At 39.1% G+C, this 72,089-nt stretch overlaps 3 protein-coding genes across 3 annotated transcripts in view; 1 reads left to right on the plus strand and 2 right to left on the minus strand.

Moving 5' to 3' along the window:
- Window positions 1–19,388: 19,388 nt before the first annotated feature.
- On the minus strand, window positions 19,389–32,606 carry LOC139718145 (NEDD4 family-interacting protein 1-like). The gene is made up of 8 exons (XM_071629629.1): window positions 32,440–32,606; window positions 28,464–28,566; window positions 27,664–27,782; window positions 24,925–24,988; window positions 23,971–24,095; window positions 23,176–23,242; window positions 22,229–22,386; window positions 19,389–20,448 (listed from the first exon to the last, which is right to left on the minus strand). The coding sequence occupies exons 1-7, from the start codon at window positions 32,464–32,466 to the stop codon at window positions 22,277–22,279; spliced, it is 615 nt and encodes a 204-aa protein (XP_071485730.1). The 5' UTR covers window positions 32,467–32,606; the 3' UTR covers window positions 19,389–20,448; window positions 22,229–22,276.
- A 398-nt stretch (window positions 32,607–33,004) lies between these two features.
- On the plus strand, window positions 33,005–39,622 carry LOC139718160 (nucleoside diphosphate-linked moiety X motif 6-like). The gene is made up of 5 exons (XM_071629645.1): window positions 33,005–33,206; window positions 35,839–36,042; window positions 36,608–36,663; window positions 37,744–37,843; window positions 39,297–39,622. The coding sequence occupies exons 1-5, from the start codon at window positions 33,005–33,007 to the stop codon at window positions 39,620–39,622; spliced, it is 888 nt and encodes a 295-aa protein (XP_071485746.1).
- A 14,114-nt stretch (window positions 39,623–53,736) lies between these two features.
- The window catches only part of LOC139718155 (uncharacterized), a 627,192-nt gene continuing 608,839 nt past the window's right edge, over window positions 53,737–72,089 (minus strand). The window contains exons 14-19 of the mRNA XM_071629640.1: window positions 60,167–60,230; window positions 59,564–59,703; window positions 58,819–58,893; window positions 58,207–58,365; window positions 56,610–56,914; window positions 53,737–55,861 (exon numbers count right to left, since the gene is read on the minus strand). Coding sequence (XP_071485741.1) covers window positions 55,752–55,861; window positions 56,610–56,914; window positions 58,207–58,365; window positions 58,819–58,893; window positions 59,564–59,703; window positions 60,167–60,230 — 853 coding nt within the window. The 3' untranslated portion in view covers window positions 53,737–55,751. The remainder of the gene's footprint in view (window positions 55,862–56,609; window positions 56,915–58,206; window positions 58,366–58,818; window positions 58,894–59,563; window positions 59,704–60,166; window positions 60,231–72,089) is intronic.

Consider the following 72,089-nt stretch of genomic DNA (forward strand, 5'->3'; position numbering starts at 1 on the left):
TTGATGGAAGCTATTTACCTATTTTGGTAATGCATTTATGGTGATAGAGTTGAGGAGGATTGAAGTTTAACCAGGGAGATGTGTAGCGTAGGCACATTATAGGCACGATGTTGCAACGTTTGTAATGCATTTAAGGTGAAAGAGATGATAAGAATCAAAGTTGATCAAAAGAGATGTGCAGTGTAGTAAAGGCACAATGTTGTTCAATAAGGGTTGCACAGTAATTCAGCCGAGGTTTTAATTAATAGAGGGAACCTTTGTATTGCATTCCTTAATGATTTGTGATGGTTGTGTAGGTTGCAGTTATAGTGCTACAGCATAACTTTTGTAGTAGGAGGGTCTCGGTGTAAGAAGTGATGTGAGTTAATTATTTTGTTTAATTATAGGCTACAATGAGTGGGTTAGAGGTGTGTGTACTTAGTGTCGATGGTAACATTTGAGTTATGTAGAGGCTATGGTAAAGGAGGAGTTTGATAGAGGTGTCCCAGATGAGACATTCTTTCTTTTAAGGATTCCAATTGTTTTAGATGTGCATAAATATAATAATTATTGGATTAAGCCAGGGTACATTTGGATATAGTACCATAATTATATATCTGACGTATCATATCATATACTTCTTATGTCATGTGATAATTCTCACAATACATTGCATGCAGTTCGATCCTTAACGTGGGAGGTTATGAAAGACGAGAAGACTCGGTAGTAATGTTGGGACGTATTTTAATACTGTGCCTCGTTTATGGTACTGTATGCATATGTTTTTAAACAGTTGTGTCTAGTGAAATAACACAATGAGTTTCTAGGTCACACTCAGCTGTTGATGGCAGATGCTTTCATTAGATATAAGATTATTATTGATACCCCATTGTGGATTTATATAGCTTTAGAGACAATAACTCACTTGGTATTTGTGTGTTATTATGAATGAGTTGTTTTGGTGTTAAACATGTGCGGATTTGATGATGTGCACATAGTGTTTCAAGGGTTCTCCTAAAGTGCATTTTAGGAGCTGTAATTGTGTTATGACTATATTATAAGTCAATAAAAGAGACCTCTCTGCTTGCTGTTCACAGGACTCCTGTCGAGTGCTTGTCTTTATTGACTGCACGACCTCCCACCCGAACCCACGTGCCGTATAACCATGTCTCCTTCATAGACACACATACCCACACACACCGTCTTCACATCAATCCTGCCTTCTCCATCTCTCTCTCATCCGCCCCACTTTCGGCCCACCCCCTACAACTGGCGACGAGGATGGGATGGGAGGATACAGCATAGTCAGATGTCACTAGTGAGAGGACTTGGGCTGAGTTAATGCGGCCTGGATGCTCCGAGACGGCTTGGTGAAAGATGCAGTGGGAAGTATAGGACATAAAGAGGGAGTTCCAGTGGGATCCTTTCTGAAGATTGGGTGGTGATGTGCTCCAGGGCGTCTAGGACGTATAGACAGGAAGAACTGGTGGTGAAGGGGATCTAGAGACGGACAGAAGATGGTTCCAGGTAGCTGCAGGACTGCTTGCGGATGACGAGGTGGTGATGTAGAGGACTCGAAGTTCAGCTGCAGTGGATGAAGTAGCGGCAGACAGGCGATTTCGAGTAGACTGATGTGAACTTGAACTGGTGCAGCCTGACATTATTAGATACTAGAAGGGATGATGTAATAGATATTATCCCTGTTTGAACTGGTAGATAGCCTGTTTAGGTAGTTTTCACCACCTTTCATGGAGAAAGGACATGATGCGATTTGAGGTTGATGTAACCTGCTGAGGTAGTAGACGTTTTTGTGTGATTTACATACAGTTTTGTCCTATCATGTGTGGATAGAGTTATTACCGGATTTAAGGGCAAGGGTAAATAGGTAATTGGTTGAAGGACTCAGTTTTGAAGTGTCAGTCCTGAGATTTAAACTATTTGGGACGGTATTGATACGGAGTATACAGAGTTTTGCAGACACTGCAAGTATACACAGGGGATTTTTTATGAATGTGGGACTGACTGTAGTGATTATACTGTGAAGGGCTATTGAAGTTAGGCCTGTCATGTTTTGGGCAGGTTTGCTATTTTTTGATACATTGTGTATTACTGCAGTAGGTCATGAGGTAGTGTTGTACTGCTTTGATGTGGGTATTTGTGTCTGTATTTAAATGCAATCAGCGATACAAGTGTATTGGAACAGCTTTTTCAAGGTGTATTATTAGTGTCCTTTCCATTCAGTGGAGTGTTAATGTTAGACACCACTCATTAGGATTTGGTTATAGAGCTGGTTTCCCTTATTACTGATCCTTCTCAGAAAGGACTGTATAATCTTTTGGGAACTTTAATTGTATTTCAGAGATATTTGGCATTTACTTGTATATGCTGACTTCAATAGTGTTTTTGAGGTGTGTTCCTACATACACACTGATGCCTTAGTAGTTTTTTCCCTGCAATGTGAGTGGATATTGAGACATTGCTTGCATTGTTTTAGCTTGTGAGCACATGGTTTAAGCGAAAGCTGTCTGGCTTGGGATATTTGTGATACATTGATATATATTCAGGATATGGCAAAGATGTTATTTTTGCAGATTGAAGACAGCCCAGGGGATGTCACAGAATATCCTTTGGAGAAGGAAGGTCATCTCTTGCTGGAAGTGTTACAAGCGGTACATCCTCGTGCAAATGGCCTGGTCTACATGGCAGAGGATGGAAGGAAGAGAAGGACAGTTGCCATACAGGGACATATCCGGCCGCCACCTGATGGCTGGGACGACAGTGTGGTGTACTCGCCCTCCACTCCAGCGGCAGATCAAAATGGCGTAGACCAGGAGCTGTCGGACCTGAAGACGCAGATCAGGGAACTGACGATGAGGCCCCCCAAACTGGTGATGGCGCCCGAGAAGAAAATGCCAGTGTTCGACGGGAAGGCAGGAGATGCAGAGGAGTTTATTTCTGGCATGAAGTCAGCCTTCACCCGCTATGGGGTACCGGAAGAGGAAAGGGCTTCTTACTTGCTAGACTACATTCGAGGAGTGCCAAAGATGGAGGTGAGAGCCCTGATCAAAGAGGGAAAGCAAGCGGAGGAAATATTGCAATTTCTGAGAGATTCGTACGCTGGTGTGCAAAATCTTGGTGAGCTGCAGCGGCTTTTCCTGGAGCGAAAGCAGAGGAGAGGGGAACCACTTCGTGATTTTGCGGTAGATCTAGAACGAAGGTTCAACAATCTGAGCGGTCGTGAGGCCAAACTATATGCTGACCCCAACGGGATTTTAGTTGAACAGTTCATCGAAGGACTAGAGGACCCTGTCCTGCGAAGTGCTTGCAGGGATCGGTATGAGCGGGATGGTAACACAAACTTCAGGGTCTTACGTGAGTTTGCCATCCGTAGGTCAGGGCAAGAGGAGTGTCGCACGCAAGGCCATGAGGGTGCACGTCAGGCTGCTGTGCGGGCTCGACAGGGGGAACACCCAGTTCAACCATCAGACGTCCTCTTGACAATTCAGGAGATGGGTGACAAGATAGTACAAACCGTCCGAGATGCGATGCCTACTGCCCCCTCTGCACCACCGGCTGCGCGAACATGGAACCCTCAGGTCAGACAGCAGAGAGGTGCCTGCTTTTCATGTGGGAATTTAGGACACTTTGCCAGAGACTGTCCCACTAGAGACTATGGTAGAACACAGTTTTGGCCTGCTGATCAGAGTTGGCAGCATGGATTTCCACAGCCTGGTGCGTCTCATTTCAACGAGTTGTACAGGAACAGGAATTACTCTCCCAAACCACATTGGACCAATGCCAGAGATAGTAGAGGCCAGGATTTTCCCCCGAGAGCAGGAATGACCTACCTCCAGGGAGGACCAGATGGGTATCGGGGTCATCCTGATTTTGCAGAGCAGAGGGGAAGTTCACAAAGGCAAGACATGCCTGGACATCATCCCGATTCCAGTAGACAGGAAGTCCCCCAGGCATCCCATACCCCAAATACCCAGAAGAGGGAGAGTCTGCCAGATCATGCAGGTGGTGGAACCACCAGGCAAGGGAGTCCCTCCGCAGGACCACATGGATCAGGTGCCCCAGTTGGACGTATGTCAGAGGTGGAGGTGGTCCCCAGCGGTACTAGAGGGGATGACGGGTTCGTGTCCAGGGCCATTGGAGAGTGTTATTCTGTTGACGTTGAGTTTGGGGGTATCACCGCGCCCTGTCTCCTGGATCCCGGCTCCCAAGTAACTACCATAGGAGAGACGTACTTTAGAGAAAAGTTAGAACCGGCGGGTATCCAGATGAAGGACGTTCCAGTGTCCTTCTCCTTGGTCTCCGCAAGTGGGGATGATATCCCATATGTGGGGTGTTTTGAGGTCGATGTTAGTGTCTTGGGACATCTGATCGCAGCCAGGATTGTCTTGGTCTTGAAAGACGACATGGCCATGAGGCGTGGTCAGAGTTCCGTGCAAGGGATACTAGGAATGAATGTACTGCAGGAGGTTTGGAGTCAGATAGTAGGTGTCGGGCAGGAACACATGAACAAGATACTCTGGCCCACCCCAGAGCCAGTATGGCAAGAGGCACTACAAGCTATTCATACCCGGCAGAGGGAGGAGCAGTGTGGCAAGCTACAAGGCCTTCTTGAAAAGCATCATGATGCCTTTTCTCATGGTGACATGGACTTTGGTTACACTGACCGTATCACTCATCGCATAATAACTGGTGGTGCACCACTGATCAGGCAGAGACACAGGCCCGGTAAGCAGAACCAAGCCCCCGATGCCCTATCCCATCTGGATCCTCCTGAGGGAAAAGGACAGATGATTGTGAGTAGTGACACAATCCGTGCCCAGTTTGACTTAGTTTCTCAAGGAACAGATATACCAGTTGTTTTGAGTACCTGCATTGAGGAGAGACGTCTAGGTGGAGAAGCGTGCATGCCTGGGTTCTCAGCTGAGTATCTGCAGGAGGCTCAAGAGAGGGATGAACTTGTCAATCAAGTGCGTTCCTTTGTGTCAAGGGGTACACCACCCTCGCGTGAGGAGAAGGGCAGTTGTTTACCAGGAAGTCTGGCTCTCCTGCGAGACTGGAAGAGGCTCGTCATCCGAGATGGTGTTCTTTTGCGGAGAAGGCGCCGCCCGAACGATGGTACAGAGCACCTGCAGGTCATTGCCCCGCAGAGCATTCAAGAGGAGGCTATCACCCGGTTTCATGACGAGGCAGGGCATTTCGGGTTCAGACGTACCTACCGGCTGGTAGGAAACAGGTTCTTCTGGCATGGGATGGAGAAGTCAGTGAAACAATGGTGCGCCAAGTGTAAGCGCTGTACTGTTAGCAAACCTCCTGTTCGGAAGGAATGGACGCTTCCCACGTGATCTGAGCTTAAGCGGGGAAGTGAAGCAGGGAGCTCACCGTGGTGCGCAGTCGTATATTTGACAGCATCAGTCCCGGATGCGAACAGCTTCAAGGGTCGCTCAAAGATGGCAGACTTTGGGGAGGAGTTGATCTCCCTAAGAAGTTTTATTCGTTTTTGAAGTTTATCCAGTTTGGATAACAGTTAACGTGTAGTTATTGCATTTGTTATGAATTTTGTTGTGGCTGCTGAAGTCCAGAGTGTGGTTAGGACTTATGAATGCAAATTTGTGTGCATTCAAATGACAGGATCACAGTGGTATATTATATAAAGTGGGACTCCATGAAACTAGATGGATGTAATTATTGTGAAAGCTCAAGGTTAAAGCATTTAGCTTATATTCAGTTGGTTTAACAATGTTCCTTTATTGTAGGATCGAACCAGCATTGTTTTCTTGAAGTGTTGAATATATGAGCTACTTACAAGTGGAGTAACTTTGCGTCCATAGTTATCCCATAAAGTACATGTATGTGTACGTACATATATACTTACATAATATGGTCATCAGGGACGATGACCTTTAAGCGGGGAAGAGTTGTGGGGATATGCTAATTATGCAGAGATATCAGCAACGGAGGGGCGCCCCCATGTGGCAGGCACCTCTCTGCTTGCTGTTCACAGGTGAGTTGATGGAAATGAGAACGTCACAAATTACACAAGAATTTCAGTGTTTAGATGTTATGGTGCTGTATTATCAGTATTGGTAATTGTTATGGAGAGTTTCAGGGGCCAAATAGGCATATTATGTGGAGTGAGAGTGTTTGTCATAATTTACATGAAGCCATTCTATTTGTCTCTGGTTGATGGTGGTTTTGTTCAGTGGCACTGAATGCACGGTAACCTATGTATGTACGTACCTGTGTTAAGTCGGTCTACGGACGTGTGTTGTATGTAGTTAATTGCGGCTGCCGTAGTCTTGTACGCACAATGTATTCGTAGTGCAGTAGTACAATGAAAGGGCTGCAGGCCTGCGTAGGTTTGTGTACGTGACCAATTACGGTATCGAACAGTGTATTATGTAGCGCTGTGTAACAGTATAGGGCGTTTAGCGTGATCTGTGTACTCTCGTATTACATGGTGCTGTGTAGTACGGGGCGCCTATAATAGTGTGAGAAGATACCTAGTTGATGGTTTTTGATGGAAGCTATTTACCTATTTTGGTAATGCATTTATGGTGATAGAGTTGAGGAGGATTGAAGTTTAACCAGGGAGATGTGTAGCGTAGGCACATTATAGGCACGATGTTGCAACGTTTGTAATGCATTTAAGGTGAAAGAGATGATAAGAATCAAAGTTGATCAAAAGAGATGTGCAGTGTAGTAAAGGCACAATGTTGTTCAATAAGGGTTGCACAGTAATTCAGCCGAGGTTTTAATTAATAGAGGGAACCTTTGTATTGCATTCCTTAATGATTTGTGATGGTTGTGTAGGTTGCAGTTATAGTGCTACAGCATAACTTTTGTAGTAGGAGGGTCTCGGTGTAAGAAGTGATGTGAGTTAATTATTTTGTTTAATTATAGGCTACAATGAGTGGGTTAGAGGTGTGTGTACTTAGTGTCGATGGTAACATTTGAGTTATGTAGAGGCTATGGTAAAGGAGGAGTTTGATAGAGGTGTCCCAGATGAGACATTCTTTCTTTTAAGGATTCCAATTGTTTTAGATGTGCATAAATATAATAATTATTGGATTAAGCCAGGGTACATTTGGATATAGTACCATAATTATATATCTGACGTATCATATCATATACTTCTTATGTCATGTGATAATTCTCACAATACATTGCATGCAGTTCGATCCTTAACGTGGGAGGTTATGAAAGACGAGAAGACTCGGTAGTAATGTTGGGACGTATTTTAATACTGTGCCTCGTTTATGGTACTGTATGCATATGTTTTTAAACAGTTGTGTCTAGTGAAATAACACAATGAGTTTCTAGGTCACACTCAGCTGTTGATGGCAGATGCTTTCATTAGATATAAGATTATTATTGATACCCCATTGTGGATTTATATAGCTTTAGAGACAATAACTCACTTGGTATTTGTGTGTTATTATGAATGAGTTGTTTTGGTGTTAAACATGTGCGGATTTGATGATGTGCACATAGTGTTTCAAGGGTTCTCCTAAAGTGCATTTTAGGAGCTGTAATTGTGTTATGACTATATTATAAGTCAATAAAAGAGACCTCTCTGCTTGCTGTTCACAGGACTCCTGTCGAGTGCTTGTCTTTATTGACTGCACGACCTCCCACCCGAACCCACGTGCCGTATAACCATGTCTCCTTCATAGACACACATACCCACACACACCGTCTTCACATCAATCCTGCCATCTCTTTCTCTCATCCCCCACATTTCGGCCCACCCCCCTACATTATTAATCTTCGCAAGATTCTCAATGCCTTAAGACATATTTCAAAAGTGCGATCTGTGAAAGATTTAGAAAGACTATCGAAAACTAATGGCCGAGGAGCTGGTGCTTGTCGCTGATTGGCTCCACGAGTTTAAGAGCTAGAACAGTACCTTGCCTGCCCAGCTCATAAGTCTGGATGAGAAAGTCAGATTTTGCTCTTAACCATGTTTTACCGTCCACCCGATGTGTTTTGATGCTTTTGCCTTATTTCGAATGTGATGAATTTGGATGATGCAACTCTTACATCCTGGAGGGTTTTGAGATACTCAAGATATTCAATATGGCTGCCAAAATCTGAAACTCCTGTAATGTTTCCCTAAAAATGGTAAAAATTGAAAACAAACAAGCACGCAAACAAACAAACGTGGTTTTAATCTATTTCGGGAATGCTGCCAAATCCAAATCTGAATTATGATACTCTAACACCCGTAAAGATTTTGAGATTCAAATTGCCGCCAAAGCAATGAAATTCCCATATATTTCCTTATAAATGGTGAAAACTGAAAATGAATTGATGGGTTTACCCTATTTCGAGGGTGCTGAATCCGAATGTGGTTGAGGCATGCAACCATAATTTGCATCCTTGAGGGGTTTGAGATATTCAAAATAGTTATTGGCCATTTTGGCGGTGACCTTGAATAATCTCAAAACCCTCAATGATGCTAGAGTTGCAACATCCAAATTTTAATTCAGCATCCTCAAATTAGGGTAAAACCATCAAAAAACTTTGAGCGGACGGTAAAACAAGGTTCAGCCTCTGGCACCCACAAAATGCGGTGGCTCTCTTGAGAGCCCACCTTTGCGGTCGAACAAAATAGCGCCCTCAAAGTTTCTGTTGTCAAGGCCGTCGCGGGAGTATTCAACACCATGCTCGAGTTGACCTTGATGGAAAGAGTGTAAAAGCACGTGATCTTAAGTAATGGTAGAAAGTTCATATAAATCGGACCAAAATTAAAAAGTTATGGTATAAGTTTTAAAGTTATACATGTATTCACAGACTATGAAATTAGGAGCAATCGCGAAACTTGGAGTCGATGGTGTCATCTCACAAATCTTCCGTTGAGTTATTGTACATAGGGCCTACAATCTTCACTGAATTACCCCTTTGTTGAAATGCAATAAAATGGTGTTTTATCATTCGTGTCAAATCACCGTTGCTCGTAATGACTCGGTTCAAAGAGGAAAGGGATGAAATTGCTAAGCTATCGCCGAAAAATACTGCTTGATTTTCATGAATACCTGATATTCATGATTTCACGATTGACCTGTGCTTTTTATTTCTGATAGAATAAAACTAAGACTGTTAACATCAGGGAATTGGGCCTCCCTGGTTAATATAACGATCAACGTCCTTTTGCATAAAAGTTGTAACCATAATTGTATGAATACAACAGTCTACGCATTTACGGTCCTAAACGGTCTTTATGAAAAATGACCGGCGCGCCATTAGTGTGTCATGAAGATTTATAACGGCATATGAACGGCATCACAAATTTCGTGGCTGTCCATCACTACAACCAGGATGCATTTCCTTACGTACCTACCCCCCCCCCCCCCGTCTCTCTCTCTCTCTCTCCCTCTCTCTCGGGTCAATCCCTATTTTGGAAGAAGTTGTGATCTCTCTCGCTGACCCGTGTTTCCGTTCTGACGGAGATGACCCAGAACTTGTCTGTCATAACGAGGAATTACAACTGTCATGGACGGTTCCCGGTCTCGTCTCTCCACTACGACCCCTCCCCCTTCTCTCTCTCCTTCTCGCCAAAATCACACACACACATACACACACAGGCACACACACACACACATACACACACAGACAAAAGTAATGTTTGCGCACTCTCCTATAACTCGGTCGCATCTCCGCTCCTCATAATAACCATCTCAGAGCTCTCCGACTTACAGGGTGGGTATTACTGGCGAATGAAGATAAACTATGTGTTATGACAGGCCATCGTTTGTCAGTGATAAATCAAAACGCTCTCCCTGCTCGGGAATCTCTCACACTTTCCAATGTCATCCCAAATGATTATGACTTCCCCATCACTAAGGAACCGGATGGCAATGTTTTATTGCGACTCTCCAGGAATAATTAACGATGGAAGTGAAAATAATGTCGATTAGATTGTTTACCTTTATCATTTGTATTATAATATCCTCCGTTGATTTGATGGATGAAATTAGTCGTTGAATGCAAGGAAATTATGCTGAAAAAAAAAAAAACAGGAGCAGAAGAAAAGAGATCGATCCGGGCTAGTAATTCTCTCCTTGACAAGATATTATTATTTTTTTCCTACTGTGGTATGTTGGTGCACCATCGGGGATTTTGTCTGCGTGCTTGTTTGTTTGCTTATTTCTATAATCATTCCTAAATAAAGGGTGATCAGATTCTTTCCGTAGTTTTAAAGGTCACTCAATTAAATCCTTCATTGTTAATAGTGTATACACTTCCTGAATAAGTATTCAGTTCTTCATCTGAAAAGTGGGAATATCGCTTGATTTCATTTCTCTTCCCTCCCCCTTCTCTCTCTCTCTCTCTCTCTCCTTTCAGTATGGTTTATTGCTCGATGCACACCTGCCATTGATTGTTGTCGGTTTCTTTCTTCAAGAAAGAATAAGCTGTATTCAGCGTTTTTATGACATCTACTTATAATGACTCAAGCGAGACTGATAAAAATTAATTATCTTGTGTCCATTCAGGGAGGTGGCCCACCTCCCTGGTCCATTTGTTCCTATTTGATGAGCTCCAAGAGAGGGCTGGGGGATATAGGTATATAGTATATGAATAGCAATGAATCATTGTAGCCTGGGTAGCGTTTTGACTGTATCATCATGGATCATATTTTTATGCTATCAATCCCCTCTGAAATGACCCGTCGTGAAAGCAGCGACCGCTTAATATATGCATTGTACTATAATCTTGGCTCAATTTTTAATTGCCCATACTCTATAAGAAGTGTATTCCGAGTGCGCGGTATACCGCTGACGGGTCTTCAGTGAATTATTGTGTAGAGTATCCGGGTGCGCTAGTTGTTAGTTCGCTGGAACTTCCTAGTTGCAGTCTCCCAGATGTAATTGTGTTCTTGCAAAGTTCAAGTGTATACTTTGCTTTGGTTCTCATAAAATAAATGACATCAATTCAGCTATCATATCAATTCATTATGCCATCCTCACTGCTATCAATGATTTCCCGCCAAATGTGTAGGTGCATGATGGACTTTGGTAGTGTTTGAAGAGCTACGATTTCTGTTTGCGTAATCATTGTGGTGATGCAATATTTACTCTTCGTATAATAGCTGAAGTTCAAAACCGCGCTGAATGTATAGTATTGTCCATTATTCGCAATTACTCTGCTATTAGTATGACAGGTAATAGGTACCTAGGTCCCTTATACATGGAAGAAGTAAATGATTGGTTCTATCTTTGATACTAATAAATGAAAAGACATACATCCACATGTGAATTGAGTGTATAGTGCATGCTTTTGAGTACAAGCAGGTTAGGGACGAGTGTCTAGGGGATAACAGAGGTACTTAGTATCATTATTGCATGTCATTGGTTTTATTCAACTCCACATCCAGATGGTCTCTTGGCATGGCAGTTTCACCCAATTCTACAAAAGATGTTGCATAATCGTGCAAGATCGCGCATTATCCACTTCTCGGTGGAACACGGAGCCGATTGATTTGAAGTACGTTGTACAGGGGGTAAAAACAGAAGGATAAACGGGTTGTTTCTTGAAAGCGCTAGTCGTGTTCATAGATGAATATACGTGCTCCACAGTCGCATGCAGCAACAAGGAAAGCACTTTACTTTTGTGAGCCCTAACCCATGTTGCCCCACTCCTCTTAATCTGTATCTGTGTTTATTCTGCCGTTATAATATTTTGAATTTTCAGTCAGCGTGTTGCAATTTGTTCGTCGTGTTCTATATTTTCTTCCGTGAAAAATGATGATAACATTATTGACGATTGTGATGTAAGAAGAATAATGATTATTATTACTATTATGATATTGCTAATAATAACTTTTACTTTAAATCAAGAGATAATAATGACGTTCATAACGATGGGGTACGAAGGAGGAGGACGGGGAAGAAGACGAGGATGAGATGCAGAAAAGATGAATAAGAGAAGAAAGAGGAGGAGGGAAAAAGGAGGAGGAGGAGGAGGAGGGATAGAAGAGGCTCATCTCCTGTGCTGAAATCCGGAAACTGCGTGGTGTGAAAGCCGCCTGCCCAGTCATTCTCACGTGTGTATTTGTTTTGGTATCGCTGAGCCCCGGTGATTCCTCGTTTTGCTCTCCCTTCTATGACGGCCATTGTAATGCATGAGATGAGATTTGTATGTATTCATTCCGTTTAGGTAAGAAATCCCTTTCCTGCGCTCGATGGCCATGGGAAATCAGAAATTGACGAAGATGGTGGTTTTCTTATCCGATGATTAGGGAAAATCCTTTCCGGTACTTACGGATAGGGAAAAAAAGTCAATAACGATCTGGCCTGGGTATTTCCGAGGCTTAGGAGATGAATACGATATCTCCTGTCCTACATAGAAAAAAATATGATTATATATTTTATAGTAATAGAAAAAAAAAAGCAGAATAGGCATCTTGACATAATTGCCGCAATCACATGATGATTTGGACGTCTGTTGCGCGGTTCATCCTTCATTATCCATATTGTGTTTGCATATACAATGCCGCTATATATTTCAACATTTTCAAAACAAAAACATGGTCATTATGACCATGAAAGAAGGCTGCATTGATCAGCTATGTATTATTCCTCGAGCACTCTGTAGGATGTGCACTATACTGACATGCAAATGGTCATCACAATTATCTTTGTCCGTCGAGTTTTGTCATTCTTGTTTTGGCACAAATCCTCTGTAATTATCGAAGGATTTATATGGAAGTATCGCTTTTCACGAGAAAACAATTTCTATAATAATCAAATAAGTAGAATGATGTGCCGCGCACCATCTTGAAAAAAGTCTTCCTTCTTTCAGCCTACCAAAAGTAGTAATCTCCTTGTGATTAATGTGCAAAGCATCCTTGTCCCGTTAAAAAGGCAAAGGGAAATTTCATCTTTCATCTGCATGTATTCAAATCAGTCTGAAAACCGCACGACTTCAAAGAACGGCTTTCTTTGGGCCATCGTAACAGTAAACTTAACACTTCGTCTTGTGGATGTTTCACGAAAGGGAATACATTTTATAGCTGATTGGAAGCGTGCCGAGTGGCTGTCAATCTCGTCCTTTCATCCTTCCTCTCCCATCCCCCTGTCCAATTTTCTAAAATAACGATCACAATAATAATCACGATATTAAGTGTGTCTTCGTACTGGGCAAAGGTCAGTACTCTTTTTCGTTTTCCTTTTCTTTTCCCAAGTTGACCTTTGACCGAATCGTAAAAGACTCTCGTGATTTTGATCAAGACGGAAAGCAAATACGGCCCCGAGAGATAAATCATATTTAATTTGCTGTAATGATTTCCGGGCGGTGTGCGCTTGTATTTGTTCGCTCTTCAGTGTGTAAAACGACCCTCTGCCTTGGACTTCTCGCTTGTCATGAAAAAGTAGGTCGTAAGTTATCATAACAACAGTTAAAAGCAAAACGAAAAGGGAAAGGGACTTTGGTCTGTCTCATGGTAAGTATATACCACGTGCACATCATTTGACAAATTCAGGAGCCTTAATTTTGGCGCAATCACGCAGTCGAACTTGGGAGTATGATTATACTTATAGCTGTCGCCCAATGCTGTCATTGAATATTACACCATATCCATCAAAACACGTATCGATCGCAATGTAATGACAAGTAACTTGAGAATAATGACAGCGATAGACAAACAAACATAGGCCTATAGACACACACACGCACGCACGCACGCAATTACAATACTGCAGCATGCACAAAATATGAAATGTCGCGTCTGGATATGGCTGACCAGTTATCTTCACATGAAATTTGATGAATTACCACTGTGAGAAACTATCTTATTCAGGGTAAAGGAACTTCGGGATTTTTTTTTTTAAAGCAATCCGTGACGAGTTAACGAAATTAAAAGCCAAAGTACAATCATTACAGGCATACTCAAGGCTCCATGCACGTAGAAGACGATGATTCGCTCATAATTTTGATGGTGTAATTACCAGGCACGTTAAGATCGCTGCTTGACTTCTGGACTTCGTCTAGCAAAGCTTGAGCACTGTTGTAAAGCGCAATTTCACACCAGGTTCAAACTGAATAAGTCGATATCAGACGAAGAGAGTGACAGAATATTCATCAACTTTGGACATGAAGTTAGAGTTATGGAAATGCTCACATGATCGTCTTCAGCGAATAGTGATATTGATTGTAACGCCCCAGTGTAAATTTGCTTTGGTGATAAAGTCACGTGATTTCCTATTGATTTGCGGAAAAAAAATAGAAATCGACAAACAAAGTCTGAATTGCCGCTTTAACCTTTATGTTTAGTCAATTTATGTGACTGCAGCCATTGGTTTTACCCCATAGGGCCTATAACCTCCCTGTCTGACTTTGCATGCTGTACTTGCTAAGGCCAACATGGCCACGAATGTAGATTTGAAATCAAAATGACTCTCACTGAGCCCCAATGCTAAATAAAGAAATTGCAGTATGCATTTTTAGTACCTGGGCGCCGTTTCTGCGACAATAACGCGAGCTTTAAATCTGCGACTCGAACGCTAAGACGCGCTAATCAGACTAAAAATGGTGCATGTTCTACACGTGCGCGAGACAGCTGTTTCCACTGTCAAACCAGGCAGGGAGGCTGCGTCGTCTTAGCGTTCGCGTTACAAATCTAAAGCTCACTAATGAACCAAAACGGCAACAACCAAACGGCGACAGCAACAAGCAGTCAGTTACTATTATGTACTTGCTCCTTAGCACCTCAAGATGGCCGCCATGGCTACATGAGTGTTATTTCACTCGTGGGTCTACTTTCCATATTTGTTGCGAAAAAATAACTATCCTCAAAGCATTTTTTTTCCAGCCTTTTGTATGTGAAGTAATTAATGTATTGTAGAGAATGTGTGTATGAAAATACATATAGCGTCTTTATAGTGACGTTGTCTGGAGCAGACATGAAGAAAAATGAAGAGATTGATTTTGAAGTAATATACAACTAAAATATAATTATCATATATTATGGGAAAAGGTCAGAAAACCCTCACTTGTTATTCACACGAATTGCTCGAAAGAAAGCAAGTGGGTAAAACGTATAAAATGTACGTACACTCATCTCTGATCTGGGCCCCATTTCATAAAAAAATGATATGATAGCAACTCTTGCTGGGATGGCAATTGTCATGGTAACGACAAGAATCCAGCTTCCTGATTTGCCGTTGCTATTGGAAGTTGTCATTCCAGCAAGAGTTGCTATCCTAACATCTTTTATGCAAGGGGGCCCTGCAGAGAAAAAAGATCAATCGGAGCGCGGACACTAACACCGCGGCATGAGATGGCGCTATTCCATACGATATCGCGGGCTCTGCTAATTGAAAAATCGGCCCAACCGTTGCTAATTATGTGACATAAGAGGGCGTCCTACTTAAAATGTAAGGGCGTCCTCACTCAGATTATTATGTAATATGAAAGTGTTGACCATAAGCTTTTAAATGATGTATAACATGACACATTCATGTCAATAATAATAATCAGAAATGGCCATCAACAATCTTGTGTCTGCCCACTGCAAAATGTCTGAGCAGTCTGGCTACGGCGTATTACTGTACCTTTAAAAAAATCAGATGTGATCGGATAAATTCACAAATTGCAGGTTCGACACCCATCTCACAACCTGCATGGTCTTATATGTTCACAGGTACGGTTATAGAAAGTGCCAAGGGCAAGAGAAATGGACGTCGGGGATGAGAATGAACCAACGTAACTGCGCATTTTTGGGGTCTATTTCTTTCTTTGTTTTTGCCGAGAGGTGCATAATTATGCAATACCTTCCAATATACATTGTACAACTCGCAAACTTCCAGGAGTAACATTCTTCATCACTGGAGTGTAAACATTTACATTTACTCCGAGTTTGTACATTTTCTATTTCCTCAAAGGAAATAATCTCCCTACTTTATACCTATTCCTAAGAATCAGTAGCTGTCTGTATAAATGAAAACATTCAAAATTTTCCCCACATCGGTTGGTTTGGTTTGTTGCTGTTGTTTTCTTTTCTGGGTGTATGTATTGTGTGTCCGTGTAGCGAGTCTCCAGTGTGTCCTGATATTTCTGCAGTCCCTATTGTGAATTTTGATTAGGTTTGTGTGTAAACCAAAAGTACTACCACAGTCAACTGTTATACATATCCTCGTGCCATTTTTTCTTGCATTTCACAGTGACTTCAACTACTACATTATCAGGACCGGCGCAGTGTTTTCAAAAGTGTGGGGGCCCACTTCCGGGTTTCGTGAGCTAACAAGCGACAAGCAAAAAAAAAAAAAAAAAAAAAAAGGATCATCTCTTCTTCCCGTCCACTTCCGGGTTTCTTCAGCTGACAAGCAAAAAAAAAAAAAAAAGAAAAAAGAAAAAAGAAAGGTCCTCAGCTCATCTCTACCCATCCACTTCCGGGTTTCTTCAGCTGACAAGCAAAAAAAAAAAAGAAAAAAAAAGGTCCTCGGCTCATCTCTACCCGTCCACTTCCGGGTTTCTTCAGCTGTCAAGCGAAAAAAAAAAAAGGTCTTCAGAGAAAAAACATAACCTTACCGCCGCCATACTTCAAGATCCCTATCTATTTCTATTTTAGTGCCACTTACATACTTACGGGTTAAAAAATGTGTGGGGGCCCAAAGTGATGACACCTTAAGTATTTCTTTGTATGGTGCACAAAAAGTGTGGGGGCCCGAGCCCCCATGGCCCCCAGGGCTGCGCCGGCCATGATTATAAAAAAACACATTAGGGAATTTGATAATTTCATATTTGCATATCATGTCATTCTTCACAGCAGACCAGGTAGCTCTCAATCCATACCTTGTTCATTCACTCATGACGAAAGCAGACCAAGCACACAACTAGCACAAAAAAATCCAAAATAACAACAAACCATAGGGTTAACATATCTGGTGCCCTTTATTGAGTACATAACTTATGGTGGTTAACTCTTTTGGGGTACATGAATTGTCTCTTGGATAACTACCTGTTCTAATGCATAAAAAATAGGGTCTATTCAATTCAATAAACATGCTGCATGCACTGGTTACTCAAAGTTTCTAGCATTGCGAGTGTTAGTATTTCCACCATATCTTTCGGAACACAGTCCACTGTACACGAGACACTGACCACATGTACAAGTATAGACTGGTTATGTCTTACGAAACAATAAATGAACACTGCTCTTATTGGCTTCTAGCATATCAATTGTAGACGAAAACAATACTGGTTAATGTATAATAGAACTAAAAATCTCAATTACAACGTTGTAGATAAAAAATATTGATCATCCTAACAGCATAAAATGGGCGATGGACAATCACTCTAACTGCTTCAGTGTTTGAATGCATGCTAGAAAACTAGAACGGATGGTACTGTGAAATTCATTTCACATTTTGAGACTTGGGTTGAGGATACAATTATGGCAACCAATATGTGCTGTGTCACAAGCAGCTTGGTTTTCACAAACAAAAACAACATCAAAATGCTGACTGAAGCTACGTGGTAAAAGCTGCAACGGAAGCCACCAAGTTCATGATAAAAATGCTACTGCCACCTGGTAGAAAAAACGTGGAGTCATGCTCTCGCGTCCACCGAACTCCGACAGGCTTCCTCTGGCTTCAGCAGAACAGTGCTTGATACACAAACTTCTCCCAATTTCCTTTCCTGTGTTGAAGTTTTTGACCCAATAATGCATCCATTTGGTCATGAGCATCTTTAAAGGGATGGTATAGTTTTGGTTGAGATGGGGCTTCAGGTTTCCAACTTTTTTTTTTGTGTGTGTGAGATAATGAGAAACCTCTTATGAAATATCACAGAGCATACACTTCTAAGTGGAATTCAAAGCTCATTTGATGAAAATTGGTTTTGAAACCACAGAGATATCTAGAATGAGGTGCATCCACCTTTTATAAGGACCACTTTGTTTTACTTTGTTTTTAAATATCAGCCATTTCAAAACCGATTTTCATCAAATAAACTTTGAATTCCTCTTAGAATTGTATACTCTTTAATATTTCATAAGTGGTTTCTAATTATCTCGCAAAAAAGTTAAAATCTGAATCCCCTGTCTCAACCAAAACTATACCATCCCTTTAACCAAATAATGTATCAATTTGGTCATGAGAATCTTCAACATCTGTTTCCAATCTGCAGTATTATGATGACTTTTCTTTTGTATTTCCCATAATCAAAATGTGGGTATATGGAAATATGAAATATATGTATCTGCAGCTCTTTATTTACAGATCAGACTTCTCCAAATCCAATTCAGATATTTTAGACTGCTGACAGTGTGGACATATTAGTGAGCAACCATCTAATACATGGAGTGTACCATTACTATTTACAAAGTGTGCTGATTGATGGCTTGGAATAGCTTACTATAAACATTGACAATCAAAAAAGAATAAAGGGGGAGGGGTATTTGGTGTGCACTGTAGGACACTGCATGGCTGAAATCATTGCATCCATTTTCATTTCACAATTAAAATGCATGCAAAAGTTCTTGTCTACACTATCGTGCTTGAATGCCAGTGGTGATTTTCAAAATTTTTTTTTGCTGTGAAAAAGACTGTCGGCTCCAATTCATGAAAATTTCGTACCGCAAATATTTCTGGTTTTGCAATACACTCTGGCATTGAGGGCATTATCGACCACTTGATCCATTATGCTAATGTGTCCTGATACATGTATTGTGTTTGTGGGGAGGAGGGGGATATGATCCAATAGGAATGAGTTAGAACCTGGACCATGTGTCGTGCAGAGCAACCTAGAGAAATCCAATGGGAAGAGGATAAGGAACCAGTGCTAAACTACATCTGTGATACTCTTGTCAAGTACTTGAATGGTATTCTACATTATAAGGAAACCTTGAAACATAGCACCAGTTCCTTCTATTGGAAGAGTACTAACCCAGCACCAAGAATATGAAGAACAACATAGAAATTATTAAAGGATCACATATATGGGTCTGTTAAAATGAACTACTTTCCCCTTAACATTTCCATGGTACAGACATACACTTCATATGCTCTCTGTTAGGGATTACATGTGGTAGATGCACATCAGAAACAATTCTAGACAGCTTGTCCAATGTGGAATGCCATGACAAAGCTCTGGATTGGATATGAAGGTGTGTAAATGTGGACCAATGATAATGTTTAGAAGAGTGTGATGGAAAAAAAAAATCAACATCTGCACATTCTCAAGGAGAAATTATGGCAAGGATCCACTCACTCACTCCTGCATTTACACATGTAAGAAAGCAAAAATCACTGAAAATAAGCATTCTGCTGTGATCCAATGCATTTAGGGCAATACTGCTTCGAGACAAAACCGTAAATAATGCAACAGATCTACATTCCATCATATTTAAAATACAGGCATACAATTTTTCCTATTAAAAAAAAAAAGCCTGATGGTATTTCATGGGGCATAAAAAAAATCCTATCTCAAAAGTGGTGAATTTACTAAGGAAATTATGAATACCTTTATCATGAGCTAAGGAATACCACAAACAAGTCTTGAATGAGCCCATCATGGCTGACAAATTTACCGCTGATAAGCAGAACTTAAAATTTATGCACTGATGGCAGCAGTGAAGCAAACATATACACTTTTTATTTAATAGAAGAATGGTCACTCTAATCTTTGTGATCTTGACTTCATCTGTCTTCCTGACAAAATACATTTATCATGATCGACATGGGGGGGGGGGGGGACCTCCAAATATAATGTCTGTACATGTTGTGCTATTGAAGTGAACAAGTGCACACAGAAGATACATGTTAATGTTAATAACATTAAAACCAATTGATACGAACTGTAATTTCACAAGAAAGCACGATACTAGTAACCTACGTGTATCCAAATGCTTTATATCGGGTAAATCTTGAATAGTTTTACAAATCTTGAACTTGACAGGCATGATGGAATGCTTGGGACACAACTGATATTCATCTTGCACTATAAATCATGCTTTCTACTTGATTTGTATATCATGTCTTTGCTAGTATTGGACATTGCCCTTTGAACATTTCCGTCTTCGCTCACTGCAAAAATTGCTGCATTCACTCTGGTGCATCAGAAATACACTACAAGCTGTATAGGATATAATAAACAAATACAACTGAACTTTTTGAGCTGATAATAATGAGTTGTTTTCTGTGCAAAAAGACCAAAAAAAAAAAAAAAAAAGAAAAAAAGAAAAGAAATGTTGAGCTATTAGCAAAATATTGCATTACATGATTTATTGGACAATGTGTGAAGCCACAAACAAATCAAAGATGAGTTGTGCAGTTGGCATTGATGTTACATATGAGAAAAATCTATCAAAAGCCTTACATCCATGAGTCATTATATTTGAAAATCAAATTGGTTAGGGAGAGAAAGAGAAAATGAAATCTGAAGGCAATATCTCTATGTATTCCAAGAAATCTGACGTCTGAGATCTTGGTGGTGTAAGACTTCACGTTTTATCTATAGAAAGTAGACACAAACAAGAGACAACAAAGATAAATCAATATCGAGGTGGAAAATGCATACACACAAGACATTCTGCTCTTTCAAGATTTACATCATGAACTCGAACCAAAATAAAAATTATGTTTTTCTTCTCTCAATACTCGACGCCAAATGTTTTCTGGACCAAGGGCAGAACTGTTGCAAGACGAGCTTACATAGGTGTTGCTGTTGATGCCACATACTTGAACAGTCTGATACACTCATATTGGCAAATAGCACTACAGTGCACTCCCATTATGACGACCATGGTTATAATGAAATTTTGGATACAACAAAGCAAAATTCAGGGCCCAAAAATCATCTAGATATCTTTATACACTTTGTCCCCCCGATGTAACAAAATTTCGATATAACGAAAGAAAACTGCTCGTCCTGAGGACTTTGTTATAACAGGAGTCGCCTGTACCTTGAAAGAGTTGTGTGTTTTGAAAGAAAAACAAAACTCGGCGATTCGATTTCTGATCTTTAAATGCAATTTGTCCCAACCCATAAAGAATAGATTGATGTAACCAAAAGAACTTTGCAACATGACAAGTATTTTTACGTTCAACATGACCTGATTTCATTGCATGTTCTTGAATCATTTAAATTTACGTGCTCATTTAAAGCCAAAGCATAGTTCTCAGAAGGACTCAAAATTCATCTTCCACCATCTGGAATTTCCTAGCAATACATCAAAAGGGTCTACCAAGAAATTTGTCTTGCTGACGCGACGTGCCAGGATAATGAGTTGCTTCGGAGTATTTTGAGATCAAATGTGTAAAACAATTCTGATTGTATGCATTATGCATACAGCTTTTATTCCTGAAGAGCCCTCCCTGTTCAGCAGTAGAATGGTGAACATTATTAGTGTGTGATGATGGAATCATACTCCAGCAGTATACTGTTGAATTGCATGTAGCTAACAAGCTGCTGCATGCAATTCACTCTCGCGTGATTGATACTGCATGGCCCGATATATTGTAATTGATGTAACCAAACATAAAACGTAGCAACCAGGACCTGACATGCTCTTAGATTGCAATACTTCCGGCATACCTTTTTAGGTAATATTTTGCATTTTCATCATTACCCAACTGAAACTAGGTTATCACAATATCACTCAACACATTTTTATGTTTAAATCGCCACTTCACAATGAAATTCACAAGTTTCTGCAGGTGTATGAGAAGTATGTTTCGCCTTAAAGGCAGAGGCGAATCGTACAACAGCAACAACAAAAATTCATGTTTGATGTAAATACACGTAATTACAAAAAACTTCCATGACCATAGAATTCCAAAATAGACATGTGGAACTGAGAGAAACATGAAATTGCAGAGCACATCAGTGATACAGGTGCAACTTGAAAAGATCAAGTACAATGCAGTTGGGTGTAACATATATCTTGATACTAGTTGACGTTCATATAAAGCCTTTTCCACTGGACATAAAGTGCTTTAAATTGTCATTCCTAGGTCAGCATTAGAGTAAAATATATACAAACGTCAAGGCGGTTCCCATCAAATTGAATGATTCCTGTTTTGCATAGACTTTTATGTGTCAAGTCCCACATAAGTAATCCCAGACAAACCGTATGAAGAAATAAGCCCAATGAGAAATTTAATGATTGTCATTTGGCAGATGAAAGTCTGCCAGAAAATATGGAAGACAGGACTCTGCGATTGTCTTTTTTCATAACCATTATTAAACTTGTATCGAGTTAACCATGATGCAGCAGAGAATTCGCACTTACACAAATTGTACTTGTGATAGCCACAGGTCCCCTGTGCCCATGAGTCCCTCACATCTGGTGATAGAACACGACGACGGGTGTATCCCCATTCTGCCCCCTCTGCTGCTGGTTCTTCAGCTTAATGTGCAAGTAGATTCCTCTCACGAAAATCAGGAAGCCTGTTGGGGGAAGAGAAGGCCAATGATGAGAGAGCAGTGATTACTCAAATTCATGGCCTGCTCAGCATTCATCATTCATTTCAACATTCAACATGTTAAATACTGTAAAACCACAAATGTTTGTGTGCATTTAAATTTTGCAAATTTCACAAGAGCCAAGATTCGTGAAATTAAAATTCATGCCAAGGTTCTTGTTTACACTTTATGCATTAAATGTCAGAGGCGATTCGTAAAATTTCATGCTGCAATTCACAAATTTTATGATTGATGCCAAAATATCTTGCATCACAGCAAGAGCGCTTTCCGCTAGCCCGCTGTCGCATACACACTGCAAACGTAGGCATAGTATGACGGGCTCTCGGTGTGCGTGCAGTGGAGCAAATTGTATGGATCCTAAGATTGTATGGTAAATGGAGCCACAATTGCATGAATGATGACGTAATAGTAAAATGGGACGAATGATCAATATTAAACAACCAATCAAATGACAAGGATCTATCTAGGTGTTAGATAAATGATAATATAATATGGTCTTCTTCATCCAGAATAGCCTTTTCAGTGTTGCCACTGCTCTGCCAGAGGGTGTTGCCAAGTACTCATACATCTGGGTCACGAGGGACATGGTGGGCAAAAACATCTTGTCAAAACATGTAGGAGCTTGAAGAGATTTGAACTCGGGACCTCCAGTTGAAAGTCGAGTCTTATTCACTATGTCATAGTGCCCCCAGTTTGATAGCATGTTTACATAATAGGAGAGCAAAGTCTAGCCTCAATTTTTGAGTGGCTCACCACATAATATCAGAGCGACGAGAAGGCATGAAGCACTTTTCATATATTCCGCACAGCACTGGGAATTCTGGAAGAAAACACAAAAAGCAACTTAAGTCAAGATCATTCACAAATAGTACAGGGCAGATGTAACCTACAATAAATGCACATTCAGCAATAGAAAAAAAAAATGAGTGTGAAGTTTGAGGAAAATAGGACAATCCCTTCGAAAGTTAAGACTTTTACAAACAATATAATAATATAATTTCTGCATTCACTTAATAATCCACATACATATTTGAAGTAAAGTCCCCTTAAAATTCTGACCATGTTGTAATTTACCATTATACTTCTGCAATTTGAATAGTGTGTCAGTCAAGGCCTAGTACTTGCCCTATGGATACCACTTGGCAAGGTTTTTGAAGAACTTCAAAGCAATTCCCTCATCAATTACAATTTGTGATTTTTTTCTGCAACTAATTGCTATCTAGCAAACCACAATGTTTAATGCAATAATCTCATTATGTATGGCTTCAATAGAATGTGATTTCATAATCATCTGGAATGCCAACAAGAAATTACATGCAGCTTGACAAATTTACTGTTGGGTAATAGTACTGTATTTCTTCATGCGGCATATGCACATAAACATTGATATTCCTTGTTATATGTCCAAACTTGCCCGTTAGACCTAAAATACATGGCATATTCAGTTGAATAGCACTCCGAGAGAGAACAGAACTGATGTCATACCACAGCACCTACCTAATAATACTTTGGATTCAATGATGCAAGTGTTAGCAAATGTTATCATACCATAGCTATAATGGACCATTTGACCATGGAAGCTCCAAAGCCTGAGAGGGCGCCATAACGTCCCGCCATGCTCATGCTCAGGCAGTAGGCGAAGACGAAACCAATCCAGTTGAAGATGAATGCCACTGCAATGAAGATTTGAAATCAAGGAACCTGTCAATAACTGGTCTGTGTTGATACTATAAAATGAACTTGGGACGTATCAAAATGGAGGCCATCACTTCCTCTACAAAACAGCAAGACAATTTTACTGTATTTGGAAAGTTTTGTTTTGTTTAAAAAAAAAAAAAGAAGAAGGAATCCCACTGCATATAAACATGAAAATTACAGGACAGAGGAATATTTTAGACTAGTCCTGTGTATACTTGGGCAGGTGTCTATGGGAAATGCGCGTTGTAGCAAAATCAGCTCATCCCAAATGGACTAGTGAAGGCCAATACTTTCCATAATTTTTTTTTATAAAGTTGTCAGTTGGAATAATTTTGGGTTGCTATGGTAACGACCTAATTGCTGGCAACTATTGATCATTTCGTGATTGCTGCCAGAGTGACTGCAACTGATCAAATATTTGCATGTTACTCCATATGAAAACATGAAGATAATATTTATCATCATTATCAATGGTAACATTACTCATTTGGTAGAAATCATTCTTTGTAGCTTGGGGCTGAATTTCAAATTATTTCACACAGGATGATGTACATGTAACACTGGTAAAACACCACAAAACATATATATATATATACATATATATATATATATCTATCTATCTATCTATATATATATATATATATCTGAACTAAAACAAGACATAATTTGCATTATTTCTTAATCCCTAATGTTACAGTGACAAACCCCCCCCCTGCCCCCCCCCCCCCTCCCCCCCCCCCCCAAAAAAAAAGACCAAACAAACAAACAAACAGGGGGTGGGATTTATGACGAAAGATGACTTACTGATGAAGGAAAGGGTGAAGATCATGTCAGACCCAAGCCTGGAGTTACTCCTGGCCATCTGATCCTGGGAAGTAAAATTCACGGCAAAGGGGGAAACAAAGAAAGAGAGAGACAGAGACAGAGAAATAATGTGTGAACTGATGGTAGAAAAGTAATACAGGCAACTTGTCTTATAATGAAGTCCTTGAGACCAACAGTTTTCTTTTATTATATCATTATACACTGTATACAATATTTCATTATTTCATTTTATCCAAATAAGTACAAAAACATACAGACAATAGGGATAGTTTTGGGACCTGAATTTCTTTGTTGTAACAAGAGTTTCGTTATAACTGTTATAGTTACGACAGGAGTGCACCGTAATACCCATGATATTCATGAAATGACCCTTCTTATCTATTGACACTCGTTCAAATCTAACTTCACATTTCACAAATCAAGAGGTGGGTTTATTTGCTGCAAGCTCTTGGCCTCATGAAATTGATGACTCAAAATTTTACTGGCTATCCTAGATTAGAGAAAAATGAGATGGAATCAGGTAGGTTCAAAGAAACAATGTATTTGGTTTGTATATGTTAAGAAAGAATGTCAAACAAATGTTATTTCAGCGGAAAACAAGAACTTTGATCTTTTCAAATGTGTTGCTAAAGCTAACGATCATTTATACAATAGCATGAATTGAGGAGTTACATTGACTTTTAAAATTCCACTACCAAAACAAACATTACAGATGTCTTCTGTGATAACGAAGTCCCAGGGACCAGCAGTTTTCTTTCATTACATCAAAATTTTGTTATAGCCAAACAATGAAGTAAATACACGTACATTGTGATAAATAATTTTGAGACCTTAATTTTCCATACTTACAGATTTGTTTTTTCTAACCCTGTAATTCTTAGAAGTTCTTGCCATGTTTCCACATATGCTTTCTACTTGTATCTGCCTTACAATCAATTAATGATTCTTCTAGTGGAAAAAAAAGTTGCTGGTTTTTCCTATACAGTTGAACTCGCCTAAGTCGACGTCGCATATGTCAAATAATCGCGCAAGTTGATGATTTTAAAAAGTCCCGATTTTTCCCCATTGACTTACGTGTATTAATTCTCTCACAAGTCAAATTTTGTAAGTCGAATACTCGCCTAAGTCGATGAAATTCCAAGAACACTTTCACGGAAAAACCACTGAATTCACTGTGCCTAAGTCGAATAAGATTTTATTGTGTAATAAATCACTGTCAAAATCACGAGACGCCAGTTTTTGTTTACATTAGACCTAGCCCGACCAGACAGGTGACAAAAAAATGATACTAAAGTATCAAAATTCAAAGCGATCGCATGCGATGGTTGAACTCTCTTCGTGTTTGGAAGTCCGCTGGTACAGCCCTGTCACGCTACGTACGTACAGCGACTGGGCTGTGTATAGTTGTGCGTACAGTGACTGGGCTGTGTATAGTCTGTGTATGTTTGCAGTCTGCGCTGTGCAGTGGAGTGGTATGGATGAAGCTGCTGAGTTTTCAAAGCGGAAAGTAGGGGGAAAGTTACGGGCACGGGTAAATCAGAATTACACCTCTACACGCATTTCAAGCCACGGTATGGTAAACTGGAATCAATCACTGCTCAAATATCGTTCATATTCACTTCCCCAAGGTTTAACAAGGGTGTAAAGTAATCGGACCTGTGCCAATACTAATGCACTGTCCATGCAAAGTTAGCCGCGGCACTGCCAGGCGACCCGTGCTGCGGCACACCTCTCGAGCTCTCGGCTCCAGAGTAGACAACATACATGTCCATTATACATATGTACGTGTGGTGTAACTGTAAGTCGATTTTTTTTTTGACTTACGCACAAGTCGAAAATCGCCTAAGTCGATGTGTTTTGCTCAGTCCCGAGAAGATCGACTTATGCGAGTTTAACTGTATCTCATACTCTGAGGTGCCAATAGCAACATTGATGCCATTGATTATCAACCAAGTCAAAATTATTGTATGATGCAATCACACTTCATTTGTCCCACTTCAAGAACACGCTCTTCTTTTGTTTTATTTTGCTTTTTATTGACGAATTATGAAAATAAGCCAAAGCAAACTGTGACATTTGAGAAAAATATGGAGTAAAAGAAGGACCGTTTATCATAAGGTAAACACACATCAATCATGCAACTAGGCTGATTGATGGCCCAAAGAAAAAAACACAACAAGACACAACAAATATCAACCTTCCACGCTTTGACTGCATGTGCACAAACACAGTTTAGCATCCATCATTTTGGGTTAAACGCTGGATGGATCTGCTTCCCTGATCACAACTGCCAAGCCGGAGAACCTCATACACAGAAACAACTACTATCACAGAAATAACTACTATAAACGTTGATATTTTTTGCGCTAAGCAGCTCAAAAACATATTGGAGCTGCACAATTTCCAACCCATCCAAAATGTGCAGAGAAAATTGTGACGATGACATTTTTGCAGGTTTCAAAATCAGCGATAGCCAATAGTGTGAAAATCAATTTGCCATGGAAATTTCCACATTTACAGTATTCTACTGGTATGGTGTCCATCTGCATTAACACTCCACTCGTGTGTTGACTTGCCCCCCCCCCCCCCAAAAAAAAAAAAAAAAAAAAAAAAAAAATATATATATATATATATATATATATATAAATACCAGAAGACACATTATATTGTATACATTCACTTTGAAAATGAAATAAAAGGAAATAAATTGCCACTTACAGACATGAGTCCATCATCGCTGAGCTTGCTATCCTCTATCTCTTCTGTGTACTTTGGGGGAGGCTCTGATGGAGTTTCGTAGGGAGGTGGTATCAAACTCTGACTCTCATCCTCCTTGCCTGCGAGGGCAACATTGTCAAGTTTCAACGTCTCAAGTACAGATCGTGTATTAGAAACATGCTAGTGATTGAAAACACTGCTGGTAGTTCTGTGTTATCTTTTAGAATCTAAGAACAGTCAACATGTACCATCACACTTTTAGTGCTACATCATTGTCTTTCTCACCTACGAAAGGGGGTACCTTTTCTTGCATATACTGCACTGAAAAATGGAAAACCCTACACCAAAAACAAATACCTCCCTTGCTTTAGGTGGTAATCGCAAAGCAATACACTAAACTGTATGATTCACAATTTAAACTGATTTGCAGTTGTATCCAGAAATAGTGTAAAGCATTGACATCAACATAGGAAACACAGTATCATCCAACCATTTATTCAACAATCCCTGTGTTCTTGAACAATACATCACTGTAATCCTTTTCTTTTGTTGTTGTTGTTTTTTCACAGGCAAAAGTTCTTAAACATGGCAGGCAGTCTATTAAAGTACATGGTAAATCACAAACAATACCATTTTCACACTATTTGAGAATGTATTTTAGTTTTTGAATACTAGAGCACATGCAAACTCTCTAAAAATGTGTTCATCATCACATGATTGTACTTAAAGCATCGCGTACATTCGTCCGGATCACCACTTATAGATAATGATGCAAAGTGAGGTCTCTCCCCTGTACATACCCTCTTCACTCTGGTTATCTGATGGGTCCTCTTCTGGGGTTGCCGGAAGCACTAGGGTCAAAGTTACATGCTGTGGCCGGTTCTCACGTTCTGTCCTGCAAATCTGAAAATTTAGGAGGAGAAGAGAATGAATGTCAAGTAAAAAGGCATGTGTACTATAAATGAAATTACTGTAAATTTTTTGCTGTTTTCTCAAATGATATCTTAAATATACCACTCGTCCAGTTTTGAGTAAAATGAAAACCCTTACTAATGATGTTCACAAAATCACAAAGTACAATTATATTGCAAAGTTATTATCATATAAGATAGGATTTAGTGACATAAATGTATGATGCCATGTTGCGATTCTCATGACTGCACTGCTACTACTTCTCTTTGGTGGATGTGTCCCAGATACTGGACATGATGTCTGTCAAACATCAATATATGCATGTCTTTTATTATGTCCAATAACCCCTCTATTAAATGCAGAAATTTTTCTGTAGCCCAGTAGTCATCATCCTGTGGTTGACCAAGGCAGTCTCAAAGAAATCAGTTAAATGGCCCATTCACACACAAGAGCTTTCTATTTTTTGCATCACAATGAAAAAAATCAATATCATTTTCCATCATTCACATACAGCACGCCCCCCCCCCAAATTATTCAGATGATAGCAACGCATTTTAAAGCTCCGTACTGCGCATGCCGAAGCAATGACCATAGCATGACCCGAGCATGACTTGGGCAGTGTAGTGTGTGGACCTAGAGTGGTACCTAATACAACATTTGTAAATTGCATCATGGAAGTAAAACACCTTGGGTTTTTTTTTTTTCTCCCCAATACTGTTCACATATAAGTAGGGTAAATTGTTGGGAGGGTTTTCAACAAATCAGGATGGACTTATTTCTGCATTGTGATATGGATCACGATAGTCTTTTTAGCAATTTGAATTTGTTTGTGTTTTTTCATCATTTTGCAATAATCATTCTTTTAAACCATTAATTTTGGGTGCATGCAAAGTATATGAACAGCATGAGTATAATCTGTACTTTGCCAAAACAAACAAACAAACAAGCAATCGCACAAACAACTCTCTTTTTTTTTACTGAATTTCAAAGAGGATTATCTACTTCTTTGCAATATTAACCTTGCTTTTTTTTTGCGTATCATGATCATTCTATTTTGATTTAGCAGCTGGATGCAATCACTTACTGACACTTGGCATACATTGTAATGCCATACATGTTTAAATGAATACATGTTCAAATAAATTTGTATGTTTTCAAGAGCAGAGGTTTATATATGCAATTGGTTGAAAAGTAAAATACAGTTTGGTTGTTGTTGTTTTTTAGGGGGGTAGATTGTGATACAAATTGTAATGAGATATAATGTTGAATTTGACATAATTTTGTTTTGTTTGTGTATCTCTAGCACAATTTAAAGGCATAATTTACCATTTGCACATAAAACAAAAACCCAGCATTACTGTTTTAAAATAGTTATAAAATGCAAGTTAGGGATAGAAACAACCACTGTAAAAAACTGAATCCATATAATCAATATTAAGTATTGTTAAATACACAAAATGTAAACAATAGTTATAATAAGAATGCTTCCAGATTAAACCGTCTACAGTTTCATATAGTTTATTGAGAAAAATACTGATATCTCCCTATATTTTAGGCTTTATTGCAAAAATTGTATATGGTAGATTGTTTTGTGATACAACAGACCTACACATATGCATCAAATGTGAAATCTTGAACATTTTTAAAATCACTGCTCCCAAAGGTAAACTGGACCTTTAAACTGTTGTGTAATTATCCCCCTTTTTTCTTTTGTTTTTATTACATAGAGAGACGACATAAGTTGACTTACATTTTGAAGTGAAGATTGGATAATTTTGGGGTATTTTTTCATTTATCTCCTGTATTTTAATGTGATATTTTTATTAGACCTACTGATCTGTTTTGATAATGTGTATTCTTACATAGGTCTATTGCATATGCGTATAGGAATGCATTATATGAGGGCTCACATGCCTAATAAGGGCAATAGTAAAATAATTACTTTTGTGAGCCCTAGCCCATGTATTGCTTCCCTATTCATACTTTGTGTTGTACAATGTATGTCCATACTGGTCCGTGCATGTGTTATACATCATCCGTGTCATTTTCAGGTGATTGTACATGTTGTGTTACTGTTAATAATTGTCATTTTCATTTGGCTGAATAAATAATAATTATAATATTATAACAACTAGCCCCTACACACCATCAGCATAATACCACTGTCATCATGGTTTGAATGTCTTGGTACCATAGTTGTGAAATGTTCATAGACTTGTTGCTTATCAATCAAGCACTTGTCAATGCCATTAGCTTCTTATGTATGGTTGGGTGTTCATAATACCGGACACCTAACGTTTTTCTATCAATAGAAACGTGAAAAATCTCACAATTTGCCTGAAATTTTACTCACGTGTGGAGAAAATACTCCGGATTCACGAGCGCGCCCTGAAAATGTGATCTGAGGTACGCGCTCTTAGATGGCGGCTTCAAACGCGTGGGGTGTCATTTTTTCCGCACTCAGTTGCCCTGCTCATTTCAACCGACCACCCTGACAATACGTATAAAGGGCACTTAAATGCGTTTTTTCGACAGGCCGCTGTTTTTTTCTAGCCGTCATTTTTTCCCCAATAATATTTGAATATATTTTGAATCCTTCGATATTACTTTTGAAGGACTGTTTGATGAATTTGACTTGATTTTCATTAGGAAACTTTTCATCGTAATTGAAATAAATTAGATGAGTCGGTTTGTTTTTTCACATTCATTTCTCGTTTCTGCATCAACTCGTACGGTCGTAGCGGGCGACAAAATGTTTATGTCATGTGTATGTGTAACGTGTGTGCACGATCGTACAAGCGGAGGTGACAATTTTGCGATCAAAATCGTCAAATTTATTACGGAAGGATACTCTACATCTAACAACGAGTCAGCAAAGGTAGGCCTAGTTATATGTAGTAACATGATAAACCTTATTCGATTTTGCTAAATTTCGGTAATTTAGAGGGAATACTTAGTTGTTTTCGCCACATTTTACTCGGTAGCCTAGCCCAGTGAAGAATCGAACACCGTTGCGCGTAGTCCCATGCGTACATTTTCTTTCTGTACGCGCAATGCCATTATAATGCGCAGTCGGTCGTTATAGACCCGGTCGGTGGGTTGAACAGCTACCATACAACATGCAGGTCCACATATGAACAGTTTGCAAATTAATATCCTACAGACAGTGAGTATTGAATGATACACACTTTGCATTTCAAAGCATGGATGAGCAAACATTAGTGTATTACTATCTATCAATGTAAACCATGCTGTCCGTAATTCGACCAAAATGTTGTCCAAAATTTGACCGTTGACGTTGGCTACATGTAGAACCTACGCTTTTGCTTGCGGTCAAATCTTGGCATGGGAGGTCGAACTTTGTTGGTGCAGGTTTTTTAATACATCTCTTGTAGGGAGCCTACTAGACACTAAATTCATAGGCCTAAAAAAGGATTAAAATAGAAACTCTTCTCTAACGTTAGACCTAATTTCTAAAGTTACAATTAACATTTTCTAAAATTTAAAAAACATACAAACCCACATGGCACAAAGATTGAAAGAAAGCTTGGACTACAAATTGTAAATTCATAAAGTAAGATCTATGATACTGGATAGTTAAAAGGAAATACATAACATAGAACCCTAGAGCATGTCATGGCCTGGTACATGCGTACCGAAGAGTCTGTATATGTATGATGATAATGCCGATGATAGATACTCCGGATACTGAGAGTGAGAGAGTGTTCGCTGCTCGTGTTCATTCATTGTCTTGTCTTACTCTTTTAGTCTCTTAGTTCTACTGTCAAACAAAATGTCATTCAACTCTATAATAACGTGTTACTAATTTACTGTCAGATGTTAACCCCTGTAGACCTTCCTTACCTCGTCATATGATGGCGGGTTTTCCATGTTCAGTCTTTATGTGTGATAAAGGGTCGATTTCGTTCTCACGAACAGAGATTCTTTTCCATAGTCGTCCAGCAGCAACCAATGATCATAATTTGCCCACGTACTACCGCTGCTTGCATACACTGCGCTGCATGCACGGATCCGGGGAATACACACGCAGGATACTGAGAATACTGTACACAGTTTGCACTTCCGTGTGATGCGCTAGTAGAAGAAAAAGATGCCTGCGAAAAACACCCACAGTGTACGATGATAATCTAATACAAACTTTTAATATGATTATTCAATTGATTGCAATGCAAGTCAATTTCACACTAAAATATGCTATAAGAATATTTTTTATTTTTTCATAAATCATTTATAACTAAGTAGACTTTTAATTGGCTAAAATACTCAAATTAATTGCAAACACAGAGCGAGGTTTGTTATTAACTTTGGCCTCGGCCTCACTCGCAAGAATAATAATCCGGAAGTGAAAATGCTTGTGAAATCGGCCTTTTACCTCGCGGGAGGTTTAAAAAGACTCAGTCACGTCCAAATGACCAGTCTCTTTCCCGTCATATGGAACGAGAAAGAGTGCTTCGTGTGGTACAAGTGCAGCAGAAGGAATTACTGCACCAATGGAAGTGGTGGTCCAGGGAGACAAGTGTTTGAAGCAAAGAAGGACCGGTTTAACTGTGTTACCATCGATCTTACGTCACAATCCATTGGTGACGTCTCGTTTGATAGCGTACTAGACAGTAAGTTACCAGTACGCGGGTATGCATGATTACAGGTGGATAATCATAATGAAAGGCAGTAGCATCTACCGTACATGGTACAGTGGTAGCAGTAAAGATCCTAAGTAGGTAGCAGTGGTATATGGTAGGCCACAGTGCAGTGCAGTGCCAATGGGACAAGGGATAAAGTGTATAGGGGATGGCTAGTTTTAATCGCAAACAAATAAGATCACTACTTTGGCCTTTTTTGCACATTGCCATTAATTTGAATTAGACCCAATTAGTCATGAATAGAGTTGTTCAAGAGACATGTTCCAACACGTTAGAGTCCCTACTCGCTCTGTCACTGGTCACATGACTTGCTAATGATTAATGTTACGACGAATATAAAGGGATCATATAATTTTGGTTGACACCTAATTTCAGGTTTCTAATATTCATCATCTGTACGGGAGTGTAGGTAGGTCCTGCATTTTTTGGTGAGATAATGAGACACCTCTTATGAAAGAGCATGCAATTCCATGAGGAATTCAACGTTTGTTTGATGAAAATTGGTTTTGAAATGGCTGAGATATCCAAAACAGAGCAATTCTAATAAAGTGTGGGACCCACACTTTTTTACGATCGCTTTGTTTTACCTTGTTTTTGGATGTTTCAGTCATTCCAAACCCGATTTTCATCAAATAAACTTTGAATTCCTCTTAAAATAGTATGCTCTGTATTTTAAGTGTTTTCTTGGTATCTCGCAAAAAGTTAAAAGCCCAATTCTCATCTCCACCAATTCTGTACCATCCCTTTTTAAAGGGCCACAACACTCTGGTTTGATAGTCTGCTAAATTGTTGTCTCAGTCTCGGTCATACCCATATCAGTCTGCTTATTTAGTAATTTTAGGGCTATACAAATTTAAGTTACTTTACCTTGACACTTTCTGGTTAAAACTATTGGCAGAGGTGACTAGAAAAATATATAATGGTAATTTACCGGCACCTACAAATGTATTGGAACTTTATTCACTGTCGCTGATGAGGTACGAGAGGTGCAGCCCTGAAGTGAATGGTAAAAAAGAATACACCAAGGTTTGATTACTGGTACCTAGAGGAGACACCGCGAGGCCCATATAGTTTTAATTACCGGTACAATGTAGAAACCTGAGATTAAGCAGAGTAGAAGTCTAGTCTAATTTGCTTTATATTTCAAGACTTTGGAATAAAACATTTAAACAAAAGATGGGGAATATGTGAGGTGAGAAATCGTGTGGCGGATGCTATGTTGTAGATAGCCCGACCAGACACAGTGCCATGCAGTGACTATGTACCGGTAGGCTGTGTATAGTTATGTTGTAGAGGGATCGTACAGTGATGGTATGAATTAAGCAGGGTGCAAAATCATTGTTTTTATTTGTGCCATTTTACAAAGTGACAGACGAAGCATGCAGCCTGCAATGTCAGTATTTTACTTTACTGAAGATACTGTACTGGAAGATTGGTGCATAGCAACAGTTGGACTTCCAGGTCTATCCTCTCCTGATTAGTCTCTATCATCAGCCCACTTATTGCTTTACAATGTCACAATTGCTTTATTGGAAATTGTTACCAGGTGCATTTCAAAGAGTGACATTAAGCAGCGCACGATGCCGTAATTGTTTTTGTGACATCATTTCACAAATACTGTCAAAGTGGAAGTTTTTGCACATTTCGCGCAATCCGAAACTAGCACGAAAATAAAAGCACACGAATATTTTTGCTTGCCATTATGTTCCAGTAGTTGATGTCTGGATTCTGCAGAATTAAAAACACGTGAAACTCTTCTTACCCGGCCGAGCACGAAAAATTAGTCGCGCGAAAATATCCACTTTTACAGTAGTGCACTACATGTATTTGGAAATTGTTGTATAGGCAGAGACATCATTTTCCAAATAGCAGTCTATACAATGGAGTGTCAAACAGGCCAATATTCTGAAATAGTTGAAATACAGGTATACAATGTATAATTATGTGAAGATCTTTCAGCTAATCTTTAGAATTTCTACAGGATTAATTTTTGGTCCAAAATATGCTGTTTATGATTAGTTAGTGAAGAGAAAATTAAAAACATTAGAATGTTTTAAAACATCATTTTCCAAATAGCAGTCTATACAATGGAGTGTCAAACAGGCCAATATTCTGAAATAGTTGAAATACAGGTATACAATGTATAATTATGTGAAGATCTTTCAGCTAATCTTTAGAATTTCTACAGGATTAATTTTTGGTCCAAAATATGCTGTTTATGATTAGTTAGTGAAGAGAAAATTAAAAACATTAGAATGTTTTAAAAATACATGTACCAAATGAATGAACGTAAGTTAGAAGCCAGTCAACCACAAGAACGTCTACCCTTCCACAATCACAATTGCAAATTTAGCAGTTTTCATCTCATTGAACAAATATACCACCCTAATAATGGCGGTGTTGATGTTACTACTTCTGATGATAAGATGATGACAATGCTGATGCCTCTACAATGAAAATGATATTGAAAACAAATAAATTCAACATCATTAACAACAAATGATTCGAACTTAGATAACCAACTGTGAGTGCAGTATAGTTGGTGGTAAACTGGTAAACTTGACAAGGGATTTTTCTTTTCTTTTTTTTTTCTGTTACTTAGATTCTCTGGCAGGCTGGAGGCGGGATGGGTGCAATGCAGTCTGGCTCCACGTACCAATCCGTCAGAGCCACCTGATCGGCGTTGCAGCCCGGCGCGGCTTCACATACCACCATGCAGAAGACGACCTGGCTGTCCTGTCGCTATGGTTACAGGAGGGTCCATCTCGTCTGCCGGCCTTTGCAAGCCACACAGTGGGCGTGGCAGGTGAGAGCCTCTGCTTATCTTTAATTGCTGTAGTTAGTTTGGTTTATCATGTCATTTAATTACCCACATGTCTTCATGCCTCATGCCTCCAAAACTCACCATTAGACAAGTAAGATTACAAAGAGAGTGCTTGCCAGTCTAATGTCTGTGGACACTTGCTCAATTAACTGAGCATTTTACAATTGTAGGCAAGTAGAAAAATATTTTCCTTTTTGTGTTGTTTATACATAGTAATGAAAAGTATCTCACATGTATGTTTTCAAGCAAGAACAAGTTCTGTTTGGATTTTCTTACATCTGCATAGTGTCCAACAAATTTTCTATGTGTGCATGCAATTTTGGTGTTTTTGGGGGTTTTTTTTGACAAGAAATGAGTTGTAAGTGTTCTTTTGTATGATGGTGAGTTTGGCTGACAAAGGACTCTCATGCAACATACCAAAGATCAAGTTCTTCGATTTTTCCAAGAGTTCTTAGATTTTTCCAAGAGTTCTTCATTTGCAAGAGCTCTACCAGATGTCTGTTAGTTTCCTGACCACTTCATTTCATGATTTCTTTTGCATGTGTAGGACTGGTTCTGAATGAAGAGACAAGAGAGTTGCTCATGATTCAGGATAAAAATACGGTGAGATCACGTCCATAATGCCCATTTCGACATTTTTTTTGTTGTTGCAACATTACTGTAGATTGTGCTGTGTTGCATATCAGTGCCAAAGTTGAGAAATCTTTCTGATTACAGAATTCATTAAGATTAACAAGAAATCATCAGCTCTCATAGTGATGCTGTGTTCAGATGCTATATTAGATTCAACTTTCTCTAAAGATCGTCAGAATTTAAAATTGTTATTACTGTTCATCTTACTGACTATACAGATGCCAGTGTGTTGATCAAAAATATAGAGGATACCATTCCAATAATCCTATTAAAAATAAAGCTTATTTCATTTTTAAGTACCAGTATACTTAGAAGTAATTCATATAATGTTGTGAGAACTGTCTTGTCCTGTTTATTTGTCCCAATGCATCCATCAATTTCCAAAGCCATGTTGACTTTCTGTAGGCAAATGCAAGTACTTAATCATTTTTAATCACAAAAGGTTTCAATCATCTTTAGATGGGTACATCAAAGATGTGTCATTATTTGACCTTTAAAGGGTAGGCTGTTGTATGCTTTCACTTGCTATGACTTATCCATATATACGTGAGTGACATTTACAGAATGTACAAAAGACCAGCACAAACCCAGATGAAGTCCTTGAAACTTGACTGAAAAAACATATTATGCAGGAATTGCAGAGCCTCTGGGATGTTTAGCTTGTATACAGCACATTAGGAATGTCCATTCTTCTTGTAACATTAACAGTCAGTTGTGTTAACTCTAAGTTAATTCAGATGCAGTTTGGACAACTGTGTTTTTTTGCTCACTTTTCCTCTTGTAATAAATTTCTTGCCTGCGTGCTTAACGATGATATGTACTCCAAACCTTTGCCTTTATTCAAATCTAGACATCCACTTTTTTGTGTCTAACTAGTGTTTTATGTAGCATTGTATGTATGATGATATTCATTTATTTCATCACTGCTGAGGTTTTTCTGACCTAGAGTGAAAGCATATTATTATGGGTGCATTTTTATTCTATTCAAAAAATTGAAATCAGTAAAAAAAAATTATCATGATATTATTGGTGTTATCATTTTTGTATCAGCTTTCAAGATGGAAGTTTCCGGGTGGTTTTGCCTGTTTGGCAGAAGACATTCCTGAGACGGCAGTGAGAGAGGTGTATGAGGAGACAGGCATCAAGACAGGTGGGTTACCAGTGGAGGATGGTGGGAACCCCGCATCCAGGGAACCAGGGTTACTGGATGAAATGAGTCATGACTGTCAAGACTATGACTATCAGGACATATTTATTACCTCTGCCAAGGAAGGAGGTTGGGTGATCATCGGCATTGGTTTGTCTGTTTGCAAAATAACTCAAAAAGTTGTGTATGGATTAAAATGAAACTTGCATAAAAAGTAGATTTTGACACAAGGAAGACCATATTCAATTTTGGTAGTGATCCAGGAATTTTTATGGATTTTTTAAAAGGATTTTTCATCTTTTGGCGTATAAGGTCAACGAACTTGGGGTTCAAGCTGTGCATACTGGAGGTTTACATACATGCACTAATGCTTGCTCTGCTTGGGCAAGGTGCCATACAATAATATAAACAAAATGCTGCAATGTAAGGCTTCTATTTTGGGAAATTTCATGCATGTATGGAAAAGAATTGCTGGCTTGGCAGAGGTCTGTGCTCTCCGAATGCTTTTCTAGTTGTTCTTTTCAATAGTTATATACTTTCACTGAACAGGCTTTGGGACTCATTGTGATGTTACTGAAAATGGATAGAGATTTATGATGTTCCTTCTCCCCCTTTCTTTCCAAGTTTTCCCTTCAACAGCCACCCCCGTACATACATTTCTACAGGCCAAACACATATGCCCACACACACACACACACACAGTTGCAGACAAACACTCCAATTGATATACTTGTACCATATTTACTATAGTTACCTTAGTTTATAGCAATAGTTTCTTCATTCCTTTTTCAGTACCAGGCTTGCTGCAAAGCCTGAAGAAACGTATGTGTGTTCAAACTTTGGATATTGTTTTGATATGAATTTGAAGCCACATATGTATTTACAGGTTTGCAGATTTGTGATCCTTGACTTGTCAGTTTGTTTACTAAAAACTGCATTTCACTCGTAATATTACATTTGCAGGAAGTACATATAGTATGTGCAGGGGATCATACAGAAAGATCAAAGAATATGGTATATGTACAACTGTATGAAAGTTATAGGATATTTTCCAACACACTTTAAATAACTTCAAATAATTTACCGAATTAACACACTTTTGCACAGTAAACCATGTCCTATCAGGGAGGTGAGTCTCACCTCCATGGTCCTATCAAATGTGGTATGAACCTTAAGCCCGCCACACACTATACGACTCACGACTATGCGACTGACAGATTTTGGATCTGAAATAAACAAGTGTGGTTATTCTAAGGCTATTGTGATTTATTTCGGATCCAAAGTCTATCAGTTGTATAGTCGTGAGTCGTATAGTGTGCGGCAGCCTTTAGAAGCCCGCTTTGCAACAACAACAACAACAAAATCATTTAATTCTATATTGTTTGAATTCATCCCAAGAAATCTACTGGTATTCTGTTCTCGTGAATTTCTGCTTTGCTTTTCTGCCCTGACCCAGAATTCCAGGGAGTGCTTGCTTTTCGTCAGCAGCACAAGGTCCCCAGCGCGTTTGGCCGCTCCGATATCTACGTTGTGACCCGGCTGCGACCCTTGACCTTTGACATCAACATCTGCACCACTGAGTTGAGCAACGCCAGCTGGATTCCGGTGGAAGAACTCACTCTGTCCAATGAGCACACACCCCTGACGTGCCGCATGGCCAAGCTTATCCGACACGGGCTTGCCGAAGGCTTCGACAAGGTGGACGTGGGCATGCACGAACTGCCATCCGTCTACAAGGGCATGACGTATAAGCTGTTTCACAGATATGTGCCCGATATATGACCATTTTGCCTTCACATTCTGTTGTATGTGTAGTTGATTCACAGTAGGTTTCATTATATGAGTTAGTCTAATACCAATCGATGACTGGATAAATGTGATCAGATGATCGGAAGACCATCTGTAATTCAGTCTCCCATGTGCAGAACATTCTTCGTGATGTTCTCCCACATCAGAACATTTTGTGGAAACAAATGACGTACTAAGAAACCAATTCATAATCAAATTAGGGATGCAATTTGGGTGCCCACTGCGTGCACTGGAACTGCATACAGTGGTATAGTGCTAGATAGTTGTGGGCTTGGTGATGGTGCAAAAATGCTTGACACAGAAAATTTAAGTGGAATGTATGTGTTACTCTCAGATCATGTGGACTGACAAATATAACGGGTGATGGCTTTTGTTGTTGATGATATACAGAATGTTCTAACTTTGGGCTTTAAATCACAATTTCGGGGGGAAGTTGTAACTCCCTCGACTTTGTCTCTGGGCTTTAACCATTTACCTCAAAAGCATTTCAAATCCTTCAGGTGGGCCGTTCTGTATTTGCCCTCCTCAGCCAATCATTTTCTGTAAGTATAATATTACTTGGTGTGTGTGAATGTCAGGTGTGCTCAGGTATTCAAAGTTGTGATGATAGTCTCCCTCTTGTGTCTGGAAATCTGTCTTCATGCTCAAATTTACACAGTTATGATAAAGGTAAGGTGGGTGCACTGTGCTCTGAATTATAAAAGGTTCAGCAGTAAAAGTTTTGCTGCAGTTCTTGTCTACTCCAGCTAGACATTTAATGTCTGATGCTCCACTTTTTATCAAAGATGTGTAAATGGATACATGGTAAAAATCTGAAAATGAAAGTGGTTGGATTTGATAGCATACATACGTAAGCTGGAGGTAGCATGGCTGGAATGATCCATCCAAGTAGGGTGAATGCACTTTGGGCGTGGGATTGATTCTAATGACAAGGTTTAATAATGTAAAGTGCTTTGAACCCCACAGGGGAGTAAAGGAGTTGTATGAAGTATGACCATTATCATAATTACCTACCATCCTGTACCATATTGGGCAGGAGCATGGTAAATGATGTATATGTGTAGGCGTGTAGGAAAAACAACTGTTACTTTAATTACCTACCAACCTTGTACCGTATGGGGCATTACGTGGACTTGGTAATAATTCATGTAGAACAAAGTCATGAGAGTACCTCTGATGGAGAATTATTCTCCAACAAAACTGATTCTGAATTCTAGTGCAACTGATTTGGATTAAATTTTCTACAGTTGTTCGATTGACTATTCCCATGGACAGCTAACATCACTTCCGGCATAGCTGGAGTGAAAACGAACAACTTGCTTGCAATGCATGCTACATGTGAGGAGCTAGAGTGTGAATTGGTGTGAATGCAATGCATGCACGCAGTGTACAAATCTACGATTGACTTGTTGGTCGGGGTTCAATATCCTCAATCTACCATTCTTTTCCATATTTCGTCAATAAAATTTCTTGTGGCTATCAGAAATGTTAAGATAAATCATATCTGACAGTTTCATGGAATTTTAAAGCAAAGTATGGATGATAAGTAGATAATTTTGTCTAAAAAATACACCGATTGAGGGTTTGTTTTCACTCCAATCACTGCTAGATACCTGGATGTCCGACCATGAGGATTCTACTCTTTACAAGTGTGTAAATCATCATTCTGAATTGATTATACTGCCATTCTTTTCAAGTTTTCATCTCTCCTTCTTTTTCTTTTTAGGACAACCTCTCACAAAGAAGCACGATTTTGAAAGTGGGCCCAATTAATTTCCTTCATTATGATGTTTAACACGTTGAGGACGAGTCCCGAGTATACTCGGGCAAGTGTCTATGGGAAATGCGTGTTGTAGCAAAATCAAACCGTCCTCAACGGGTTAATACAGTTCACTCCCGTTATAACGAACACGGATATATCAAAATCCCATTTACAATGAAGTAAAAATTTAGGCCGCATCATAATTAACTCTATTTTTAAAATTGTTTATTTGTTGGGTTATAACGAAATTTCGATATAACGAAAGAAAATTGCTGATCCTGAGGACTTCATTATAATGGGAGTACACTGCATTCAGGAAATGGAACTGCTCTCTTCATTCCAGATAATGTACTGCAGTCTACCTCAGCATTAAGAAATTTGTTGATGTATTGCATGATCTATCCTCTCAATTTGAAACACGCACATGTGCACATAATGTGTGTGTGTGTTGATATGTATATGTCCATCCATCCATCTTTCTTTCTAGAGCATTTTATCTTTCTTTCTATCTGTCCATCTATAAATGTATTGAATGTGAATACACACATACATTTATAAGCAATTGTTATGACACTGGAAATGGAAACTGAAGTGATACTGTGAAAGCGGATATTTTTGCAGTGGTAATTTTTCGCGCCTTATCAAGTTGAGATGAATTTTGGGGATTGATTACATGGAAACAAGACATTAAATAGTCATAAATATAACAAGCAAAAATGTTTGCATGCTTTTATTTTTTGTGCTAGCTTCTGGCTGTACGAAATGCACAAAAATTTCTACACCGTGGAAAATTTCACTTATGCAGTATATCAGCATTAGCTTTTTGACAAGGCCCTGTCGGATATTCCATACTTTATCAAACATCTATCTATGTAGATAACACAAACTGCCATTTATTGTATCAATCTACGGGGTAAAGGCAACCTCAGGGTGTTATGCAATTATTTTACTCTCAGGTTGTGGTCCATTCCAAAGCCCATACTTTTTCTTTATGAAATTTTATTCCGCGAGAGCGGCGATTTTAGCTCAGTCAGTAGCACATCTGCCTCCAGATCCAGAGGACCCAGGTTCAATTCCTGAGTCTCATTGAGCAATGTTGTGAGCAATCATGCTGTCCCCTCTTGTAAGAGGCAAAAACACTCTGTCCCTTGGATAGGACATACAACTTTGTAAAATGGAGGTCCCTTATTTGAGAGAGTCATGCAAGTAAAAGATCCTGCTTCATTCATTCATCGCAAAGAGCAGGGTAAACCCAGTGAAGTGGCAACCACTTGCCCTCGAACAATAACAAAAAAACCAAGTGTGTTTATATTCAAGCATGAAGCCTCACTTTTAATGGAAAATGAAGAAGAAGAAAGGTAATCAGATATAGTTCAGTGGTTACTTGTCATTTGAGGGTTTTTTGTTTTGGTTTTTTTTTTTATTGCTGGTAATTGTCACTCCCATCCTAACATCAAAACAGTATTTTTAAAAATGGTTTTATAACCACCACCACCAAACAAGCAACACATTGTACAACTATTAGGCTAATACCACATATTTGTATCAGTGTTGATAGTTGTCTGGAATGTATTGATATCAATTTTACACACACACACACACACACATACACAGACAGACAGACGGACACACACACATACACACACACAGACACAGACACACACATTATATAAATAATATACACAGTAGGTACATGATCATCTTTGTTTTACATTTTGATGGCACACACTAATGATATGGGATCCCCTGTATGCTTCTGTGCTGATCATTGTGGTGAATTTTGACATAAGTTCTATCAATACTCAATATCTTTTGTCAATAGCAACCATGGCCTTTCATATACTGTACATTTTGTATTCATGAAACTGATATAACACATTATATGGAGTACTAAGTGAATTTTGAACATGTTATCAAAGTGCATGGACATTGTAATGTGTAATGCTTAATGTAAAACACCTGATATCCAAATGTAACACCATAGTGTGATTGAATGTATGAGCAGAGATTTTTTTGTTGTTGATCGAAATAAATAAACTATTGAATTGAATTGAATTGAAGGAATAACTCTGACTTCCATAAAGGTGTCGTTCTTTATCATGAATGATGATGCAAATTTGCTTATTTCACAAGACTTGCCAAGTTCATCTGCACGCAAGAGAAGGACAAAGTGCACAACGTATCCTGCTTGTCATAAGGTGAAAGTATATTTTCAAACAATGGTGTTCACATGTCACAAATAAACGTGCAAGAAAGAGGATAGATACAGGAAAAAATGAACTTAAATATTTCTGACTACTCAATATAAGTATCATTTCAACAGCTTTTCTTTTTTATAAATACAGGTTTTCAGACTCTCCTGGACATTGCAATACCACAAGCACAAGAAAAAAAAAAGTAAAAAGAGATTCTCTTTCCTTCAAGATTTTTCGACGGAATGTAAGCTGTACAAAGGGGCGAACAAATGAGGGTGAAAAAAAAAGCGAACATTTGATTTTACATTAGAACATATAAATGAAACATTTAAAGCATTTTTGTACATATACAGCAGTTTTGTTTTTGTCTTAACTGTACAAAGCTCATTTACATAATAACTGCCAATCCCGGGAGAATCAGGCTTATTAATAAACTCATTTAAATTGCGTACTTTGATTATCAAAGATTATCATACAAAGCACAGAGCAACGTCATCAATTTTGGAGATGAAACAGGATTACAAGAGTGGTACAAAGTTGTAAACCACAATAACTTAACACACGCAGGAGTCAACACATAATTTGTTTTTTCCTGTAAATTGACGAGTGGCAGTTACGAGATGCTAGAATGCAGTTGATCAGTTGCCGTGGTCACGATTCCACTGCCACACTACTGAGCCTTTGTTCCTAATTTCATTCCCACAATTTCAATCCTAATCATGATTTGCTTGCATAATTGACTTTGCTTAATAGCGGCACCCTCTTTCTAACACTTCTTGGCAGAGTAATGGATGTGTACAGCTCCATTGTTGCAGGCATCAACCAGAATGAATAGACGAGGAAACTTACGAACAAATATTTAAAAATAAAATACGAATCTTCCACGAAGACCTCCATCTTTCATTTCAAAACACTGTTAAAATATACACTGGTTTCACACAAACTACTACGTACCATTCAAAACCCAACCCAGTAGTGGCTACCCCATGTTTGCTTTACTATATTTTTCAAATTTCTTTGTCCAAACAGTCTTAAAAAAAAAAAAAAAACTCAGCCATTGGCCTGAGCATAAAATTGCAAATTCATGATTTAATCGACACGCTCTCTTAGTAAAGTCAAAAGTTAATTCAAAATTCATATTCCTGACCAATGCCACACTCAATAGTTCATTCTACACAATAGGGTACAATGTATTTGGCATCAAATTGGAGAAAACAATGTACACCTCTATGGTGATCAAGTCCATGCTACCGCATGGTGGAAAGTTTGTGTGAATGTAAGACTTACTTAAAATACTTCTCTCCTGTTACAGTACTTGGCTTTCTTTATGGGAAAAAAATATATGTGATCCAAGTTTACTTGTGCCTGGAGGGCAAACATTAAAAAAAAAAAATCAAGAAGGCAAAGTAATATGCAGTTGATGGGAATTTCGGCATAGCAAGTAGTAAATAATCTGTATTTCATTTGTAATTTTTGCTTTTTCCGACCAAACCACATTCGTCCATACATGGGAGGTTACATACTTACTACTCCACGTAAAGCTCCTCCCCATACAGGCAAGAAAATGTCTATAAATCTAGGCAAAAACCACAAGGCAGAAAATACAGTCTAGAACCACAGTTTTTTTCTCACACATTTTTGCTGTACAAAAGACTTCTGAGAACTTTTAAACAACGGTGTAAACATAAAGCTACCTCGGTATAACACTACTGCCGCCCTTTCCACACTGACATGACCCCTTGGTAAATATACAAGTGTTTGCACAAACGTCTCTTGATGTAAAGCACATGAAACAGGATATATTCAGAACTACGCTCTCCTCTGAATCACTGGCACCACACAGAGAGGAAATAAAAAATCACTTTTGCTGGAGTACAACGCCTCTTTTTCTTTTTCAAAGAAAAAGAAAAAATAATGATGGCTTTTCAATGACACTTTGTGACATTTGTGTATATCTGATTGGTCAGACATTTCTTTTTTTCCCGCTGTTTAGTGGAATGAATACTGATTTTTCAAATTTCATCTGAATTGTACAACAGCAACGTTACCAACTGTTGTTTCAATAAACACAAGCACTTTGTCGCTGAGAGATCTCGACAATGCTTCTGACAACTTCCTACATGTCATTAATGGATGCCACCGACAAATGTGTAACCATTTATAGTAAAACAGCTGAATTTCCTTTTGGGTTGTTTCCAAAAAAGCGTTAAACTATTGGCAGTAGGATCACCTTTCCTTAAAAAACAGCTTACAAATCAATGTTGAGACACAGATGGAAGAAAAAGCTAAAGAGGTATTGCCATACTTTCTAAATATCGAGCAAGTAGAAATGAATGAACTTGAAATGTTGCAGACAATGTTGTCAGTTGCAGGAAATGTGTTTCTTTTTTCAATCCTGGTCACTTCTTTCTTCTTGCCACCTTTTAGCTTCACAGTGACACTGAACTAAACAGGATGGCACTTTCTCACTTGAGCGTGGGAATTTCATTCAAATCTCTAAGATGCCTGTACCCCATGAAATAGGGTCCATCTACTCGTACAAACCTCAGTCACACTTGCAAAAACTCGGCACGGATTGGCACACTGGTTAAAACAGGTTTCAGCGTACGGATGCACGGAGTACAATGTTTCGCGCTGATTAGTCGCTGATGTTTTTTTTTTCAGGACTCTTGTTCAAAAGCACACATGTAGAGATGCAAGCTGTGTAAAACGACTGGTATCTATATGCCTTCTTGCAAATGCAATGCAATCCATGCGACGGAATCGCATGCAAAAATTTTAGACGGTGGTGAGAGCAAGGACTTTGGATAATGCTTACACGATGTCAGACAATCCCTTTGTAGGTTGCTTGCCAATACAGCACATGTGCTTGCTAACAGCACCTTTTCAATTTGTTGCCCTCGTAGTAATACACTGTTGGCACAATGTGCCACTAGATACATAAAGGCAAGGTAGCATGTGTGTATGTGTACAATGATCACCACTACCCACAATGCATCGTTCACCGGGAAATTTCACGCTGCCGTCCCCTTCGTTACTGTCCCACTTTCAGAAAGGGCTAAACAAAGGAGGGTGGAATTGCGTTTACATTTCCACATTAGTACACACTATGGATGCATCACTACATTCCCCACTGCATTGGTTTGCATGGGTTTTGTGGGTGTTAAAACTGACATACAAGTTACATCACTGAATGTACCAGCAACCTCTTCACATGAAAAAAAAAAATACAATCAGGATATTCTTGAAGAGCTGAGGGCCAATAGCTGTGAAAGCTACAATGTATGTCCCTTGCCTTCATACCAACATTCAATGTCATCGCATGTGACTGTGCAATCCTACACATACCATTCCAAATCCTCTGAGAGGAAATATTGCATCAGAGGATTACATTTCTTCAAAGCACTCCATCTATAGTAGCACCACCATCTCAAAAGTGCACCCTTTTCCTCTATTTGGAATTATAATGGACAAAAAAGAAAAGAAAAAAAATGAAGGTTTAATTAAAACAGACAAACATGTCCGAATTCTTTCTCCTGAATAGCACACAAAAGTCAACAGTAATAAGCATTAGAGACTGAAAAAAAAGATGGTCATACAAAATGTCCATCGAAGGGATTAGCTTCCCCCAATTGAAATCATTTCACAGAACAAAAGATAGATCCTTAAAGGGGAAGGCTAGTAACTGATCAGTGGGAATCAGTGGAAATGCTGGGAGATGATTGTTCCAGTCCTCATGGGATTCATTCAAGAGTTCATTGTATATCTTTTGTTGTGTGAAAATGATTTGCTTCAGAACGGTCTAATATTCAAGTAATGTGCAGATTAATGCTCCGTCACTGACCAGGGACGCTAACCTGGAAGCATTAAACTGCACATTACTTGAATATGAGACCATTCTGAAGCAAATCATTTTCACACAACAATAGATATATAATATACTCTTGAATGAATCCCATAAGGATTGGAACAATCATCTCCCAGCATTTCCACTGATTCCTACTGATCAGTTACTAGCCTTCCCCTTTAAAAGACAAAAGCATAAAAACTACAAACAAATACTACACAACCTAATTGCATTTCTCAGTATGAGGTGAGACGGACAAGTAAAAGCAACAGCTCAACACAGACATGCAAATGACATCATGACTGAAACTTGGCACTTATAACAAAGCAGATTATGGTACATGTCAGATTGTGTACGTGTGGGCATGTATATTTTCTAAACTGCTTTTCTCCCTATTCGTATGCATTTCTTAATTTTTTTCACATTTTTTCTGTTGTTCTGTTTCTTTTGTTTTCCTGTCGGAAGATAATGAGTGTTCTGGGTTGTCGCTGGTATTCACAGATCTCTGAAGCAAAGGAATTCCGATGCATGAAATCCATTCACAGATATGTACCCTGTGCACAGTTGTTATCAAAATAATCACATTTCAGCACTATCAAACTACTCTGGACCCCCTCTTTACAGACTACACAATTCCTTGTGCGTTTCTCTTCAATTTGATGATGACAACTTGCACTCAACGACAAAGATTTGGCGGGGAAAATCGCACGAGCTCATGTGAGATCTGCGCGTACCAGCGACAACCTGGAAAGAGGTAGATGACGGACTACAACTGCTGTAGACAAAGAAAGAAATTTTACTAAGAGAAGAGAGAAACAAGAGAGAGAGAGAGACTTTATACAGAGAAAGAGACAATCTTACATACCCAAGGTTCTAACGATTTGATTCTGGATATGCACTGGTGCTGACGATGTGAATCTCAGAGAACAGCGATGCCGACTAACGAGTTCCCCCCACCGAAAGGAATCTAGAAACCCTCTGGATGAAGGCCAGCTGCCGCAGAGATATTTTAGCAGCATCACATCCCGACCGGCATAAAGATATACTCTCTACTCTTGCCTTGCATGAATTTTCTTTGGAGCAATCAAACAACCGACTTGGTGCATATCCACACAACTCTGTACGACCTAGACAAGACGTATTTCCGCACACACTTGTAAAAGAAAAACACAGTATCTATTCAATTCTCTCTATTAAGTAAATATACAGCAATCTTTCTCATAATCTATTGTATATATACTCTATTTCTATGCTGGCTGGTTGATAATTCCTCCCAGTTATTTTCATCTTTTTTTTTCTCATTTTGTAATTTTCTAGTCCTCCTCCATAGCAAACTATCATCAAAAAGGCACCATTTAAACTAAAACTCTTACTGATCAGCTTGAATGGTAAACACGCTCATTAATATATTTACCACAGTGTATAAATTTCAGTATTGGCACTTTTGTTGTTGTTTTAGGCAGGCATTGATCACATGCACTTGGTGCTTAGTTCAGTGGATTTTTTTTTTTCTTTCTGCTCCAAATTAAATAATGGTGAAAGAAAACCAGATGATATGAAAAATACAAACAGAAGCACCCAAAACATATGTAATGGCTTGATATTTGAGATAAATGTCAATCTGTTTCACCCTGGGACATACGAAGACATCTACACCGAGAACTCATCCCTAGCTCTAGTTATCAGTGATCTAATAGCCCTTCTGATATATTCCTCCCCATATAACCCTTTCTGAACTGACAAATTAACATCAAGGCATGCTTCTTGGGAGAAAAAAGGTAGGATTCCGACATAAATGTTCTCCTCTCCCAGGCCCTTCCCGTTTCAGAGAATAATTAGGCCTTTGAACTCAGGAACGATTTGAAGACGGTGAAAAAAGTGTTTCCAGTAAGGCACCTAAAAGTGAAATATCTTTACACGACTGGGGGTTAGAAGGTTGACAAGAGCTACACTTGAACAATGAAACAAATTCAAGGAAATTTCGTGAAATTTCCCCCTCCCCCTCCCCCTTGCCATATCTTTTTGTCTTGAATGATAAACTTGATGAGCAACATAACTCTTCTCCCATTATCTTGTGACTACAATGGCAGCAAATACTATATGTTTCTTTCCGCTGATTTCTATCCTGTTGACTATTAAAGATGCCCTGTGCATACTGGCTGATGTGTGGCTGAAATCAAAGCCACTGGGAAAAGGAGAGGAATGTGACCAACCGAACAGGTACAGTTGTTGTAATGTTGCCATGGTAACAAACATGGACACATTATGCCTGTAAGGGCATATGTACTTTAGCTACCTTGGGAATAAGGTGTCCAAATTCTACTGACATTGTCCATTCATGTGTTGCCAATCATACTGCATTAATCCCGTCAGTCTGTCATCACTTATTTTCAGAGAAATGTTTTAGGTACTCTCGCACATGTGGCTAAAAATATGCTCTCATCGTCTGTAAATTTTTGTTTAGTTGAGCCACGAGAGGTCAGGGGATTGTGGGGTTTCTTGTCATAAAAGGGTGGTGGTCGAAAGGTCATTCTGGGGCTATATCATCTGTGTCATTGCAGCGTTACTTCATCTTAAGAAAGGTTGGAACAATATAGTGGCTTCATGAGTTCCCTCTCTTTACAGAAGTTCCTGACATGTTGGCAAACGTAAACGGTAAGTGTAGGGGCAATCTACCCTCACAAAAACCACTGGTTTATAGAAGCATTAATATCGTAGGCAGTATACCTTTCACTGGCACTGATAGGGTTTACTCTGACAATGAATGAATGAATGAATGAATGAATGACAATCCGAATAAAACGCAAATAGGTTTCATCTTGAGAACACAGACCCCACTGATGAATCGCTTGTCGGGCAACAGATAATGGTGTGTAAAACTTGCGTACAAAAAAACATATTCAGATTTCAGATAGATTTTACCCCGCTACAAATAAGAGTAAAGACTGTGACGCTATAGCAACAAATATATATAGATGTCTTTGTCATGTATATTTTGATATATATATATTCATATATATCTATAATATATATATAAACCCTGTACTGTTCACGATCAACCAGCCAGCTTCTACCATTACTTTAAAAATGTCAAACCGGGAGAGAAGAACGAAACAAAAACTGAAAGAAGGCAAAAAACTATTTCCTATAAAAATCTGTATGGCTTAAAAAGAAAAGGAGAGATAGAAGAAACAGTACTCACAAAATACAAACGCGTTTGTAGACACAAATTACGGCAACAGCTGAAATGTGTTTGACAACCCCCCCCCCCCTAAAAACACAACACAAACCCTAGAAGCCATAAATATGATTTGCATCAAGCACATGGCAGAGACTAAACAGTAGTCTAAGCTATCAATCCCATGTCTTTGATCTTTCATCTATAAAAAGAGATGTCATATATACAGTTTGGAGAAAGACTATATGAGAGAGAAAGAGACAAGAGAGATAGAGATGAACAGGAGAGAGAGAGAAAAAAAAAGTTGCATTTGAATGTCTTCTCCATGATAATTCATTGCAAATCTTTGAGCCAGTCATTATACAAGCAAGTTATTTTCTCATCTTTGTACAAATTACAGGCATGTGTGTAGCATCATTCTGCCTTTACATCCACTTTGTAAAAAAAAAAGCATCATCGACAAAAGTGTTTTTTTTTTTCTTCTTCCTTAGATTCTCTCATTTACAATGACAAGTACACACGCCCCTTCTACGGTACTTCACAGATGACAGATACAATCACAAGATATAAAGTCACATAGCTACATCATGATTTACAACATGGAGAGACAAACTTACTTCTATGCAGCCATTTCTGTTTTTAGTCGCCCCACTCCATTAGAGTGCAAAGCTCTCCAGCACTTGTGCACACAAACAAACAAAAATCAATGATATGGCACGGTGGTCTCGCAATAATTTAGGGGATTAGATTATAATGATCTTTAGAAAGGAAAAGTATCATTTGCTCCCATCACACAATGCATTCAAGACGCACAAGAGCTTTAAACAGAAAGAAATACTGCCTTTTTTTTCCATTCATAACAATGAATTGGAAGGATTCGCTTCTTGTTGCTAATCTAATTCATCAATGAGATACAGAAAATTCTTCACTCTGTGCTTTCTTGTTTACGGTGATGTATGCTGTCTGGATGACGTACCGCTGGCGCCCAATCATACCTCTCGTTTTACTATTGCTGGGCCACAGCGCTTCATATTCGGCAAGGTTTACTCTTCAGAGCAGCATTCGGAATAAAAATGCATGTTTCATAGAGATAGGCCAATCTCTGAACGTCTTTTCACCTCCTATGAAAAAAAAATAACATGTTTCATTGTACAATCACTCTGATATAATCCATGGGGAGGTGTAAATGCGATTAAAAAATGCACTTTTCTGGCAAGCCTTGCAGCTTCAAGTCACGATTGTGGCAAATGAAGAGATTGCGCCAATTTTTCCAACAAATCACAGCCACTATTTTTGACCATCCACAACATAACACAGACAAACCCAAAAAGTCCTTTGGAAGCCCTATCAAGAACAACATTTCGATCTTCTATCTCATTTTTTGTCTCTTCTTTAATTTCTGTTGAAAGTTTGCTGACAAGCCAAGCAAGTACACAGAATCTTTAACAAAAATCTGAAATTTGTTTCATTCTCTCCTTAAAAAAAAAAAAAAAAAAATCACTGCCCTTTCTTCATTCCATCTTTTCTGGGTAAACTAATAAGATTGATAACCTCAGGTTCTCTTTGTTTTTGGTTTGTTGCTGACAAAGTGGAAATATTTTTTGCATCTACCACTCCTGCGATGGATACTGGCACAATTTCTGTATACACAGGCAATACATTTGTACAAATTTTGAATTTGCTGAGGAGCAAATGATGGGGGGGGGGGGGAAAGAGAGATGTGAAAATTAATGATGAACATGAAGGAGTTGAATGGTTGAATGAATCTTTAAGAATTTTAACAAAAATAAATTTGATTTAAAAAAAACCCACAACAACCCCAAACCTGTCTCTAAAGTGGATTATTGAGCTGTTCATATTCTAATATAATACAAGTCGACACACTGTTGCATTTCGAGTCCATACATAGCCAGGACTAATGTGCAGTTTTCTTTTACTGCTGAAAATCAAGGAATTACATTCCCGGCAAAATGACACAAAGATAAAGAAATGTTACACTCAAAGAGCAACTTGTCACTATTGATCATTACAAAAGAAAAAAAAAATACACACACAAGAGTCCCTCTGATATTTCAGTTCCATCAAAAAAAAGAAAAAAAATTGTTTCCCATCTATTCGATATTATCGAGGTCAGAGGAATTGTGACTGCTGGTGATAAAATCTCACATTCATGGAAAGTAACTCAGATATAAGGTACAATGATACAAGGGAAGATGAAAAATCTGTATTTTAAGTACATTTGTTTACTTTTTGGGGGGGCTAGTTGTAGTGACACACAGTCAAGATTACTGTTGGAAGTGTCATCTCATATGAAGCCCTACACAAACAAATTCTTCCTGTTTTTTTTTCTACCCCTTCCACATCAACTCCTCTGCATGTATACAGAAATGGAATGCTGACTCTCCAATAGCAAACATCCATACTGACTCTGCAATTTTGCAAACACCAAATATGCATGGATTTCTTCTTTCAAATAGTGTAGAAGGGGGAAGAGGGGAAAACCCCCACCATCAGTCTTATTGGCAATAACTCTGGAATTTTGGAATAATCTATCGTGAATTTACTCTGATATTGGGCTGCAAGACATCAAGATTTCTTCCCACATATCTCAAGGGGTTGTAGTGGTGGTGGTGGTGGTGGGGGGGGGGGGGGGGGTATTGTATATTCTATCTTGCAATTATTTGATAAATCAGGAGACTTTTTCACATGCTTCAGCAAGACGAATTTCTGAGTGGAGGCTACAGTTCCTGATGAGAGAGAGAGAGACATATAGAGAGATAGATATAGAGATAGATATAGAGAGACAGAAATAAAGATAAAGATACATAGAGAAAGATAGAGAGAGATAGATATAAAGAGAAAGATATATAGAGGATGATATAGAGATATATATATAAAGATAAAGATACATAGAGAAAGATAGAGAGAGACAGATATAAAGAGAAAGATAAATAGAGAATGATATAGATAGATAGATATAAAGAGAAAGATATATAGAGAAAGATATAGAGAGATAGATATAAAGAGAAAGATATATAGAGAATAATATAGAGAGATATATATATAGAGAAAGATATATAGAGACAGACATAGAGGGATAGACAGGGGGAGAGATAGATAGAGGGAGAGAGAAAGAGAAGAGAAGCTCATCATTGTCGAATGACGCCATTACCAGACCAATATTCTATCATCTCTCCTCACACAGCCTCCTTTCATCATCCATACTTTAATGCAAGTTCCCGTCTACCACAATTTCCTCACGATATCACCAGTAGTTAAAAATTTGAGTAGCATGTCGTGCGTCTGCAATGAGCAGATGATGAGGCTGAAGGGCAGTGGAGGGGGTCTGAAAAGATACATAGCAACCTTTTTTTTTTTCCTCTCTCTCAATTCTATTGATGGACAATATAGTTTGAAACTTACATCAAATCTGACAGTTGGGTTATCCTACGCTTGTTGCATATTCTGAATGATTCGAATCATGATTAAGATTCTTCCATACCAACTCTTAATTTCTGGAAGAGGGATCGAGCACACCTAGGGAATTTCACTTCCATTTCTGTAATAAAACGGAAGACCGTAACATATAATGCCTGAAGGAGACTTATCCACAAAGCAAAGTTAATTTGCCTTTCTTTTAATAATAATAAATATCTAAAATTTAAAAAAAAAATCTTAAAGTAGCAAACCTTTGATAATGTGAGCAGAACTAGACATGATCATTTTGAGAAATTTCTAAATGTCAGTACAGTATCACAACATATATTTCAAAATGGTCTTTTTAGTCAGATGACTAGAGTGTACACAACATATTATTTCATTCACTGTGTACTGCACTAAAAGATTCATCAAAAACACTTGACACTTCGTCGACTTGTGAAAGATACAATTTTCTTTATCTGAGGCCTTGGACAACATGCAAGATGGTAAATGTCCTTGACATATATATTTGTGCACACCTACTTTGTAAACGCTACCTTCAGCGAAAGAAAGAACAAAACTTATGACATAGTTGGGTCTTGTACAACTGACTATCACGCTTTTTGTGACCAAACCGGTTCTTTGCCAACCCTATAGCATTTGCAACGTCCTGCGTAATCTCTTGAACTTCTTTTTTTTTTTGCCTTTGATCTGATGCTTTCTCTACAGAGCGCAAGCCTCTGATAATTTGGTAATCACCATGGTAACCACATCAAATGGTTGCAGGACAAAATCTCAAGACTGAGGAGCCAACTTTCATGCATTTCTGCTCATTTTTCTGAGAGAAAATAATTTGGGTCGGTCTGAGGAGCATGAGAGAGAAATTCTTTTGTGACGATTGCCTAAGACAAGATGTCAAATCTCAAGAGTAGAATGAAGAAAGAAAGGAAAAAATTTGAGTACTTTTCATCGCAGAGGTCATAAAGGTGATAGCCAATAGTCACTAGGTCACCATGATAGATGGATTTTTGATTTTTTTCACTCTGATTAAAACAAGTGATGATGAGATGAATTATAAATGTATGATCCCAGACTGCAACATGAACATATTCTGGTCATAATCTGCTGGAAGCTTTGGAAAAAAAAAAGTTATTCAATGCCTAAACTGCACTGTTTTGCTGTAGTGTGGGTTGCCAGGCAACAAGGTTTGGAGGGATGGGGTTGAGCACGGGGTCAACTGTCTCGTTAAGTCTCTGTTGCTGCTGCCCTTGGTCTAATAGTCGGCAATGCCGCGTCCATCACTTGTCCATTCTTGACCGCTTGATGCGAAATCTCTTTTGGCATACCTCCCGTTGCACGGTCGCTAAAACTCTCTCTGCTCATCACGTCATGCAAGTGGAATGAAGACTTGTTTGTAGTCGAGTTGACCAAGTAAACCGAAATAAAATAAACAAAGGCGAGGGGAGGGGGTACAAAAATTGCTACGCTGTAAAAATAATCATTCGCTAGAAAAAGACAGGAGACGGTTTGAGCTGCTTGGATGACTCAATAATCTCATAAAAACTATCCAGTCACTTCTTGGGTAAAGCCATCTCTCACACACACACACTCTCTCACCCCCATCTCTCTCTCTCTCTTTCTCTCTCGCACGCAATAAAATGTTCGTCTCTTCCATGCCCCCGTTTGTTGGTCCGTCCGCGTCACATCTGCCTGAGTTTGGAGAGGCCCCGCCTGACGTAGTGCACCAGTTCCTGAGTACTGCTGTGAAGAGTCAGCTCACCACATTCCTGGTCCAGGTCCAGAAAGAATTCTGTGGGAGGAAGAGAGAGCGAGAGGCAAATGTTCCCATGACGTCAATACTTGGGCTTTCAGCCATCATGTCCTACAAGATTTATCATCTGATTCTTCTTAAAGTGGTCCTGCACAAGTGGAGTTTTTGCACCCGGCCAGTTAAGATGAATTTTGTGTGTTTTTAATTCTGCGGAGTCAAGACAATAAACAGTGTTACATATAAGAAGCAAAAATATTTGCCTGCTTTCATTTTCACACTATTTTTTAATAGTTCATGCGATATACACAAATATTTCGAAACAGTGAAAACTTCCACTTTTACAGTACCTCTGAATTTCACTACATATCTTATTCTGGGGAAATGCTTGACATAACTGTTAAAAATTAACTTAATCTGCACAAAATATGGAAAAAAAAATTGCCAATTTGAAAAAGAGACATTATCTTAAATCTTCTAAAATATGTTGCAAATTCAAGGATCAGTTTTAAATTGGGCGATTTAAAGTATTTTGAAAATCAAGCAATTGAAATTAACAAGGTTATAGGACAAATCATTATGGTCAAATGAAAGATATATATTTTCATAACTATAAAAAAATTAAATATTAAAGAGCAGGAAAATATATCTTGAACTCAAAATTTCCACAAGAAAGATATTACTGTTAGAATTTCATGTCTATATTCAATACAAACAAATCATAAAACAACAAAACAACAAAGACAAATATTGCTAGCTCTTCTTAGTCTCCTTCTTCAGTCCCACTTACCTAGGTTCTCTTGAATCAGTGTCTCTGCCTGCTCCCAGTAGTCTATGCTGTACAGACTGTAATTGGAATAGACCATGAAGGTGGACATGCAGTTGAGGATGTGCTGGGGTACTGCCACCGTCTGCTCCCGGGGGTTCATGCCATTGCACAGTTTGGACCCGGACACGCCCGACGACGGGGCGGGACCCCCTCCCCCGCCCGATGGTTCGCTGCTGGCGCTGCCCTGTGAACCCAGGCTACACGCTGAGCTGACACTGCCCGCCGGTGAGGGAGTTGGTGACATCGATGGCTGGTTGCCACTATACCTGAGGGTCATTACGCGAAAAAGAGTAGAGGCAGGTTATTCAGAATTCTTGCCACATATCACGGCACACCCTCAATTCTATTCTCTCAATTATCAAGTCTTCGCATCTCTTGCCAAAGCAAATCCAAAGTCTAATCCTTTGATGTTCACATGTGCTGCTCTGACAGCAGTAGCACGCTGCAGTCTATTAAGTGCCAAAAGGTTTGCGAGAAATTTGGTACAAGAAAACATGTCATTTCAGATCATACCCTGAAAGATTTGCGATATCTATCACCAAAGGCTGCAGGAATTCACACATCAAAATCAGCAAGATTCCAAAGAGCTACAACACATGCTACATGCATTTCAATTGCCAAATATAATCCCTAAATAATTCCTATAAATCAGTGAGACTTTTACATTCTTTTGTCAGGATATGAAGAGAAGAGATATTCCAAGTTTTCCGGAAATCTCCAGCTTGGCAGTATTTGGGAGCTTTCTCGTTTTGTTTTGTTTTCATCTCAATAACAAATACCTCACTAATAAAAATGACCAAATAGCTTGATAACAAAACTGCAAACTCAAACATTTGCCTGGAAGCACCTCCATTTCATACCTCCCTTTAGAGGACTAACAACACACTTGATCATAAAAATGGAAGAAAAAAGAATATTTTAGCAATACGTGAAGTTCTAAGATTTGCCAGAAGCAATTCTAGCACTATGTGTATCCAACTTTTTGCAATATGATGATGAAAAACTAGCAAACTACTATCTTTTTTCCCCCTTCTTTTTAATGGGGGAAAGGGAAGTGTGATGGAGGAATATCTCTCAAACTTGTTTTTTTTTCCCCCTCTACCGTTTGACAGGAAACACACAAATCAAATTTCCTCCGGGAGTTTGTCACACACACACACACACACACACACACACACACAAACACATATACAGTACGAGGACAAAATTGACATTAACGAGGAGGTAATATACAAGTCAACAAGTGCCGAGCTACTCGGTACATATGCTTCCAAATCTTATGTACCCATGTCAATCTCCCCTCCTCCAGATCAAAATCAAGATGATACATAGAGAATGAAGAGGTATGTAGTTACTGTCCACTTGTGACTCTTTTAATTTTTTTTTATCTTGGATTTTTGTTGTCATTTGTTTGCTTGTTTGTTTATTTGTTTGTTTGTTTGTGTTTTCTTTTTTTTTTTAAGGGAGGGGATGGGAGTGGGAGGAGGGAGCTGAGCTTATTGTAATTTTGGAGTGAGAGGGTCAGAAGATATTGGGGGGGGGGGGGGGGGGGACCCACCTTCCGGAGGAACTCCAAGAGGACGTGTTCTGTTGTACTGGTAGTTGAGGCTTGGAAGAAGTCCCCTTCAGGTGGTTCTGGATGACTCGCGACAGCTTCATGGCGGGACGCCGCGTCAGCTTGAACATGTGCATGTTGAGCACGGCTTGACTTCGATAGCTGTTTGCCAAATTAAAAGATTGATTAATAAATGTATAAATAAATGAATCCACAAACAAACACACATTGTACGCTCAAAATGCCAAACCTAAAACATCTGCTTGTGAATCATGGTGTAAAGCAGTGGAACATATAACTATGATCAATATAAGTATATTAATATTCTCACTTTTTGCTTTTTACAGAATATGATTTTCAAAAAAAAAGAAATGGAAACTTTGTTTACATTTTCTTCTCAAAGAAAACATCCCCAACAATCGTCAATGCTGAATATTCTCATGCCTCCTGTATTCCAACCTGCAGCAAATAACACATTATGATATCGTACTGAAAGGGGAGGCAGAATCCGACAAATACACATAATTATGTATTGATACATAATTCTAAAGCTGAGGAGATAAAAGAAACGTTGAGACTGGCACAACGGGGAATCACGACCTCCATCATACTCACCACAGCACAGCGAGTTTGTTGTCGTGTCTGCTGCCCTCTGGGTCGTTGCGAATACCTTTCAGTTTGAGAATGAATCTGTAAAAAAAATTGGGGAGAGGGGAATAAGTAGATATGGGAAGAAACAGAAAATATATGCCAAACTTTTTAAGTGCCCTTTTCTTTTTCTTTTTCTTTTTTTACCTGTATAATTATAGCATTAAGATACTGAACACCAGATCATCTTCTGCATATAGCTAGGATGCCAACCTCTAGAGAAAAAAACAACAACAACAACATACAAACATGCTGATGCCCAGTAAAAAACATACTTGGTGGGCAAACCTAATATTTTGGTTCAAAGATGGGAAATCTGCACATACTGAGCAGGCCTAATCAAACCTGATCAGGGGTAAAAACATATTTTTCATTTCAAAAACATATTTGCTAATATTAGATGAAAATATAAAAACATGCTCATTAGGCACTCTCCTACAGGAATGCAACATAAAAAGTATGTCACTAATGGCATGTGCAGCATATTTGGATGCCATCTAGTTTCAAGCAAATTAAACAAAAGGGGGGGGGGCGGAAACAAACTGAACAATACACCTTCTCTCCCACTGGCGTGACAAATGAAACATTCTCATAAAGATTTGCTTGACCAAAAACCTGTACTCATATTCATGCTAAACCTCTGTTTAATATCAGCTTGAGCGCGATAAAGAAGTGAATGAAATCCCACCCTCCTAGGAACGCTGGGACTCACCTGATGATCTCACACGTGTCTGAATACATAGTGATGGCCTTCTCGTCGGAGACGTGAGGGTCAAGCTCAAAGGCATTGCCACAGGAGGTCAAGCTGACCACAGCCTCAAAGTAGGTTAAGGCCTTTGCATTCTTGTCCACCTGAAGAGCAATTTAAAAGTGGCAATGATAACGACAATGACAATGATTATGATGGTGACGCAATTCAACAAGAATGACAACAACCGTACTTTAGATATGTAACGACAATGATACTGCCGCTACACTCCTACTGCTAAAAATAAAAATTGAATAATAAATGAAACTGCATACTAAGAAATGCTTTACGAACTGGAAGTGAATTATCCACTGAGGTAATATAATATGGAAAATAACACTCAAAAGTGGAAGAGAGATTCATGCAAATGAATACACCCCGATCCCCATTTCAGTCGTGAGAGGCTGGTAATTTTGGAAACAATTTGATGAACGTAGAAAACAGATCCACAAAGAATGAGCCAGTGGCAACCACAGGCACTTTGAACAGCTTCACAAAGACAAAGACATAGACAAAGACACAGATATAGACATAGACATGGACGAAGTCTAGAGTTAGTTGTCTTACCATGTTGTCCGCCAGGTCTTTCAGTTTCTTTCCCTCCGCAAGATAGTCGTCTGCCGTGTATTGCCTAAGAAAAGGACAAAGAAAACAAAAAACACGACCATTGGAAGAGAGAGGACAGAGAAAAAAAAAAAAAAAGAAGAAGAGAAAAACGCCACCAGTGATGTTATAGCCAACCAGTCATTTCACAAGAAGTCTTGTCTGCCACCATTAAGGGCATTAATAAAAGTATGAAAAAGTATTATAAGTTTTACAAAAAGCACTCTCCCCCATATATGATTAGAAACAATGTTACCCAGTTTCTTTATTCTTCAATGACTAAATGACCCAGAGGGAACACTGTTTGGCTGTTGTGGTTAATTGTCATCCACATAGCATCAAAACTAAACAGTAAAATAATACCATATCTACCATCTCTTCTTTTTCTCAAGTTTAAATTTGGTAAATTTAAAGCATACATGGAATCTCTAATCTATACCCTTTTTTTTAGCAGTCTCCACATGCATGCAATGCACATCAGGGAAATTCTTTGTATCATATTAAACTTCATATAATTTTCTACAAAATTGTTGGAAGACTGAATTTGTTTTATCTTTAAGATATATCAGACATATATATAATCGAATATCATTTTCCCACATGCACTTGTAAATTTAGGATAATTCATAATACTGTCCTCTCTTTGCACGTACATGGCTTCCAATTGACATTGCAATGCAAATAAACACTAGAATATATTTCATAATGATGCTGATCAAACAACATTTAGAACACTTCTTTTCATGCACTCTCTGCTTTTTTTGTTTTTTTCTGACAAGCAGCAATAACTCAACTTGTGGAATTTGGCAAACACAGTGACGCATTTAATGACAAGCGAACAAACTATTTGTCCCACGAGTTAACCATTTGGGGACATAATCTACGTGATTTATCACTGTGACGTTAGTTGTGCTTCATGGAGAGGTGCGATTAATGTGCTGTTGCCTAGCAACGCTGTAGCAATTAAAAAAAAATGACTAAAAAGTGTCAATAGAAAGGATTCGCCTGAATCACATCATAATTAATGATTTTTTTTTTTTTTTTTTTAAATAGGGGATGCCGCATTTACCTCCTAAGTCATTACAATATAGAAAGAGCTAAGGTTTACATGTCATACCAGGTTGACTGAGGAATTTTTGTGTTGTGTTGTATGTGTGTGTATGTGTGTGTGTGTGTGTGTGTGTGTGGGTATCTCATTATTATATAATGAATCACCATAGCTACCAGCTCAGAGCGATGCTGCAAATTTTGTCTCTTCACTGGGGTGGGGCAATAATGATAGAGGAGTACATGTTTGCTCATTTTTTTTTTTTTGGGGGGGGGTGGAGGGGGAGGGGTAATCTCGAGAGTGAGGCGCAGGCATGGCTTTTGGAGACTAGGGAATTGGGGCGATGGGGGGGGGGGGGGGGGAGCTGGGTGCATATTGACCAATAATCTTCTCACATCCAGGATACTTAGAAGATGGCCTTCTATGCATTTCTGGATTATTATTAGTGTTGTTGTTTTTTTTTTTCACCAGACACTCAATGTTCCATGGCTGACACAGGATACCACACAGAAATGGAATGTTCACGCTTTTCCTTGATTAAGCAGTTCTGGGAGGAATAAAGTGCTGAGGGGAAATATAACATTGATGTGATATTCCAGTGGAATAATCTCTGTAGCATTACCAAGTAGGTCTCACGGCCATAAAACAAACCAGCGCTCTGGCTGGTGTCCCCTGAAGATAGAGTCTCAGCATATCTCCCTCTCCCTCTCTCTCTCTTCCCACACAATGGTACTGGATCCATCAGAAATTCTCTGGATGTTTCTAGTTAGCATATCTGGATCTCATGGCCCTCAAAACAACAAAACAACAGCAGCAATAAAAAAACAAAACAGCCCAGTGCTTACAAACTGCTTTAGTGCACTGATTCAGACATTACAGTTTCATCAATCTTTTTTCTTCCTTTTTCCGAGGGGGGGGGGGGGGGGGCATCAAACACATGAAAAGATGGTCAAGGCCTCTAGTACAACATACCACATCTTGCAAGCAGCTGTAACTGTGCATGTCCACAAGTGTTATGCTTACGCAAGCATAACATCTTAGCTTTAATAGGTGATGGAGAGCAGAGTGGGTGAGAAGGACAAAAAATTCATACCCAGCCATTCTGGAGGGAAAAACAAAGATTACAAAACAAGCATGACCGGAGTCTACCGAGGAATATCAACAACCTCATCTTCTCCTTCGCACCCTCAACTCTGGGGTAGCACAGCCCAGGGGGGATTGCTAAAACGTATCTTGCGAACTTAATAATCTCGTGTCATCATACCACAATCCAGGATCAGTACATCGTGTCCATTGTATGGCAGATGTGAGTCATCAATCAGATGCTCACACTTAATATCACACTTATGTTTGTAATGAGACCAGAACTATATGCTCCATGTAAGAACATGCCAATTAACAAGAAATCAGACTCTATTTTATACTAGGCCTTTTCCTTGTGTTGACAAAAACAAAAACAAATACTAGCAAACCTCTGTGTTTCAAAGATGCTCCAATAATGTAAATATTGATCTGAGAGGATATCTGAGGTGCTACAGATCACCCCATCCCCAAATGTTTTGAAAATGATTACTTATACAAGTACATTGTATGAATCTCTAAAGATTTGAAGAATCCCCCAAAGGGGAAAAAATACACCAAAAGGAAATGAAACAAATACATAAACTAAATGAATATTATAACAAGTAAAATACAATGAATAGAATTAGCTCAATCACCAAGAAAAACAACAATCCCAAAATAAATAAGAAGACAGACATTTCAAGATTTCCTTCTACTTCATCTACATTTCAAGATTTCCTGCTAATTCATCTACATGTCAAGAGACAATAAAAGACATTTCATTTCTTGAAACTGAGAGGAAACTGTCTAGACATCACCATTGCTGTGTCAATGTCATTTACAAAAATAATATTCTTCAACCAGTATATTATTTGTGTTGTTCTGATTAACCAAATCTTTATGCATGGCTATTTGATATTCTTTGCATGATCAAATACACCCATATCATTAAAAAAAAAAAAAAAAAAAAAAAAAAAAAAAAAAAAAAAAACTTTCTGTGCCAAAATGTTACCACGCTTTATGTGGGCTGTGATCACTATGATATTATTTTTTCTATACATAGCACCATTATTAAGCTAGATGTAGATAGATGGTACAGATATCAGACAGCTGGTTTAAAACTGTCTTTGGTCTTGAAGAATAACAACAACGACAACACACTTGCTGTTATTCATCCCATGGGGGGGGGGGGGGAACAAATCTTTCTCAGAATCAAAAGCTGATTATCTGCTGAAATTAGAATTCCCTGCAGTGACAAAAGGCATCAATATTTTCAAACATTTCAAAAATATGAAGCTATTAAGTTCAGAAAATGGACCAAAAAGAAAAAAAAAGAACAAAAGGAAATAACAAGGAATTCTTCATTTTTAAAGTTCATTATATCCCTAAGGGACAATTCCACCCCCACTCCCTCTTTTTCTTGCCCTGTCTCTGAGGATAGAAAAGAATGTCTTTGATATTGCTGACAAAACATAAATTTCCCACTATACTACTGCAGCATGGTCCATGAGGTCTTTACTTGATTGAAACCAAAATTATCGGCTTGGTCAGACACCACAGCTGCCTCTCAATCAGTGAGTGTGGGAAACACCATATTAAATATATCACAAATTTCCCAACAATTATATCTCTGTGATAAGTGGACATCCATACAAGCATCTGACCATGGACTCACATATACACACAGACCCCCCCCCCCCCCCCCCCCCCACAGAGTCAGTCTGACAGATATGCACACATGTACACACAGAAGCATACCTTGTACATACCCCGGTACATACTTATGTACAGACCTCCACATGAGACCCCATCTCTCAACATATACACACACACACACACACACACACACACACACACACACACACACACACACACACACACATACATACACACATACACACAAGCCAAAACCTTGCTCCGCTTCGAGAACCTGTAACCGAAGCCTTTATTCAGAACACCTTGTTCAAACTATCAGTTTCACTCTGAACAACTACAACTTAAGGGAAGACACAGAAATAATTGCTTCTGACTGATAGGAAATTTGAAGCGGCCCTTTGTCTTCCCGGATTAGATAAGATCTAGATTTCGATCGGGCCCGATTCCAGCATTTTCGATCTTGATGAGACTCTCAGATGGAAAGCTGCCAGAGAACCCGCAGACACGACATGCCTCCGTCGCGAACTTGCTCATGCCGACACGACATTTTTTTTTTCATGATGCAGGCTTGGTCTAGAGAAATTGCACTGCAAAGTGGAAATGCCTGGCAAGTTCTATTTTGATTCATTTCAAAAAAATGAATTGTCACCCCTTTTTTCTGCATCTAGGTGAATGTATTCCCAGGGATGGGAACTTTTATAATGCATCTCATATTTCTCCACTCCATGTATACAACATGTAATTATCAAATGACAGAGTGTCACAATGTGTAACCTATCTAGTATTATTTAAAAAGAAAAAAAAGAAAAAAAAAGAAGCTAATCCACATAGGCACAGTAGTTTAAAAAAATGATAAAAGAACTTTTACTGCATGAGACATCTTCGTGCAGTTGCACGTTATCACTGTAATCATTATTATTCAAAATGGTAACACACTGAAGCAAATTACCATTTCTTCTATGATAGCAGCATATTTCTGTAAATTTGTTTCTGACTTTAGGCAAATCAATGTACCTAACCCTTTCAAATCTAATTTTCACCCAATGCCAGATTTGCCGTCGAAATTAAGAGTTCCAATTGAACAAAGTCACCATGATGATTTGAGCAGCAGCGAAAATCACCCTAGGCCTGATCATGGCTTACTAATGAATAATTAGTAAATCATTAAGAGTGATGCAAAATTTCCGCAGTTCATCACCTCATAATTTGTCTTTTCTTATGAGATAAATGTTACAACTACATATGCAGCCCAGCCACTAACCCTGGATCCATTTTCCGTCAATGCTTTGTGACTTGCAGAACAAAATTTGGGCTACAGACCCCGAAGAGTGACTGGGTCATTGAGTTTTGAGCTCATCAAGTGAGCAAAGAACAATCAGGGACGCTCGATGAGTAAGTGTTACTCAGCAATGAGAATAGCATATATAGCCTGCCCGGGACTCGTTTTTTTAACGACCTAATCTCGAACCTGGCCAAAGCAGGCCCACACAGTCGTAATTAGACACAGGCAACCAGCAAAGAAAAGATAACGGGGAAAAAAAAAAGACATGTCCTCCCGCATGTCAAGGTCCTCCTCTCAATCTTTCTACACAAGTCTTGTTCTCATGCGGCTCCCCTTCCCTCGACGAAGACCACCGTCGTCGGCGCGAAAAGAACGCAACGAAAACGTTTAATTTTTCGCCGGGGTCTGTTGAGTCAACACGGGTGACAGGAGTGTCTAATCTAATCAGACTAGTCATGGAGCATGGGGCGATAACAGGGGACAGATATTAGTATGTCAGCCTCGAGACACTACCGTGGATAGCAAACTCGTGGTACTAGAACTTGTAATGCATACGTGCCATGCTCTTCTAGTCCACTTTGCATACTGTAAAATGCCTAAGTTCTACAACGATTTACTTGACTTTCTGTAGCCAAACACAAAGTAGAGAAATACAGCATTTTTCTGCGGGAAAAACAACAACAACAATTATTATTCATTATTTATTTTGGCTAATTTATACTTCTTGTTTGTTTTTTTGACATAGAGGGCATTACAGAAATCTTTTCCCTCCTAAATATGTTAATGTAGCAGATTATTTGACTGCTGAGATATACCCCCATTAATATCTCTATTGGGTTCAATGCTTCAGACAGTTCCCTTGAAAAATAAACAAACATATTAAAAAGTTCACCAAAATTGCTGATAAGCAATCTGGCAAAGAAGCTTTTGAGTCATGAGAAAACGTATTCTGACCTTTGCATTTAACATACTGGTTCCAGGTGTAGAGAGCGCATATCAACAAAAGCTGCCTCTCCTGAGCACAAATGAGATGTCGATGTAATCGGTTAAAAAAACACCCCACATGGCAGAAGGGTCTCTAAATGTGTGTGTGTCTTGTCTTGAGAGAAGAATCAATGCCCAAATCTAACACCTCGTCATTCGGTGATTAACACCGCCTCCCCTCCCCCATGAAGTGCGTGGTAGCTGGTAGAGTTTTTATTGTCTCCTCGCCCGAAATGCCTCGCGAGGAGGTGTGAGGAGGTGTCTCTCCTGTGAAAGGTCAGGCCATACAAGGCAGCAAATCACCTCATTCAGCGACGCATGGAGCAAAACAGCAGTCAAATTTTTTCACTTTGTCCCTGCTTTCACTGGGGACATTTGATATTTAAAGGACTCTTCGCATTCTGGTACCATTTTAAGGGGATATATGCTTTGCCTTCACACGATTTGTTCAAAAAGCATTAGTCACTGCAACTTAACATCAGATCATCATAAAGTAAAATGCAAAAAAAAAAATCACATTCAAGTCCACGAACAAAGAAGCAAGCTCTTTGCATTGCTAAGCCCGAAACAAAACCATTACCAAAACAAAGGGAGACACTTCACACCCATATCCGTTATAAAGGGGACAAGGTTTATTTCTGACCAAACCATCAGATGCATTTATGTTGTTGTTGTTTTTGTGCTAAGTAAAGAAAAGATTAAGAGAAAGAGAAAAGAGACAGGAAGGCAGACAGACAGACAGACAGACAGACATTAGATTGGCTCCTCAATAACAGACTTAAATGACAAGAAGTAAAACGGGGAGGCTTGAACGAAGACTAGCGTGAACGCTGGTGTTGTGCATCAAGTGGAAAGATGCCCAATTGATGCAGACAGTGTAAGATCAGATCCGAGCTCACGACCCGGTGAGCCACGAGGGAGGAAAGGAGGGAATAATATACAGAGGAAACGACAAAACAAAACAAAATGGCGCATCTGCCCACAAATTGCTCTGAAATATGGAAGTCATTTCACTGAAAGGGCCGGGGCATGTTCTTTTTTTTTTTTTCATTATTTACAGAACAAACACGAACACACAGAGTGTATTGATTCTCCTGCGAAAGAAGGGAGTTATCTTTTCTGTCTGCGTTGATAGGATGCCAAAGTCATTTCTCTCAAGAGAGAAACAAAGAGAGGGGGAGGAGGAGAGTAAGAGAAGCCATGTCAAATGAAATGGATGACTCTTTCCCACAAGGTAAAGAAGGTTGAGGAGGAGGTGGGTATAACATCTCTCCCCCAACCCCACTCCCACTTTTCCTGTCTTGTCTGCCATCCCACACACTCTCTCTCTCTTTTACCTTTTCACACCTTCATAATTCTTTCTTGCCTTGTGCCTTATTTTTCTATCTACACTATTCCAATGTTTTCAATCTTTTTCCCTGCCTGCATCTGTGTTTTACGCTTTTCATTTCTCTGCTCATTCCACGTTGTCCATAAATATATTCCTGTCCTTTTTTTTCTCAGATTGTTCACTCCATTTTGCCATCTCGGTATCCACTCCATGTTACAGTCGCCATACTCCTTGTCTCTGTCACTGCCCATCTCAACTGATCTCTCTTATCCACGCTGTCTCCTGTGTTATTCATCCTCTTCAACTGTCCTGATCTTCTTCTCCTTTTTTTTTCTTTACTGCCTAAATCTCTATCTCTTAATCTCTCCTGCTTATACAACAACAGACAGACAGACAGACAGACAGACAGACAGACACACATACACACACACACACACACACACACACACACACACACACACACACACATACTCACTCAAACATTCACTTTATCTCTCTGCTGCTTTTGCTTCAGTGATTGATCGCGCACAAATTGTTGCAGGCACTCCTCCATCTGATTAATTTCTAAACAATCTCCTCTCCAGCTTGAATGCCGATCCCAGACGGAATCCATCTCGCTTCCACCGCTCGTCACTCTCCATCCGCAGTTCTCACTTTTTCCCCCATGAATCACGCCACACAGAACCCCCCCCCCCCCAAAAAAAAAAAGAAGACAACATAATCAGTAAATACTACTAAGTACTGCAACTTGATGCACTGATATGCCAGGTCAGAACTCTCTAATCAGGTAGTTGGACTTAATTGAACAGTCGAGCTGAAGAAACGCTGCCCCCATTATTTTCATACAGCGGTGATCTAATCACTGGACATAAGTGTCTCGATAACGGCGGCTTTGAAGATGTAACCTTTATTATCTATCTCCCTGAGCGGTGAAAGGGATCAAATCTGTTAAGCCGATTGCCTCGTAATCATGGGATGATGCAACAAAGTGGAAGCGAAAGAATGACATCTATCGAGGATTAAGAAGAAAAAAAAAGAAGTGCAGCAAGAAAGATAGAACAATAACCATTTTCCTGAATATGACTGTCTGAAAACAACCCCATGATATTGCAGATGGATTCGTTTTGCTTTTTTTTTTCTCTAATGGATGAACGCTTACTTTAATTTCCCTCTTCCAAAAACATTTATGGCATTACGAAAGGGCAAATTGTTCTCGTTAGGCCCCGTTGATGGGATTCACTCAAATGCGCTACCGGCTGACATTTGTAGACAACGTCAAGAGGAATCCATGGAGTTTGGGAACAGCCCTGGAAATGAACAACCAGATGTTTATTGGGAAGTTATTTCCCAAAACATCAATTAATGTCACAAACACACACACACAACACACACACATGCACATGCTCATGTCTGCACTGTGGACGTCACAATTAGGGGAAGTGAACTTTGGAATGTTGGACTGCACCGGAATTCTTCCGTCCTCTCTTTTGTAAGTGACATGTTTTGACCCCGTAGAGGGGCCTCACCGTCTGGAAGGCAGCCCAGCTCAGCCAACTTGTTCCTCTGATGACGGACTGATGCAGTCTTCCCAACAAGAAAAAAGAATTTCAAACGAAAAAGAAGAAGGGAACAAAAAATCAAGGGAGTGGGGAAAGTGGATGCTGAGAGCAAGGTGTAAAATTCCTAAGCATCCTGGCATTCCTTAAAATGTAAAAAAAAAGAGAAACAAAGAGACAGACAGCCAGACTGACAGAAGAATAGATTGATAGGTTCACACATACACAGATAGACAAGATGAAAGAAAGCTTGTTAGCCAGTTATTTGGATAGATAGATAGATATATGTAGATAGATAGATAGATAGATAGATAGATAGATAGATAGATAAAGAGAAAGATGCAGATAGACAGGTAGAAGGGCCCTACAGATTGATAAGATAGATAAAGAGAGAGATAGATAGACAGATCGATAGATATATAGATAGATAGATAGATAATAGATAGATAGACAGACAGATAGATAGATAGATAGATAGATAGACAGATAGATAGATAGACAGATAGATAGATAGATAGATAGACACATGTAGATAGATAGATAGATAGATAGATAGATAGATAGATAGACACATGTAGATAGATAGATAGATAGATAGATAGATAGATAGACAGATAGATAGATAGATAGACAGATATATAGATAGATAGATAGATAGATAGATAGATAGTAATAGATAGATAGATAGATAGATAGATAGATAGATAGATAGATAGATAGATAGATAGATAGATAAGGATACTGTAAAACCAGATATTTTCACTTACATGAAATTGTAGCGAATTTCGCAAAGGAGCCAAATTTCGCTAAATCAAAATGCCCACAAAAGTTCTAATCTACACTATATGCCTTGAATGCCAGTGGCAATTCGTGAAAATTTCATGCTGCAAATATATTTCTGGTTTTCCAGTAGATAGTGATATGAAACCATGCCTGCCACTTCTTTGCTTGGATAACAAGGCTTTACCAACCTATTCAAACCTATACAATAAATCAATCAAGAGGAATACACAGAAGGGAAAAAAGAAACCTAAAATGTGACTTAAAAACAACATGGACCAAAATAAGGCAGACATTGAGGGTAAGATGATACCACACAACATAAAACTGTCCTGCAATTATAAAGCACTCAACCTGCAACTCATCACGTATAATGCATGCATGCTCATGTTAACTGGAGCACCACTTTCACACTTCACTGCAATCACCATGTACTTGCTTTCATGTCTATTGTATTCAGCAGATCACGATACCCACAAAAGAAAGAGCACAGCTTCTGTTGAATGATGCCCTCAATATACTTTTGGCATATCAAAGATGGGAATAAACTTTTGAGATCAGACTTAAGTGATCTTTTGCTTCAAATTGATGTCACTCCCAGGGGATACATTTATGCATTTTGGCACTAAGGTCGCCTTACGACTCCCTGAGCAGATTGAGGGATTGGAGTATGCCTATGAAAGATAAGGTAAAACACATGATTAGACTGATAGATAAATAGATGTTTGGGCAGACATCCATGCTTAGGTTTTTCATAGACAGGAAGCCACATTGATAAACATGTACTGCCACAGAAATGTGACTTAAAAAGTACACGGCAGTTTGTTTCAACATATTTTCGATGAAACCAAAACCACAGACTCCGAATCCTTTGTGGTTTGTGGGTCGACACGCAGGAAATTTAATTTCTTCTCCTACTTGTTGTTTTCTCCCTTCCATCGTCAGCAGCTAAAGAGCAAAAATGAGGAGGTTAACTTGGCTGCTTCCTTGCTAAGGCCATCTCCAATTCGAATCAAACTTTAAAAATAAAACCAGAAGCTTCTTCGAATCTTTCCCATTTCTTAAATGACACCCAAAACGAGGTACAGGAAGGAAAGGTTGTAAAAATGATTTACCGGCAGTGCCTTGTCATATTAGCTTCTGGAGATGGCAACGGTATTTATTTTGACTATTGCTATGGGCATTTCTGTGCCCCGCTGCCGAGGGACAGTGAGTGACACATGGCGAACATATCTAACCCCCACAGCAGGGGCTCGGAGGGTGCCCTTGATGACAGCCTGCACTGGAGGAGAGGTTATGGGAGAAAGGAAGAGGGGGGAGGGAGGGATGGAGGGATTGGAGGGGAGGGAGTGATGGAGATGGAAAAGGGGGTGAAGAAGAGAGGGTGAAGGAGAGGACAGGGAAGGTAGGAGAGTGCAGAGAAGGGAGAAAGGCGGGGGGGGGGGGGGAAGGAGAGAGAGAATAGGGGATGGAGAGGGAGAAAATGGGTAAGGGATGGGAGAGAGGAGGAAGAGATGGAGGGGGAGGGACAGAATGAGGGACAGAGGGAAGGAGAAGAAGAGGAAGAAGGGGAAAATATTGCCTATTTATCCCTCACAGAATCAATAACAGACTGCTTCACTAAATGATTCTCCCTTTTTATAGCTATCATCATCATCCTCATCATCATATCATCATCATCATCATCATCATCATCATCATCTGACATCATCATCATCAACATCATTATCATCATCACCACCATCACCATCACCACCATCTCCACCATCACCATCATCATCATCAAAGTATTTCACTCAAGAAACTGCCTACATACAGATTAACAGGACAGAAGAAATAGGAGTGTGTACCGATAGACAGAAATGGAATTTAGAAGGTCAGATGAAATTGTCAAAGTCTTGGTCAGGGTACATCAAAGTATTAACACAACTAACAATCAGCAAGTCCTGTGCAACCTTGCACTTTGCCTGCAGAAAGCACACGAATGCATATCACAATATCGTACTACAGAGGCAAGCATGTTCATCATACATCAGCTGAAAGTGGAGTGCAGACACTGGAGTCAGTCGTGCATGAGGCACATCGCCATTATGGAGCGGCCGTGTCCTTGGCAACCAGTGTAAACTACAAGCCATGATCAGTTGAATTATGGCATGCTCATTATGAGGCTTGTTTTCCAGAATCTCCAT

Source organism: Diadema antillarum, unplaced genomic scaffold (assembly GCF_040938485.1).
Source record: "Diadema antillarum isolate AM-2024a unplaced genomic scaffold, OU_Dant_1.0 scf00000090, whole genome shotgun sequence".
Classification (NCBI taxonomy): Eukaryota; Metazoa; Echinodermata; class Echinoidea; order Diadematoida; family Diadematidae; genus Diadema; species Diadema antillarum.

Coding starts and splice junctions, on each gene's coding strand:
- LOC139718160 (XM_071629645.1), top strand. CDS start 33,005: ATGACCAGTCTCTTTCCCGTCATATGGAACGAGAAAGAGTGCTTCGTG. Junction 33,207..35,838: donor GTTTGATAGCGTACTAGACA/GTAAGTTACCAG, acceptor TCTGTTACTTAG/ATTCTCTGGCAGGCTGGAGG. Junction 37,844..39,296: donor GGAGACAGGCATCAAGACAG/GTGGGTTACCAG, acceptor GCCCTGACCCAG/AATTCCAGGGAGTGCTTGCT.
- LOC139718145 (XM_071629629.1), bottom strand. CDS start 32,466: ATGGAAAACCCGCCATCATATGACGAG. Junction 28,567..32,439: donor ACCCGCCATCATATGACGAG/GTAAGGAAGGTC, acceptor CTAAATTTTCAG/ATTTGCAGGACAGAACGTGA. Junction 24,989..27,663: donor GCGATGATGGACTCATGTCT/GTAAGTGGCAAT, acceptor TTTACTTCCCAG/GATCAGATGGCCAGGAGTAA.